The 72,089-nt window shown below is 45.6% G+C and overlaps 1 protein-coding gene and 1 long non-coding RNA gene across 2 annotated transcripts in view; both read right to left on the reverse strand.

The window, feature by feature from the left end:
- Nucleotides 1-9,278: 9,278 nt before the first annotated feature.
- On the reverse strand, nt 9,279-52,697 carry PRSS16 (serine protease 16). Its single transcript, XM_029069373.2, has 9 exons — nt 52,387-52,697; nt 44,694-44,875; nt 44,051-44,283; nt 40,462-40,597; nt 26,760-26,874; nt 16,563-16,764; nt 15,391-15,481; nt 13,033-13,241; nt 9,279-11,681 (listed from the first exon to the last, which is right to left on the reverse strand). Exons 1-9 carry the CDS (start codon nt 52,564-52,566, stop codon nt 11,572-11,574), a joined length of 1,458 nt encoding a protein of 485 aa, XP_028925206.1. The 5' UTR covers nt 52,567-52,697; the 3' UTR covers nt 9,279-11,571.
- Nucleotides 52,698-71,486: 18,789 nt separating this feature from the next.
- LOC114813130 overlaps nt 71,487-72,089 on the reverse strand; it is a 2,806-nt gene continuing 2,203 nt past the window's right edge. Inside the window, exon 2 of the long non-coding RNA XR_003760744.2 lies at nt 71,487-71,601. This is a non-coding gene — a long non-coding RNA (uncharacterized LOC114813130). The remainder of the gene's footprint in view (nt 71,602-72,089) is intronic.

Consider the following 72,089-nt stretch of genomic DNA (forward strand, 5'->3'; position numbering starts at 1 on the left):
CCCACAAAGGGCTCACAATCTAAGTAGGAAGGAGAACAAGTAATAATAATATTCATTCAATCGCATTTACTGAGCGCTTACTATGTGCAGAGCACTGTACTAAGCGCCTGGAATGTACAATTCGGCAACAGAGACAATCCCTGCCCCTGCCCCAACAATGGGCTCACAGTAATAATAATAGTAGTGGTATTTGTTAAGCGCTTACTATGTGCCGAGCACTGTTTTAAGTGCTAGGGTAGAGACAAGGTAATCAGGTTAAATACAGTTTCTTGTCCCACAAAGGGCTCAAAAATCTAAGTAGGAAGAGCAGGTATTGGATCCCCATTTTTCAGATGAGGTAACTGAGGCACAGAGAAGTTGAATGACTTGCCCAATGTCACAGAGCAGGCACGTAGCTGAGGTGGGATTAGAACCCAGATCCTTGGGCTCCCAGGCCCTTGTTCTATCCATTAGGCCACACTGCTTCTTAGGCAGCAGTTATCTCAAGGTTTCCTAATCCGGAAGGAAATAGGGGCCCTAGAACTCATTAGTAAGTAAATATAATTAAAACACATTAGGGAAGGAGCTCTTTTACAGACCTTGACCAGGGCAGAAAATTTAAGTTCCTTCCTGATCTTATCCGACCTTTAATTTTAAAGAATCTCAATGACAGGCTAAAATAATAATAATAATGTTGGTATTTGTTAAGCGCTTACTATGTGCAGAGCACTGTTCTAAGCGCTGGGATAGATACAGGGTCATCAGGTTGACCCACGTGAGGCTCACAGTGAATCCCCATTTACAGATGAGGGAACTGAGGCACAGAGAAGTGAAGTGATTCGCCCACAGTCACACGGCTGCCAAGTGGCAGAGCCGGCATTCGAACCCATGACCTCTGACTCCGAAGCCCGGGCTCTTTCCACTGAGCTACGCTGCTTCTCTGCAGCATCAATATTCACAAGACCCCCCTTTTAAAAATGTTGCCAAGGATTGCTACTCAGGCATCTCAAAGTAAAGCAACATCTAGCTCCATTGCAAAACTTGAGAATTGTGCCGATTGCTGAACCGCGGGTATATGGGGTAGAAACATCTGTAAACCTCAATCCCAGGTGTCTCAATATAACGATTAAAAGTGTCAAGGCAGTTTAAATGGATTTCTACACACTAACCTCCTTCCCAACCAGTGATTTTGAAGGAGAAACGAGGTCTTCTAAAACGTGTTCTTGAAAATTAAAAGCAACAACAGGAACCGGTACCTTTGGTCAGGAAAGTTTAGGAATTCTGCAAATGGAAAATAATAAAAATTATGATATTTGTTAAGCCTAGACTATGTGCCAAGTACTGTTCTTAGTACTGGAGTAGACACAAAAGAATCAGGTCTCACATGGGACCGTCTAAGAGAACAGGTATTAAATCCCCATTTTGCCGATGAGGAAATCGAGGCGCAGAGAAGTTAAGTGACTTGTTCAAGGTCACACAACAGGTAGGCGGCAGAGCCGGCATAAGAACGAGGGTCCTCTAACTCCCAGGCTCGTGCTCTTTCCACTACGTCATGCTGCTTCTCACGAATAATGAATTCACTAACGGACAATAGCACAAATAAACTGATGAGATCCATGATGACTTGGAGAAACTGAGGGGTGAAAACAAAGAGCAACGCAGGCCCATCAGGAAGAAACGCGGGAAGGAGAATGGAGAGGCAGAAGAGTAAATACAGAGTTAGAGGCAGAGCTGTCAAACCTGTAAAAAGGAGACGAGCAGATAGATCCAGGCTCCACTTGGGTCTAGGGGACATTAATAATAATAATAATTTTGTCGGTATTTGTTGAGCGCTATGTGCCGAGCACTATTCTAAGCGCTGGGGTAGACACAGGGTCATCAGGTTGTCCCACATGAGGCTCACAGTTAATCCCCATTTGACAGATGAGGTAACGGAGGCACGGAGAAGTGAAGTGACCTGCCCCCAGTCACCCAGCTGACGAGTGGCAGAGCCGGAATTCGAACTCATGACCTCTGACTCCCAAGCCCGGGCTCTTTCCACTGAGCCCCGCTGCTTCTGTTAAGCCTCCCGGAGTTGAGACCAGAACCTCTCTGGGATATGGGCCCGATCCAGAATGGAGTAGGGGCCAGTACAATGACCGTGGTAACTGTTAAGTGCTCACCGTGTGCCAGGCACTGTGCTAAGCACTGGGATGGAATGACTTCAGAAGTAATAATAATAGTATATATTGTTGGCATTTAAGTGCTTACTATGTGCGCTGGGGTAGACACAGGGTAATCAGGTTGTCCCACGGGAGGCTCACATTCTTAATCCCCATTTTTACAGATGAGGGAACTGAGGCACCCAAGTGAAGTGGCTTGCCCACAGACCCACAGCGGCCAAGTGGCAGAGCCGGGATTCGAACCCATGACCTCTGACTCCCAAGCCCGGGCTCTTTCCAATGAGCCACGCTGTTTCTCTAGTGATGAAAATAATATTAAGCAATGTAAGCACTGTAAAAAGTGCTGGGGTAGACACAACATAATCAGGTTGGACAAAGTCCTTGTCCCACATGGGGCTCACAGTCGAACAGATTGCACGGAAGGACTTGAACTGAAGACAAGGAGATCGGTGAGTAAAGGCTAGCAAGAGACCAGTCTCTAGACTATTATTATTATTATTTTTATTATTATTACTAGAGAAGCAGCGTGGCTCACTGGCAAGAGCCCGGGCTTGGGAGTCAGAGGTCATGGGTTCCAGTCCCGGCTCTGCCACTTGTCAGCTGTGTGACCGTGGGCAAGTCACTTCAGTTCTCTGTGCCTCAGTTACCTTATCTGTAAAATGGGGATTAACTGCGAGCCTCACGTGGGACAACCTGATTATCCTATATCTACCCCAGCGGTTAGAACAGTGCTCTGCATATAGTAAGCGCTTAACAAGTACGAACATTATTAAGTGCTTACTACGTGGCAAGTCCCGTTCTAAGCACTGAGATAATGATAATGCTGGTATCTGTTAAGCGCTTACTATGTGCCGAGCACTGTTCTAAGCGCTGGGGTAGATACAGGGTAATCAGGTTGTCCCCCGTGAGGCTCACAGTTAATCCCCATTTTACAGATGAGGTAACTGAGGCCCAGAGAAGTGAAGTGACTTGCCCACAGTCACACAGCTGACATGTGGCAGAGCCGGGATTCGAACTCATGACCTCTGACTCCCAAGCCCGGGCTCTTTCCACTGAGCCACGCTGCTTCTCTAGATAGATGCGAGTTAATAGGGTCAGACGCAGTCCCTATCCCACATGGATTGCAGGCTAAGTAGGTGGGAGACTAGGCTAATTAAATGCTCGTTTTACAGATGAGGAAACTGAGGTACAGATAAGTTAAATGACTTGCCCAAAGTCACACAGCAGGCGTCTGGCAGAGCCAGGATTAGAAGCCTCTTCCTGTGGCTCCCAGGCCCATCCTCTTTCCACTAGGCCATGCTGTTCCTGGATGCCGGAATAAGGAACTAGGAAGGGGATATTCTGAAGAGACTGTATATATCTTTATCACCCTATTTATTTTATTTTGTTTAATGAGATGTACATCACCCCGATTCTATTTAGTTGCCATTGTTTTTACGAGATGTTCTTCCCCTCGACTCTATTTATTGCCATCGTTCTCGTCTGCCCGTCTCCCCCGATTAGACCGTAAGCTCGTCAAACGGCAGGGACCGTCTCTATCTGTTGCCGACTTGTACATTCCAAGCGCTTAGTACAGTGCTCTGCACATAGTAAGCGCTCAATAACTACTATTGAATGAATGAATGAAGGAAAAGAGAATGGCTCGACTTGGCAGTTATTCAAAAAGGGCATATAGAAAGACAAAAGCAATTAAGTGTCACTGCTCAACTGATCCTTCCTAACTCTCTGAATAATAATAATAATAATAATGTCGGTATTTGTTAAGCGCTTACTATGTGCAGAACACTGTTCTAAGTACTGGGGTGGATACAGAGTAATCAGGTTGTCCCATGTGAGGCTCACAGTCTTAATCCCCATTTTACAGATGAGGGAACCGAGGCCCAGAGAAGTGAAGTGACTTGCCCACAGTCACACAGATGCTAAGTGGCAGAGCCGGGATTCGATCCCACGACCTCTGACTCCCAAGCCTCTGCTCTTTCCACTGAGCCACGCTGCTTCTCTAATCAATCATACTTCACACCCCTTATCTTATCCTAAATAAACCCTGTGGACTTTCTGGGCACTGTGAAATTAATAGGGCAGGAAGTTTGTCTGATCTGATTATCCTGCATCTACCCCAGTGTTTAGCGCCCTGTTTGGCACATTATGAACACTTAAATACCACGATTATTTTATAGTAGTAAAAGAAAAAGACCTAAAGGTATTTTTGAATCGCGATGAAGATTTGAGGAAGAATACTGGTCTAAAAGTCAAGCCTGTAGGCCAGGGAAGTGATAGCGATCCACGCTGTTCAAGAGCTTTTGAACTCCGCGGAGATGGATATTCCCTTCCTAAAAAACAGAGCTCGTTCAACCCACACCTCTATTCGGCCAGTGACGGTAAATAACTTCCCATTGCCTTTCGTGTTAGCTTAAGAGAATCTGTAGGGGTGTTAGTCACATTTGAAAAATTCCCTTTTTGAATTTCTTCTAAAAGTACTTTCTTTTGCAAGAGATTTCTACATCACCCCTCACCCTTCATCTCAAATCCAAGGTAGTCTCATCTACGGTGACCTGACTAGCAGAGCCACATTCTACTCCACCACCAAATCATATTATTGCAAAGATATGAAATCGGGATTCCTATTCATGACTAATATTTTTCATGTCGCTTGATGCACAGCACTGTATTAAAAGTCTGGGAGACTACAATTGTCCTTCAGGAGCTTAGAATAATAATGTTGGCATTTGCTAAGCGCTTACTATGTGCAGAGCACTGTTCTAAGCGCTGGGGTTGATGCAGGGGAATCGGGTTGCCCCACGCGGGGCTCACGGTCTTAATCCCCATTTTCCAGATGAGGTCACTGAGGCCCAGAGAAGTTAAGTGAGTGGCCCACGGTCACACAGCTGACAAGTGGCGGAGCCGGGATTCGAACTCATGACCTCGGACTACACAGACCGTGCTCTTTCCACTGAGCCACGCTGCTTCTAGAATTTAATGGACTAAAATACAGTATCCGCACAATCCAGTATTTACAAAGACTGCGGCAAGAGCAGGAAGAACGAGTAGGAAATACGGCAGATGTATCAGGGAGTAAATGTATAGCCGAATAATTTAAAATATTTCCTATAACGATACGAACAGACGGCTGAGGATGGGGATGAAATACGTGAATTCTAAGGGCAATGTCGAGTTGATGAGGATTGGGCGATGCGAATTAATCGGAGGGAGCTTCCGAAAGGAGGCAGGATTATAGGAGGGATTTGGAGACGGGGAGGGCTGAAGTCTGGTGGATTTGTAGCAGGGAGGAGTAAGGGGGGGATACGGGAGGAGCTCGAACAAGGAGGGCAGTGGAGAAGGAGGTACTTGGGCTGCGTTTAAAATGGCCGTTTAGTAAGCGTTTGCTGCGCAGTTGAGACTTTGGGGCCCGTAGGTTTCTAGGAGCGGCATAGACTGGGCCAGTACACCTTAGTTCAGCTAGATCGGGCTGGAAGAATCCCTAGTTTTTCCATCCTGGAATTATGCAGGATTTTTCTGTGGAGTCGCGGCCCCGGCTCGTAGAAGGCCCCGAGCATATCTGTGGTAAAGGGCCGAGGGCAGACGTTCTTGTCACGTAGCCCAGGAACTACCTTTTACAGCTACTAGAAATGCTGCTTCTGGAAAGGATTTCTTTCATATTAAAAATCGAATTAACACTTCATCCTCCATCTTGCTAAGCAAGACAAGTTTAAATTATAGTACTGTTGGAAGAACCTGAAGCATTTTAATGGTGATTAGATTTAGTGACCCTGATGCTGCTGGCTGGGCACATCACAAGAAACGTGGCTCAGTGGAAAGAGCTCGGGCTCGGGCGTCAGAGGTCATGGGTTCCAATCCCCGCTTTGCCCCTTGGCAGCTGTGTGACTGTGGGCAAGTCACTTCACTCCTCTGGGCCTCAGTTCCATCATCTGTAAAATGGGGATTAAGACTGTGAGCCTCGTGTGGGACAACCTGATGACCCTGTATCTCCCCCAGCGCTTAGAACAGTGCTCTGCACAGAGTCAGCGCTTAACAAATACCAACATTATTATTATAACTGAGGTAAAAACCTTTTGTGGGGAACGGCTAAAAGGGTGTCCGAAGAAGAACAGAATCCCTGAAGCGACAGAAGCAAAAAAAAACTTTGGAGTGTTAGCTGGCCACTTCTCATTCTAAGCTCTCATGAGAAGCGGAGCCCGGACTTGGGAGTCAGAGATCACGGGTTCTAATCCCGGCTCCGCCACTTGCCAGCTGTGTGACTTTGGGCAGGTCACTTCACTTCTCTGTGCCTCAGTTACCTCATCTGTGAAACGGGGATTAAGTCTGTGAGCCCCATGTGGGACAACCTGATTGCCGTTACCCTCCCTAGTGCTTAGAACGGTGCTTGGCACAGAGTAAGCACTTTACAAATACTATCATTATTATTATTATGTACGTTTCTTGGAAATGCACAGGGGGCCTTGGTTAGAAGGGTGCTACCAACCAAGGAGGTGATTCTTGGCTTGACTCAAGTATAAAGAGGTTCTCCCATCCACCTCTGAAAGGTACATTTTTGTGTTCCCTGCCGTCCCAAGGGGAGAATTCAGCTCATCATATTTTTCTTGGAGTGAGATGACTGAACAGAGTAACTTCCCGAGTAACTGAACAGAGTAGACACATAAATAAATGAAAATAAATGTAATGTAAGCTTACAGATCTTTAGATCTCTAAGCTCATCTGTAAGCTCATTCATAGAGAAGCAGCGTGGCTCAGGGGAAAGAGGAGTCAGAGGTCATGGGTTCTAATCCCGGCTCCGCCACTTGCCTGCTGTGTGACTTTGGGCAAGTCATTTCACTTCTCTGTGCCACGGTGACCTCATCTGTAAAATGGGGATTAAGACTGCGAGCCCCACGTGGGACAACCTGATGACCCTGTATCTTCCCCAGTGCTTAGAACAGTGCTCGGCACATAGTAAGCACTTAACAAATACCAACGTTAATACCAACATTATGGGCAGGGAATGTGCCAGCTAATTCTGTTATATTGTCCTCTCCCATGTGCTTAGTACAGTGCTCTGCACCAAGAGCTCAATAAATAAAATCGATTGATCTTGTCCCTTTTTTATTGCTCTTTGTTGAGTATTTCCTATGTGCCAGGCACCGGACTAAGGCTAGGATAGATAAGAGCTAATCAAGTTGGACACAGTTCATGTCCCATGTGGGGCTCAGTCTTAATCTCCATTTTACAGATGAGGTAACTGAGGCACCGAGACATTCGGCAATTTGCCCAAGATCACACAGCAGACAAGTGGTAGAACTGGGATTAAAATCCAAGTTCTTCTGACTCCCAGGCCCATGTTCTATTCACTAGGCCACGCTGTTACTGCAGTGGAGATCAAAATCTCACAGTAAAATTCCACTATAATCACCTGTAAATATTGTCTGACATAGAGTTACTTTAGTGATTGCTTCCTTTGGAAAGAATTTGTGTTAGGAAAAAGATGGTCAAAAGAACCCACGGGAGGTAAAAGTTTTCAAGTATCTGTAGGCCTGGAGTGGCTGGCAGGGGTCGCGGGCAGGGAAGGGAGGGAAAGCGACCCAGGGCAGAAGTGGAATCAAGAAATATGCTCCCCAAATATGACCCCAAATAACCTGTGAAAGGGGCAAAGATCCAAATTTCCATGTCCTTTCGCAAACTGTCAGGAGAATTTGGGGAAGTGTTTTCATTTCATTATCCTAAATGACGCAGCCTGAATAAAATGACTCAAAGGCAAATCACAGACACACTGCGTGTGACTCTCTTGCCCAGTGCTTGGCACACAGTAAGTGCTTAACAAATACCATTATTATTAACAGAAATTAAGACCAACTTTCACAACATCGTTAAAATTCACCCATTCCTCTCCATCCAAACAGCTACGGTGTTAATCCAAGCACTTTCCCATCCCACTCGGATGACCGATTCGGCTTCCTTGCTGACGTCCCTGCCTCCTACCTCTCCCCACTTCGGTCTATATTTCACTCTGCCGCCTGGATCATTTTCTACTCGGTCGATGTTTCCCCGCTCTTCTAAGTCCTCCGGTGGCTTCCCGCCCACCCACCCCCGCAACAAAAGGAAAGTCCTTATCAGAGGCTTTTAAAGCACTCATTTTACCCACCTCCTACTTTTACCTCGCTGATTTCCTACTACAAGCCAGCCCGCACGCTTCACTTTTCCAGGGCCAACCTACTCGCTGTCTCTCTCTCTCTTCTACCTTGCTGCCGACCTCTCGCCCACGTCCTGCCTCTGGCCTGGAAAGCTCTTCCTCTTCTTAACCGACAATCACTCCCTACCTTCAGAGCCTTATTAAAAGCATACCTCCTCCAAGAGGTTTTCATCAACTAAATACTCCTTTCTTTTTCTCCCACTCCCTTCTGGGTCAAACTTGCATTTGGATTCGTACCCTTTATATTCACTCCCTCAGACCCACGGCACTTATGTAAATATCTGTAATGTCTCTATGCCCCTCTAATAATAATAATAATGGCATTTGTTAAGCGCTTATTATATGCCAAGCACGTTCTAAGTGCTGGGGGACTTATAAGGTAATCAGGTTGTCCAGTTGGGGCTCACAATCTTAATCCCCATTTTACAGATGAGGTTACTAAGGCACGGAGAAGTTAAGTGGCTTGCCCAAGGTCACCCGGCACACAAGTGATGGAGCCGGGATTAGAACCCACATCCTCCGACTCCCAAGCCCGTGCTCTTTCCACTAAGCCACGCTGCTTCTTGACTGTAAGCTCGTTATAGGCAAGGAACACATCCACCGGGTTATCCTGTACTCTCCCAAGCACTTAGTACAGTGCTCTGCACAGAGTGTTCGGTCAGGCTTCACCTTTATGCTAAAATGAAAAACTAAAACGTCGCCTCAGTGTTTTCCTCTGAACTGGCTTTCAGCTGCAAATCACATGTATTCCATAAATGCAGGTCTAAGTTCTCTGTGGCTTAACCGCTGCATACGATCTAAATTCGTTGCAATAATTTTTCTTTAAAGATTAGTTGAATAACTTCTGCCCCACTTGCAAAATTGATTTAAGGAGGAGAGATTGTACTGGCAAAATTACAATTCAGGAAGATTCCTGCCTTGAAGAGGAAAGATCAAATGGAATGCTTTTCAACTTCTTTTCTTCATAACAAACTTCTTTATTAGGTATATTACTACTCAGAGATGCAAAGTCAAATTAAGCAGAAAAATTACCTGACAATAGCATTCACAATGAACCCTTGTCACTTGATAAATGAAAATGATTTTTCTCCATAATTGTATTGATTTTTCTAATATAGATCCTTAATTAATAAATGTACACAGTGACAATGAAAAACTACACACAGCTAATAAAAATACTGTGGAAGTAGCTTGCATCTCCTCATTTTACACCGCAATTTTTCTCACAAGTGGAGCAACTGGAAACGAGGGAGTGGCACTGAAAACATTCACTATTTTCACACAACTGTGAGCCCAAATGGTGAAAATTAAGGCAGCATTAAATACCTTTCTATTTCTAGATGACTCCAGTATTATGCCAGTAATACGTTTTGCCTAGCTGAGGGAAATGGGACAACCCTCCTCATGAACAATTCTCCACGGGATAGAACCAAAAAAACCCCACAAATCTCTCCACTACAGTCACTGTAGACTAAATATATGCTCCTTGTGGGCAGGGACTGTTTCTGTTATACTGTACTCTCCCAAGCGCTTAGTACAGTGTTCTGCACACACAGAATGCTCAATAAATGATCGACTGAAAATGCGCTCCATTGTAGCACTGAGGAAGGGAAGAAAATTGTTCCTACAGGCAAGAGCAGAGGGGATTCCTCCGGGATGGAAAGGGCAAAACCCCCGGAGGTGCGTGGTCTTGGTCTACCATCCAACGAGTTCCATTGCCGGTCACTCCCTCCGTCCCCGCTCTGTGCCATCCCCAAACGTCACCCCGGCCTGCTCTGCGCCAGTGGGATGGGAAGCCCGGAGCGGTGGCCCCGACGGGAAGCCGGTGGCCGCTGAGGTGGCCGAGCGGGAGCAGTTACTTTGGCTCTGGCTGGGATCAATGGAGTCTGAGCCTTGAGCAGCTTAAAACTCTGCTCCTCTAACGTCCTAATTTGCTCTGTTTGTTTTGATGTTTATAATTTTCCATATCTTTTAGGCCGTTTCTGTGTTTCACTTCGCCTTCCTTTACGCGTCGGTCACCAGACCCCTCTCAGTCTTTTTTCTCCGCCCCACGGAAACCGGAGACCGTGTCTAATTTTCACTCGTGTCCCAGCTCTTAGTACACAGTGAGAGTTAGACACAGTCCCCGGTTCCTAAGGCCTTCACAATCTTCCATTTCCCGATCCTCTGCACCCAGCAGATGCTCAATAAGTATATTACTACTGTAGCAAATCTCAGTGGACACGGCACAGTGAGATCACTATTACAGGACCCATCATTTAAATATGTCACAAATTCCAATTACAGAATATTCTAATTCTTTGAAGATGCACCTGATACGGTCATCTAGACCGCAGCTCACCTTGGATAGGGAATGTGTCCGCTTACCCCGCTGCATCGTATCGCAGTGCTCTGCCCCTTGTAAGCATTCAATGAATACCGCTGACCGATTTAAACTCCCCCGGTTGTTCAAAACGCAAAATCTGGCAATTGTTACACCCTGGAAAAGTGTTGCGAATTAAATGGGCACAAAGATTTTACATTTGGTGGAAATACTGGGGAAAGATTGAAATGCAGCATTAAAAATGTAAACGTACAAGTTTTGCTGCATTAAAACAAACCCCATCCACTGTAATTAATTCAACAGCATTTATTAGATGCATAAATAGAACACTGATTGAAAATGCCCCTAGAATAAATCATTATGCTATCTAAACAATTCCTAGGACTTTTCTGAATTTTAGATTCAGGATAAAAAATATAAGTAAACTGCAGTGTGCATTCTCTATGAGATATTATGCTTATAACAGAGGAACTAAATGGCACAGCACAAAATAAAAGGCATCCTGAGTGGATCCCACCTGCTGCTAAACATTTAGGGCCTTGATTCAATCCAATGAACAGTGGTTTCGATAAGCACCAGAGTTGTTTGAACCGAACCGGGTTCGTTTTGAAACAATTCGTTTGGGCTTGTTCTCCTGCTCATCGCTTTGCTTCCTTGTGCCAGCTTCCAGTCTGGCCTTTAGTATGCATGATTGACAGCTGAGGCCCAGGGGGACTGGCCACTGAGCTTTATTTGGAAAAAAAATCCACATGAGATTCCTTCTAAACTCAAAGTCAAAACCAACTTAGATAGTGACTGATAAAATTTTGTCCATCCATGCTTTTCTGCTGGCTCACTTAGCTTCATCCTTTCAGCCGGCTTTGACTTTAAGCAATGAGATGGAAGGATAATCTCTGCTTCTCTTCAAGACTGTATTTCTAGGTGATTTATTGTTTTAGCCACTTCTGCAGCAACCTGAACACACGTACTCGTGCATTTACGAGCTCAGCTGAATCTTCGGTTCGTTCAGGGTACATAATTGCACAGTGGGCTGTACCTGTAATGGAAAAGAGTAGTAACAGAACAGAAGAACTGAAGGGATAAAGAGTACTTCGACCAAAATAATGACATAAAACCCCGGATATCACATAGCCAGAAAAATTCTTCTCCAGACTTGTGGATAAGAGCTTGAAAAAAATTTCTAAAATAGATCCGACAGAGTGGACTGTATTTTAAACCTTCTCGCTTTGCAGAGAATGCGGTGCCTGGCATAAGCACGTATGTTTACAGCCATCCACCATATTTCAAAGTGAAGTTACTGATGACGCTTTCTGTATGGACTCGGGCTTGACAAACAAGCCATTTCACAAAGTCCTTTGCCCAACCGCTTTAGAAGTAACGTCGCTGCTTCCTTAGATCTCCCCCTTTCTTGCCAGAGCCTCGGATTTTGAGGTTGCCCTGTGGCCACGATTTGTAACACCTCTCCGCCATTGCCTTTCATGCCTGCACTTCTCTAAACAGGGAGAGGAAGGTCTTGGGTGAGTGATAGGATTAAGGACAGGGTCCTCTATTCTTCTCACTTTCTACTCATTTACACTTCACCCTGAACTCACTTCCCATCTGGAATTTTACATTTCCTTTTGCCTCCAGGACATCTTCACATGGATATTCTGCTGGGACCTTGAGCTCAATCTGTTGAAAACTGAACTGCTCGTATATTCCCTCTCAAGTCCTCTCGTCCACCTAACTTCCCCATCGCTTCTGACAATATCATCGTCCTCCCCGACTCCAGAGCTTGCAACCGTGGCATTTTTCTTTGACTCCTCGCTCCTTACCAACTCTCATCTTTGTCAGCTGCTAAATCCTGCCAGTTTTTCCTCCATATCATTCCCCAGATCTGCTGCCTCTTCCTCACTATCCCAACAGCTGCCATCCAACCAACAAGATTCTGGCCCTTCTCATATCTCTTCTCAACAACAGTATCCACCTCCTCACTCCTCTTCCTGCCTACGGTCTCCAGGCCACACTTCACCACTCTCTTTTTAAATGCTATGTGTTAAGCGCTTACTACATGCCAGATACCGTACTAAGAGGATCATCTTTTTGAAGTGTTATTCTTCCACAACCCTCCCCATTCCTCAAAAACGCCTGTAATGACTACCCTTTTCCTTCTGCATCAGGCTGAAATTAGCTTTAAGGCATTAAAATCAGGAAATGTCTGTCTCTATTGCTGTATTGTATTTTCCAGGCATTTAATACAGCGCTTTGCACACAGTAAGTGCTCAATAAGTACGGTTGACTAAATGAATGAATATCAGCTCACTCTCCCTTCCTCTCAAGCCCACCTTCTCGCATCCACGCCTCATTTCTGACTCTCCTGCCTCCGCTCCCCCGAGGAAATGGATTACCTTTGATGAAAGCAGCTGGTAAGTCTTTACTGATGTCACTGATGACTCCTAATGCACTCCACGGATCAATTGAGCCATTTGGAAAGACAATTCGGCTGCCCGTGATATTAAAGCCTCCATAATTCTCGTTGGTGTCCCGAATGGCATTGGCAATTAGAGTGCTGTTGAATTCTTGGCCATAGATATCCGAACACTGCTGAAGATGATAACTGCAAACATGAGAACGTGTTAATTTAGGGGTCAGGGAGACATGGCCCTACCATCTATATCCCTTGGGAATCCAATGATACAACTACTCAGAAAGGACTTAGAAAATGGGTTCTTGCTACACTCTTGGGATAAAAACAATCGATGTATATCACGCTGACCAAGATTTTCTTAATTGTGATAGTTCACAACTCCATTTTTGTATTTTACATGGATACTTTTAGCAATCAAGTTGTTCCAGAAATCACTTAATTTTTTCAAAAAATCTATTTTTTCCCCTCAACCAAAAAAAATGCTCTTTAGATACTTTAATACAGTCTCTCATCTAAAAAGCTAGGCTCACTCTTGAACTCAGGCACTGCAGGGGAAGCCAGAGGATGCCCACTCCCTGCTCTCGGCTCACTTCTCACCAAGGGACAGAAAAACACGTCGTCTTGGCTTTAGGGAGGAACAAAGAGTGGAAAGATTACAAGGGAAAGTCAGTAAGACCATCTGTGGTTAAATGAGTCAGTTAGTTTGGGTCATTAATATAGAATGTAAAATGGTGGAAGTTGGACATCTTGTATCTCAGGCAAAATCAGGAGAATCCAAGTTGGAATTCTTGACCTATTTCCATTACTAGGCCTATGCAACCCATCATCTGCCTCAGCTCTCTCCAGCCTGTAAAATGGAGCCATAAGTCCTACTTGTCCCTCGCAATTAGAATCTTATACGGCCTGAGTTTTGTTGACAGGATACTAACCTGGTCTTTCTCCTGGCTCTCCGACTGCCCCTTCTTAGTTTCCCTCTCTGGCTTCTCTTCTGCCCCTCATCCCCTCACAAGACTTGAGTTACCAACTCTACACCCTGCTCTTCCCCCTCCCCTCAGCAGGATTCTGTTAATCTTGATGATGATGTCTTGTTTTGTTCTGTTGTGCTTTGCTGTCTGTCTCCCCCGTTTAGACTGTGAGCCCGTTACTGGGCAGGGATGGTCTCTATCTGCTGCCGAAGTGTACATTCTAAGTGCTTGGTACAGTGCTCTGCACATAGTAAGTGCTCAATAATTACTAGTGAATGAATATCCCAACTCTACTTTAGCTCTGGACCTCCCATTTCCCCCACAATCCTGTATTGCCTTTGGCCTCCAGGATACTTTTCACTGCGCTGCTGTTCCTATTTACCTAAATATTTGTCCCTCCATTTTCCCTCTTATCCTTCTGGGAAAAATTACTAGGGAAGCTATTTAGCTGAAATTATTTCACCTTCATTTAAATCACATCGAATTTCAGACAGAAACATCCCCTGGAATAGGGACAAATATTTTTCTGTTCAATACTATGAACGTTGACAGAACGATCGTCATCGGTCCAAAAATTGATGAAGTTGGACCCTAGGGTCTGTAGTTACTTGCTGTGTGTCACACAGTCTAAAATGTCTGTTAGATTCCCAAATCAAAGAAGTGAATCTCTTGTGATCTCTGTTAAGGATATATTTGTGCTTTTTATACCTCCAGGGTTAGAGTCTGTAGGATCTTTCTACTCCAAGTACAAACATATCTACTCCATAAATTTTCAAAGAACATTAAGATCAAGAAACCTGAGATGTTCTAGGGTTGCATGGCCACACTGAATTCACTCTTTTCACTTACGTGTGTGACTAGACCAATTAGAACTACCCCATTCTCGAGCGGTAATTTCTAAAATGGACATAACACTATGTGCCCAAATTTAATTTGGCCTAGTTTTATTGAATTACCCAGACCTCAACTGCTGCCACGTGGAAACGCAACTTCACTGTTACCAAATTTGTCTCTTTGGAGTCAATTTATTGAGCACTTACTGTGTGCGGTACACTGTACTACGTGCTTGGGAGAGTACAATATAACAAACCTTCCTGGCCCACAGTGAGCTTATAGTATAGAGGGGGAGACACATAATATAAGTAAATAAATTACAGCTATGTGCAATAAGTGCTGTGGGGCTGGGGGGGGGGGGGGGATGAATAAAGGGAGCAAATCATGACGACGCAGAAGGGAGTTGAGGGAAAGGAAAAGAGGTCTTAGGGAAGGCCTCTTGGAGGAGATGGTTCTAGTTGGATTAAACCGCTTTTTAAATCCTGCACAACGCAGAGTTGAATACTGCGCTAAAGCTGCATTTTAGTACATATACTTACTGCAAAGGGAATCCAGAGAAGGGCTGTTTTTTGGAATCGGTGCTCTGGAAGAAGCCAAATTCGGTGCAAGTCTGATACACCCACTGCCTGCCTATAAAAAGATATTTTGACTCCATTTAACTACATGCTTGTTATACAACTGATACGTGAGGGGTTTTTTTAAGTTTTCAAAAGGGCTTCGAGGATTGACCAATCCCTTTTATTAAGGGCCACGCAAGTCTTGGTTTCCCCAAATTCTGACCATAAGTCTGAACATCATTTCATGCACTGAACTACTATAAAAACCACTCTTTTTCCCTCCGATCAGGTTATCAGTGAATGGGACTAGCTATTATGCAGGCGATTTCTTACTTTGGATACGAGAGGTCTGGCCGGGAACAAAAAGATGCCAGTGCATTTTTCCTTAGCCCTTAAAAATCTTGATTACATCACAATAAAAGAAGTTCTTGAAGCCTGAGTCACAAAATCTACCAGTCAGTAATGTTCGCATCAGAGCTTGAAATCTCTGGAAAGACGGTTGCTGTTGACAATGAAAATTTCAGGCTCGCTAGGAGAAACTAAGAGATGATAAATAATTGACAACAGCTAATGGTCAATAATATTAACAAGAAAACTTTGTGACGCTAAAAAACCCCAGGTCAAAGAACCAGTAGCATGGCCTAGTGGGTAAAGCACGGCCTGGGAGCCAGAGGATCTGGGTTCTAATGCCAGCTCCACAATCTGCTTGCTGTGTGACGTTGGGTAAGTCCCTTAACTTCTCTAGGCTCAGTTTCTTCAACTGTAAAATGGGGATTCAATCCCTGCTCTCCCTCCTACTTGACTTGTGAGACGTGTGGGACAGGGACCGTATCTGGCCTGATCAACATGTAGCCACCCCAGTTCTTAGAAGAGTGCTTGACACACAATAAGCACTTAAATACCACTGGAGGAAAAAAAACACCTAAATTAACTTATTGACCAATTTACTCATCAGCAAAATTAGCTCCACCTGGACCACAGCGGAGTGACCTTCTCCCAACCAAATGGAGCCCGCGGCCATCTATTTGGAGACTAGTTGGCAGAGATTGGATAAATACAGCAGAGCTCATGTGATCTAGACTTTGAACGTAGCTGACCGGTCGACTAGACTCTCTCTCGATTGCCAAGGCGAAATTTTAGGGAAGATTTTTTACCTCCTGTCGCAGCTGGCCCATCCCAGGAAAAGTTAGTCATTTCCTGCACATAATTACTGTAGCTCGCATCCAGACATGTCATTTCAAAAGTGTTCAGCAACAGACGAACAACTGTTGCGTATCTGTCATATGGTGTCCCAAGAGAAATATCGGACATAATGTCACATAGCACGTTGATAGTGATATTTGTCCCCTTCACTCCCTACGGAAGCAAAGATTTCAGTTCTTAAAAAATATATGTATCGATATTATTAAAAAATCTGGACTACAGTGAAATCAATGGTATTTATTGAGCTCCCACGGAGTGCAACACATTATACCAAGCATTTGGGAGAGTGCAACAGAAGCGAGGCACAAATTTCCTACTTCCAAGGCATTCTCACCGTCTGAACAGGGGAGACAAAGACAGACAAAAGGTATTTACAAATACGTACGCAGGAGGACAGACAAGGCTCTAACTGGACATAGTACCTGGATGAAATGGCTGAAGAGATCATTGAGTACACAAATGAAAAATACAAACACATAGGTTCAGAAGTTCTGAAGGTACAGATACAATACGTAAGAGCCAAGAATGGCTGTTTGATTAATGCAACTAGAGTACTATGAATTATTCAGGAAAGGCAAACTGTACGGTCCTTGAGGATAGGGAATCTGTCTACTAACTCTGTTGCACCGTACTCTCCCCAGCGCTTAGTACAGTGCCTGGCACCTGGTAAGCACTTAAATACCATTAAAAAAACCCAAAAAACTTTCAGGCAGAAGATGGGAATGAGCAAAAGGTTATTGGCGAGAGTGATGAGAGTGAGATATTATTGTGGCCTTAACTTGACTCGTAAGGCACGAAACCTCACAGTATTGGTAAACTGAGGGTACAGATGCAGTGTTTCTCTGGTTACTTCCTATTTTTATTTTAAAGAGCTCCCACGCAACTGTCGCCTCTTGTTCACCAGATGTTCTTGTGCCCTGCCAGTGTCCAGAACAATGTTCGTACATCACTCATTAAGAAATGATCACTTGTTAGAAAGGTTTTGCAAAAGTGTTCTATCGCTGCCCAGTTTAGCTTGACAAAAGCCAACCATTTTGGCCTGTAAGGTCAAACTGCTGGAAGAGCAAAAAGTGGATTTTCCCAAAGTCCCATTACGGGCATGGATCGTGTCTGCCAATTCTGCTGAACTGCTCTCTCCCAAGCGCTTATTATGGTGCTCGCTCAAAAAATGCCACCGATGGGTTGGTTAAACACTTTTAGGGAGGATGTGCTATGCCGCGGCAACATTATCTCTATTTCTGATGGATTTCTGTGTTTTGGCATTAAACTTTTTATGACCAAAATAGACCGTGAGGTTCTAATTAGAAGGCAGCCTGGTGTTTTTTCCATCAAAGCACTAAATCGGTTGGCTTCAGCAGCCCTGACAAACGCTGCAGCCTGCAGCAATCCGAAGCATTCAGCAAACTCAATTACTGGGCCTCGCGTTAACGGCAGACCGTGGACTTGATATTTCCTCCACACACAGTGGAGGGTCAAAGCTCAGTATTACATTCTGACTTGGTAAGTACTTTGAAGAACACTATTTTGAAAAATGACTGTATAAGTACCCTGACCAAAACAATTGCCCATCTATTTTTTTTTTTAGGAAGGAGGACCTTTAGTTAACGGTGTGCCCTGCCATTTTTCTAACCTTGGATTTATGCAACAGAGAAAAAGTCCAAAAATCATACGTAAGTAGTCAGAGCCATTAGACAACATCACTTCACACGGGATAAGTACTAACATTCTTGAGGACAGAAAGTCACTACAAAAGTATAAAGAAAAAGGAAAGTGGCACAACATACAGTCCACTTGGTCTTTATCGATTTGCAACTTCATGGTTTGAGGTTTTGCTTAATTCCGGTGACCTCTTTGGCCACTTGTTTTATGGTCCACAACATGCGATCCTCAAGAGGCAAGCGATTTCCTGTTACTGAAGACCCAGAGCTGGGTTGCCAAGGTCACAGGCTCCAAGAGCCTTCCCCGCCCAGTGGAGTTTACAGTCCTTGTGTGGGGTGTTAAACAAGGCGGTTGAAGGGCGTGACAGACCCCAAGATTGATAGGGAGATGTGACCTTGTGAACACGAGCACCTAATTCTATGTTTACAATAGGGCTAATCGGTGAGAAGCGGCGTGGCTCAGTGGAAAGAGCCCGGGCTTGGGATTCAGAGGTCATGAGTTCAAATCCCGACTCTGCCACTTGTCAGCTGTGTGACTGTGGGCAAGCCACTTCACTTCTCTGTGCCTCAGTTACCTCATCTGGAAAATGGGGATTAACTGTGAGCCTCACGTGGGACAACCTGATTACCCTGTATCTACCCCAGAGCTTAGAACAGTGCTCTGCACATAGTAAGCACTTAACAAATACCAACATTATTATTACAGGCTTCAGAGACTGCAATGAGCTTCATAACCCCAATTCCTGGGAACGCAAGGTCGATTAAACAAACTTGATGCCTCAAGAGCTAGGTGTTCACCTGAGGAGTACGCAGGACTTCTTTCTCCTCTGATGACCGCAGTTTGTTTCAATCAGTCAGTGGTATTTACTGAGTGCTTACTGGATACACAGCAAGGTAGAGAATAATAATTATGGTATTAAGCGCTTACCATGTGTCGAGCACTGTTCTAAGCGTTGGGGTCGATACAAGGTAGTCAGGTTGTCCCACGTGGGGCTCACGGTTTTAATCCCCATTTTCCAGATGAGGTAACTGAGGCACAGAGAAGTTAAGCGACTCGCCCAAGGTCACACAGCAGACAAGTGGCAGAGTCGGGATTAGAACCCGTGAAGCGGCATGGCTCAGTGGAAAGAGCCCGGGCTGGGGAGTCAGAGGTTGTGGGTCCTAATCCCGGCTCCGCCGCTTGCCAGCTGTGCGTCTTTGGGCAAGTCACTTCTCTGTGCCTCAGTCACCTCATCTGTAAAATGGGGATTAAGACTGTGAGCCCCACATGGGACAACCTGACCACCTTGTATCCCCCAGCGCTTAGAAGAGTGCTTTGCACATAAGCGCTTAACAAATACCACCATTTATTTTTAACTAAGCACTTGGAGGAGTAAAATAGAAGAGAGTGGGTGGACATATTCCCCACCCACAATGAGCTTACATTCTAAAGGTGGAGAAAGACATTTATATAAATAAGTTACGGATGTGGACAGAAGTGCCGTGGGGCTGAGTGTGGGGTGAAGATCAAGGCTTCGAAGGAGAGGAGAGTGGGGGTCTGGCAGATATGGAGGAGGAGGGAGTTCCAGGCCGGAGGGAGGACGTGGGAAAGGGGTTGGCAGTGAGAACAGATAAGACTGGAGCACAGTGAGCTAGCCGGTGCTAGAGGAGCAAAGTGTTCAGCCTGGGCTGTCTGTACACGGAAGTGAGATAGAAGGGGACAAGTTTACTGAATGCTGCTCTTGAGAATCGTGACCAAAGCAGAGGGCAAAGTGAATAAAAAGTCCAAGAAATCTGTCAAATTTTGTCACTTATTAGCAGTTCTGGTAAAAGGTTTTGTGATCCAGAAGTGGCTAAATGAATTTATTCATGGATTATTAACTCTGCCATCCTATTACTATTTCCCATTACAGAAAAGAATTGGCTTTAGAGGAAAAGGTTGATCTCTTAAGGTTGAGCCACTCACAGTTTCTCTGCTCCTCTTCGGCATTCCTGAAACCTGGCTCCCTCAAGATGGTAAAGTCTCTCTCTACGGGAGAGGGGGCCTCACTGTCTCTCCGCCCCAAGATTCAGTGGGGAAGTCAAAGAATTCGACATTCCCAGACTGAGCTTCCCCTTCTCCCTCCGCTCCCTCTGCTGCCTCTCTGCCCCACCCTTCACCTCCCCTCAGCTAAGCCCCCTTTTCCCCCCATTTCCCTCTGCTGCTCCTCCTCCTCTCCCTTCCCCTCCCCTCAGCACTGTGCTCGTCCGCTCATTTGTATATATATTTTTATTACCCTATTCATTTTAATGAGATGTACATCCCCTTGATTCTATTTATTGCTATTGTTTTTGTCTGTCTCCCGATTAGACTGTAAGCCCGTCAATGGGCAGGGGTTGTCTCTATCTGTTGCCAAATTGTACATTCCAAGCACTTAGTACAGTGCTCTGCACACAGTAAGCGCTCAATAAATATTACTGAATGAACGACATTCTCCTCGCTCCCCTAATGCCACTTTCACAGCATCCCACCTCATTCATTCAATCATATTTATTAAGTGCTTACTGTGTGCACAGCACTGTACTAAGCGCTTGGGAAAGTACAAGACAACAATAAACAGTGACATTCCCTGCCCACAACCAACTCACAGTCAAGCCCCATCCATCTCTCTCCCTTCCTCTGAAGCCCTCCACATCTGTGTCTTTCACCCACTGCAGTTACTAGTCACGGTCACCTACCGACCCCAGGCCCCACCTCCAACTTGCTGAATGATTTCGATCCCTCCTTCGTGTTCCTTCTCTCTTTCTCCGTCACTTCCTTCATCCTCGGGAACTTCAATATCCACGTAGATGTCCTCAACGATCTTTTCATTGTACACCTCCTCTCTCTCCTCAGCTCCAATGACTGCTACCTTACGTCACCCACTAACCAACTTGGACACAGACTTGATCACATCAACTCTAGTCACTGTACGATCTCCACTCTCATGAACTCTGAAATTCCTCTGTTAGACCACGGTCTCCTCACCTGCTCTCCTGCCACACACCCACTCTCTGCAAATCAGTCGTATTCCCCACGCAGACCTCCGATCTTTCAACCATCTCCAATTTTCTAGAGTCGACATACCCCATTTGGTCTTCATATCCAAACTGCCTTTTCTTCACGCACAAATCAACACCCTCAACACAGTCCTCTCCGCTGAACTCTAGTCATTCATTCAATAGTATTTATTGAGCGCTTACTGTGTGCAGAACACCGCACTAGTCCATTGCTCCTGTGTCCCTCCGCCAATCTCGTACCACTAACCCACAACCCTTGACCGCCTCCACGGTAAAATTTTTCGAATGATGATGGTGACCTTGTGCATGAGCTGTGGACCGCTCCAGGTGGAAATCCAGACACCTGGTTGACATCTATTTAAAATTCATCCTCACCTCCTTTAACTCTGCCCACCGCCCAGCAACATTATTTCTCCATCCTTGATCCCCATGCCCATTGGAAGGTCTATTGTCCCAGATGTTTAACTTCCTCCTCAAACCTCAGTTCACCCTCCCTTCTCTTCCCAAAAGCTCTGAACACATATTTTATTGTCAAATTGAAACCATCATGCATGAGCTCCCTAAACTCCCCTTTGCTCCTCTCCAGGCCTTCCCTCTTCCTGCCCCCTCGTGCACTTCCCCAGTTTCCCAGCAGTATCACAGGAGACCTTTCCCTCCTCACAAAACCTACCCCCTGACCTGTGCCTCTGACCCCATTCCTTCATACCTCATCAAAACACTTGCGCCCTCCCTTCTTCAACCATTCACTTTTCAGTGGCTTCCCCCTCATGCTGACAAACATGCTCACGTATACTCTATCCTAAAAACACCCTTCCTTGACCCCACGGCTCCCTCCACTTATTGCCTCCATCTCCCTCGACTACTTATCCCCTAACTCCTTGAGTGAGCTGTCTACACCTGCTGCTTCCACTTCCTCTTCTCCAGTCCTCTCCTTGACCCGCTCCTATCTGGTTTCTGCCTCGTTCATTCCACAGAAACTGCCCTATCAAAGATCACCAATGACTGTCTTGATTGGACAGTCAGCCTCTACTCCATCCTAAACCTCCTCGACACCTCAGGTGCCTTGGACACTGTGGATCAGGCCCTTCTACTTGAAACCCTATTCAACTTTGGCTTCATTGACACTGTCCTCTCGAGGTTCCTCTCCCATCTCTGACTGCTCCTTTTCAATCTCTTTTGCAGATTCCTCCTCTTCCTCCTTCCTTTTAACAGTGGGGTCCCCCAAGGTTCAGTTCTGGGTCTCCTTTTATTCTCCACCTACACCCACTCCCTTGGAGAACTCATTTGCTCCCATGACTTCAACTTTCATCTTTATGTAGATGATTCTCAAATTTACCTCTCCAGCCTGATCTCTTTCTGCAGTCTCACACTTTCTCTTGCCTTCAGAACATCTCTACATGGACGCCCCACTGACGTCTCACACTTAACTCGTTCCATGTTCTCCTAGACTGTGAGCCCGTTGTTGGGTAGGGATTGTCTCTGTTGCCGAACTGTACTTTCCAAGTGCTCTGCACACAGTAAGCGTTCCATAAATACGACTGAAAGAATGTTCCAAACAGATCTCCTGATCTTCCCACCCAATCCTGTCCTGCCCGTCTTTCCCATGACTCTAGACACCACCATCTTCCGTATCTGAAAAGGTGGAATCTTGGCACTTGACTCATCTCTCTTATTCAATCCACATATTCAATCTGTCACGAAATCCTGTCATTTCCAAATCCACAATTACGCCCTTTCCTCTCCATCCAAACTGCTACTACGCTGATCCAAGCACTTATAATATGCCACCTTGTCTACTGCATCATCCTCCTCACCGTCCTCTCTGCCTCCTGTCTCTGTCCACTCCAGTCCATACTTTGCTCTGCTGCCTCATTGATTTTTCTTAAAAAGAAATTCATTGCAAGTCTCCCCACTCCTCAGGAACCTCTTCTGGTTGCCCATTTACCTCCACATCCAACAGATACTCTTTAACCTTGGCTTTAAGGTACCCAATCACCTCACTCCCTTCTACCTCATCTTGCTGAATTCCTACTTCAGCCCAGCTTGCTCACTGTGCCTTAATCTCATCTATCTAGCCGCCCACCCTTTTCCCAGGTCCTCTCTCTGACCTGGAACTCCCTTCCCCTTCATATATGATGGACCATCACTCTCCCCACCTTCAAAGCCTTATTTAAATCACATCTCTTCCAAAAGGCCTTCCCTTATTAAACTTTCTTTTCCCCTACTCCCTCTCCCTTCTGTGTCACCTATGCACTTGGATCTGTATCCTTTAAAGCACCGGTTATTCACCTCATCTTCAGCCCCAGATCCCTTATGTACAGATTCTGAATTTAATGTCCATCTCCCCCCCAGAGGGTAAGCTCCTTGTTGGCAGGGGACATGTCTACCAACCCTGCTGTACTCCTCTCCCAAGCACTTAGTACAGTGCTCTGCACACAGTAAGTGCTCACTAAACACCACTGATTAACTAGACTTTTAAAGCAATTACGTATGCGTGGAAAATACCTTTAACGGTATTTGTTCAGTGCTTAATATGTGCCAGGCATCGTACTAAGCAATGGGGCAGATACAAGCTCATCAGGTTGGACACAATTCCTGTCCCACATGAGACTCACGGTCAATCCCCATTTTACAGATGAGCTAACTGAGGCACAGAGAAGATAAGTGACTAGCCCAAGGTCACACAGCAGACAAGTGGCAGAGCCAGGATTAGAATCCAAGGTCCTTCTGACTTCTGGGCCCGGGCTCTATCTGCTAGGCCACGCTATTCTCTACCTCACATTCATCCAACTGGAAAAATGTTTCCTATGCAAGCGAATAATGATGATATTTATGGAGCACTTTCATGTACAGAGCACTGCACTATACACTTGGGAGAATACAGTACAAATGGTAGACATGATCCCTACCTACTGACATTCAACTCATAGCAATATAAAGATTTAAGTGTACTAAGCATTACTGGTTAATAAGAGGAAACATCATCATTATGATGTATTTACTACGTGTCAAAAACCATTGACAATGATGATGAAGATGAAGTGTCCAATGCATGCAAGGCTGCAGATACTAGGAAATAAGCACGGCTTTCACCTTCTCCTTGCCTAAGTTCTACGTCACGTTGATAAGAGCTATGAAGTTGAGTTTCCCTTTTGTACTTTGGTAAGGCCAGGCACAAACTTGCCCAGGTCCCAGAAAACTTTAAACTCCAGCACCCTAATTAGTACCTTCAGATGAAACGGCCTCCTCACCATTTTCAATCTGCCTCTCTAAATTCCCCTGTGAAATATATACCGAAGTCAGATCCTTATTCGCATTCCCTATCCAGAGGTATCCCTCAGAGGAATGGATTGTACAGTGATTCAGCAAAGGCAAACTGAAAATACCAAAAGACATCTGGCTTTCCTTTCCTCATTATCAAAATTTTAAATTACCATCAGAGCTTCCATCATTACTAAAGAGGTGATATAAGCACCATTTTCATTTACTTTTGGGGGTCTAGAGAACTGCAGTAGGCTACAACATTGCTGTAAGTAGTCCTGAAGAATGTTAAAGCAAGCAGCATCTTATATTAACAATAAAGTTGATGGCAGATGTCAGGCAACGTAGATTTGTTAATTTATTCCTTTTCTAACCAAATTTTAACTATGCTAAATACTGGGGTATTTATGAGGCTCACGATCTGTTTTATCCCCCATTTTACAGTTGAGAAAACTGAGATCCAGCGAGGTACAGTATGCTTCCCAAGATCACAGAGCAGACCAGAGGCAGAGATAGGATTAGATGGAACCCAAGTCTCCTAACCTCCAGTCCCTTACTTTTTCCAATAGGCCACACTGTTTCTCTATCACATAATGAGAAATTAGGAGAAAAGGTTGAATCACACTGAGAAAATGATCCCTTTTAGAAAGGGACGAAAAGTTCTTTTATCGTAAGCACTTTGACTATACTATATTTGTAGCAGTTCACTGATAATTTATTTTGTGTTTATTTCCTCTGTTAGAGTCCAAGTTCCTTGAGAGCAGGAATGGGGGCTTCCACCTCTTATGTACTCTTCCTCAGGCTTAGTACAATTCAGCACATAGCTGGAGCTCAAGGAATACTACTGATTCATTCGTTTTGAGATTTTTTTGCTCCTCTGGCATTTCAATCCCATTCTCAACAACATGCCATTCTCCTCTGAACTTCCATTTTAATATAAATTTATTTTTGGCACAGGCAAAACCAACTAGGCTGAAGTTTGATTTGAGATTGGATGGGAAAATTAAAAAATTTAACGACAGCTCCCAGTCTTGTCTTATATACAGTTACTCCATCGGTATTCAAAGTAACCTCTGAAGTGTCGTCCACATCCGCAGAATTTAGCTATGTGAAATTTACCTTAGAAGGCCTAGCAGGATTGTCATTTGCATAAGATAAGAAATAAAACTAAACATTTTAAATACTAAGCTTACTACTCTCCCAACAAGTCAGTATTTTATGGAGCATTGAATGAGTGGTCACAAGAAAAGGAAAGCCATCTCAGTATATGGTATTTTTTTAATGTTATTTGTTCAGCATTTACTGTGCCAGGGACTGTTCTAAGCACTGGGGCAGATAGAAGATAATCAGCTTGGAACCAGTCAATGCCCTACATGGGGCTCACAGTAGTAATCCCCATTTTACAGATGAGGTAAAGGAGGCATGGAGAAGGTAAGTGACTTGCCTAAGGCAACACGGCAGGCAAGTGGCAGAGCTGGGACAAGAACCCAGGTCCTTCTGACCTCCAGGCCCGTGTTCTATCCACTAGGCCATGCTGCTTCTCTCACCTGTATTGAATAGGTCGGGAAAAAGATTGGTTTTAAAGTACCACCAGGAATTATGGACACACTCTATGGAGAGATTGTTGGGGGAAATAGAGTGGGAAGAGAGAGATGAGGAGGAGAAGGAAGTGAGAGACCTAGTGGCAGATCTATACCCACCTTCAAAAGCCTACGATTCTGTTATTTTCCATTACCTAATCATTTTTGCTACTGTGGGGTCCTTGTGAAAGGCACTGTCGATACTGTCTTTTAACTGAAACGATAAGGTTAGGTTTAACGTGGATAAACCAGTTTTGAAAGTCTATGACCAAGTTCCCACTGATGAGCTATTCCTTGAAATCATAGCCTTTTTACTGACATTTTTTCCCCCTGAAATAAAAGATGCAAAAGAAGAGGAAGAAAGAAATGGGATCTAAGAAAATTTACTGGCAGACATACCCTTGTCACTCACTTGGTACTGCATCGTACTAAATAATCATGTTTTCTATGGCCTGGACTTGTTTAATTTTTGTCCAACTAGTCGTTTCTTCGAGCTAGAGAACTGTACTTAGTTTAATTTCTAAGGCAACACTCGATTCCCAGGCATTTTGACAATTAGATTTCTCACCCCTTCCCCCATTATTTTCCGACAAGAAGTTATTTTCCCCTTTGATAGTTCTTTTTTGCTTACCTCGAAAGCTCTGTTATCTTCATTGTACTGAACCACATCCATGAAATTACTAGCCAGACTTTCAAGGAAATATGCAGAGTCCATTTTTGACTTTATCTGAAGCTGTTCACATAAACTGCGGGGAAGAAAACATAGTATTAGTTTCCAGGACACTTTTACATATTCCATTTTCAGCAGTTCAATTTTAACTTACTGTCCTTATGTGCAGAATATAATAAAGAGAGACAACTAAACAGCTTCAAAAGGTCAGCTCTGCTAGCGAGGTGTGCGATCAGGGGCTTTTACTTTGCAAAGAAAGGGGATTTTGAATTCTAAACTCTATCCAAAAGAAAAAATTCCAAGCGAGTGGTAGAGACATGTCAATGAAACCCAAGAGTTTCAGCTTGGGAACGAGCACTGAAGCTTGAGAGCAAGTACTAAAACTAAGTAGCTAGGAGGTGCCGAAAAAGGCTGGTAACAGCAGGTTTGGTTTCTTTTTTGATTTCCGACAAACCAATTATAAAACTGAACTCTTTAGACTTGCTGACACTTTGATTCAGTATTTAACGCACTTAATTATTAAATGTGATAATCACGGTAGCCACAAGTACCTCTGCTACCCTGAAGTTATTAGTAAACAGAAGATAGTAGGGGCATAGGCCCAGGGCAGCCATTATCTTAACATTTCCCCTTCAGCTCCTCCTGTCCTCCACAGATAGTACCGGTGTTAATAAAATAATAACGATAATAGTATTTGTTAAGCATTTACTTTGTGCCAGGCACTGTTCTTTGATACAAGATAATCAGGTCGGACAGAGACCCTGTCCCAGGTGGGGCTCACTGCTTTACCCCCCATTTCCCAGGGGAGGAAACAGAGGCACAGAGAAATTAAGTGACTTTCACAAGGTCAGATAGCAGAGAAGTGGCAGAGCTGCGATTAGAACCCAGGTCCTCCGGTTCCCAGGCCTGTGCACTTTCCTCTAGGCTATGCAGGAGAACTCCTCGCTTTTTCCATGCTATCTGCCCCAGAGCTCTGAAGTAGGTGGGCAACCACACCATCCCCACTGTTTCCCTCTCCCCGATCCAAAAGACCCGCCCGCTTACCCATCTCTTCCCTCCCCGACTCTTCTGACTCTGCTCGTAACTAAGTCAAATATGTTTTATTTTGGATTCAAAGTTTGATGATTGCTGTTCATGTTAAACTGGCATTTCCTGGAAAATATTCAAAAGATCTCAAGCCATAATTGTATGGTTAAACACCTGAAGAATCTAGTCAAACCTCTTTGAGATTACTATTGCCACAGAGTCATCAAATTCTGTCCCCTAGAGTTCATATTAATTGCTCAGGAATTCATAAAATATTTAACACAAAATAATTGGCTGTGTGCTGTACAGCGCATTAATAAGTATGATATCGTTCAGAACTACCTCATCGGCCCAAAACAAAATAGAGTTTGGAACAGATTTCTTTTTACTTCTTTTCATATAAAAGACTGCCCCCAAAATGAAACAAAACCCATTAAAGGCAAGAAAATCAGACTAGCCAATATAGTGGCTATGAAGGAACCAGTCATAAAGAGAGAGACAGGGACAAGGAGAGAGAGAGAGAGAACGAAATCTGCCTTATTTCTGAATAATCACCACCAATTTGAATGGTTCTCATTCTGCTGGACCACGCATCAGAACAGATTAATGTAGAATAAGACTAGTTTTGCCTGCAGCTTTTAGTGCCATTCCCAACTAGCCTTCCTGGAGCATTTTGGCTGTGATTCCATTCCACTCTGTAGAATAATGCAGAGGGGGTGGAAGACAGGTAACTAAATTTTGTTTGACAGAAAAAAACAAAAAGATTGTTCAGGGACACTATTTTCCTAATTGACAGTTGATCCATTTCTTGAGTCAGTCAATCAATGGTATTTATTGAACACTTACTGCATGCAGAGCACTGAATTAAGTGCTTGGGAGAGTACCAGACAACAGAGTTGGAAGACAAATTCCCTGCCCACAAAGAGGCTGTGGTATAGTTACTCAGACTGCGAGCCCTATGTGGGACTGGGACTATGTTCAACCTGATTAACACATCTATCCCAGTGCTTAGAACAGTGTTTGACACAGAGTAAGTGCTTAATCAATACCCTTAAAAAAAAAAAAAAAGGGAGCGATAAGGCGCTTACAGTCTAGAGGGTTTGAAAGTTACGTGTTGCAGCTGTTGGGACAAAGCAGAATCCATCGCAACATCTCTTTAGCTTACATAACATTACACATATTTGACATTCACGTCCCGTGATTTTTGGCGGTTTTGCGTTTTCACCAGGCAGCTCCTTTTTGGGGCGGGGGGAGAGAGATTGGTTTCATTGAAACGATTTGATAAAGCAGTTAAAAATGAAACCGTTAGATAATGTTTTGACAGCAACACCAAAGTTATACAGAGCCAAGTCATATATCCAAGGAAGAGAGATTCTATGGGCAGAGGAAGATTCAAGAGAGGGAGGACTGACAGGTGCAAGAACTGGTAGGGAATTGCCCTAACCAGTAGAGGAGATTCAGTAACTCAACTAAGAAATTGAAAAAACAATAACAAAAAAACCCTCAATGCATTCTGGAAAATACTTTTTCATCACCTGCCAAAGTTCAACTGATTTTTCTCCTCTACTAGACAGTTGGAACTCAATGCTAATAAAAGGGAGTTTTCTTCATCAAAACTAAAAACGTCTTAGGATAGAATTAAAGGCCACTTTATTAAGAGAGGTTGACCATACTAAAGATAACTAAAACTATATTTTTCATCTAGAATGTTCTACACTATTGTAAACATGTAAGGAAAGAGAAAATGGATTAGTCATTTTCATTTGTTTTTAATTTTTTTCTTTGTGTACCTCTTTTGTACAGCTGTTAATCCCTTGCCAATAAGAGGCAGGGTGGTCAGTGGAAAGAGCATAGGCCTGGTGTCAGAGGGCCTGAGATCAAAACCAGCTCTGCCAGGTGCTTGTTTCTGTGACCCTGGGCAAGTCACTTAACTGCTCTGTGCCTCAGTTTACCCAACTATAAAAATGGGGATTCAATGCCAGTTTTCCCTCCTACTTACACCATGAACCTCATGATGTACAGGGACTGTGCCCAGCCTGATTAACCCCAGTGCTTAGTACACTGCTTGACAGATAGCACTTAATACAATAAGAAATAGTGTCTCATACCTTCTGTGTAACTATCTTCATGTCAGAAAAGCTCTCTAGACGAATGAAGCCTTGAATATTACACAGTACTTATGATGGTAGACAGTGCCAGGAATTACAATCAAGGAACAGCAATCAAAGGGTAATTATATTTGAGAGGGTAGCATCTGCATATTTTCCATCTACTCTAACAGCAGATTTCCATATTCCCATCATCCATGAGATGGCAGTTATGGAAATATCATGGCGTAAGCAAGTGCCTTCCCCCTTCACCGAAGGCATTTTCCAAATTTCTGGGATATGTTTCTCTGGCTTTCTAGCCCAGGGATGGGGTGTGAAGAGGGATTATCTGAGCCCCAAATTAGATAATTAGGATGTCACCCTAATTATAGGATATAGTATAGAATTATAATTAGGACCCTCTATCCCCTGCAGGCCCTATATTTGTTTTTAACAGGAAACAGCATGACTTGGTAGATAAAGCTGGGGCCTGGAAGTCAGAAGAACCTGAATTCTAATCCCAGCTCCACCGCCTGTCTGCTGTATGACCTTGAGCAAGTTACTTAGCTTCTCTGTGCTTCAGTTCCGTCATCTGTAAAATGGGGATTACGACGGTGAGGCTTCCTGGATTTCTTTTCTCCCTCCAATTTCCACCTCAAGATTCCTGTGCCACCTAAGCACTTATGAACTCATACCCACCTGGAGCACTTCTCTACCTACTGATTTCCCTTCTATTTAGGGATGTCTCTACATATCCATTTTTCTTCTCTGTTCATCTGTAAGTTATTCTGTGTCAGTCTCCCATGTATGATTGTAAGCTCCTTGAGGGCAAGTATTTTGTCTTCTTTCAAGTGCTCAGTACAATCCTCTGCACGTAGGTGTTCAATAGAATTGACTAAGGGAGAGATGTGCTTTCTACCCTAAAACAATGTATACCAACATATAAAAGGTCCACTCATTTTAAAATGTTCACTTCCAGCCACTGTGTATTTTAGGACTAGTATTCTGGGTAACGTGGAGTTGTCAAGCTGTTTTCACTCATGATACACCTTAAAATTGCTGACAGCTTTCTGATAGGATGATTATACAATCCAGATTAGCCAGAACAGTTCCAGATTTTTTTTAAGTAGTCCTGAGCTATAAAAACAAACACACACATACACACTCTCTCCCTCCCCGCCCCCCCCATACCACCACTTCAGAACTGGACTGTGCCCACATGGTGAGAAGCCTGAAAATGCTATTCTTATATTTATTACTATCCTTGTTTCTTTACGTTTTGTTGCTTTATTTCAATCTTTAATAACATGTCTGTCGCCAACCCTCTCTCCCCACTTATTCTTAAGCTTGTGAGCCCCTTTGGGGCCAGGAACCGCACCTGATTCTTATTTTTGTATTTCTTCTCAGAACTCAGTACGGTGCTTAATAAATACTACTGGAGGAATCAATGAACGAGAAGGGCCCAGTAACAACACACTGTTAAATCCAAGCAGTTCTTGAATCGCTACATCCTTTGATCTTGTAGCTAAGGACTATCGTATTTATCATGTTGTCTTGTTTTTATCCGTCTCCCCCGATTAGACTATGAGCCTGTCATTGGGCAGGGATTGTCTCTATCTGTTGCCAAATTGTACAGTCCAAGCGCTTAGCACAGTGCTCTGCACATAGTAAGGACTCAATAAATACTATTGAATGAATGAATGAATTAATAATAGCATTTGTTGAGTGCTTACTGTGTGCAAAGCACTGTACTAAGCATTTCAGAGAGTATAATACAGGGTTGGAAGACATTTCCTGCCCACAGTGAGTTTACGGTCTATAGGGGTACACAGACATTAACATAATTTATATACAATTTATATAATAGTTTGTTAGAGGTCAAATGCACGACGGTTATGGGACTAGGGACAGGGAGGTGGGAAGAAAGAGCAGGAAGCAGAGGACCATAAGAAGAAAAAACCAGGGAAGGATGAAGACAGAGAGGTACAAGAACAGTAATCAAGGGAGAGGACAAGTCTATCTTCTAAATTCCTCAGACTGTGGTTATTCATCCAGGAAACCTTGACTCTTTCCACAAGGATATGATGTGAATGCCATGCTCCAAATAACTACGGCTATGGCAGCACGGGAATCAAAGTTAAAAGGATCTATTTCTTGGCTTGGATGACCAGAACAGGTCCTCGAGACCACAGTTAAATTATCCTGTGGGCTACAAAGGGTTGTGGGCAAGCTACAATGTTTCTAAACATTCTTCAGGTTAATATGCCACTCACCACCATTAGATGTATTTTTGCTCAGACCCAGGGAGCGGCAAATTGTTGCAGGCTGCCAGATTCTTGGGAATGCCCCTGCAAGGTTGCTCTAACATCAGCTGCAAAAGCTAGGAAAGTTGTGGGGGCGGGAAGACTGCAGTTTTGTAGAGCAGCTCCAACTGTTCCCCCCTGCTGCTCTCACGTGCTCAGCCATCGGAAATTATATTTCCCAAAAGCCCTGGCCAGCAGGCCCATTTGCCTTCAAGCACTCTCCCCATCACCTGCTCCCAGGGAGGGTGGCCAAGAGGAGGAAGGTTCTAGTACCTTCTTGTCGAAAACATCAAAAAAGGGCAGGCCCCATCTACCTGGAACCGGTAGAGCTGCCAGGATAAAGAACCGATCCTGTCCCTTGTCCCTACCTTCTAATGAATCTCCTCCCAGCCCAGATCCACTTGGCCGAAGGCGAACGGTTTGAGGAGGAGGAGAAGGCTTTTACTCCATGTCCCAATTCAGCGGGCAATACCTTCTAGGAAATGTAGTCTCACAGCCTTGATTAACAGTGGATTTATCGCGCTCACCCTATACACACCAGGCCTCCAGAACTTTGCCCTGGTGAGCCTGGGTGCAAATGAAGTCTCCTAGCCCTGAGTAATAATAATAACGTTGGTATTTGTTACACGCTTACTGTGTGCAGAGCACTGTTCTAAGCGCTGGGGTAGATACAGGGTAATCAGGTTCTCTCTCGCTTTATAAATGCCAGGGCTCTACGAATTTGCCCTAGCCAGCTTGGACACAAAATTAAGCCTTTTGGGGAAGACTTCTATGTGACAGTGGTTAACAGTTAGCTTAGTTTTCACCAGTTTGAATTTGCACATGGCTCTGTTACTGGAACAGCAGTTAGAAGCATCAATGAACAGCACTCAGAATATAATATCCACGCCCTTTATGACCGACGGTTTCACTGTCACCAGAGGCTAGCGGCAATCTTCCTAAACAAAAGGATCTTAACATGATCAACAAAGTGAGATTCCTTTCACAGCTCCTTGCCTTATAGCCGTATAGGACAGCGAGTCACTTATTCCGAGCCCCAAACAGAGAATTAATATACTTAGTTCAAACACCTACTCTGGCTGTTTCTGCTTGTAAAAGCGCTGATGAACGATCTGCCAGCATATTAGAAAAATATACAGTTGGTCCTGCAGTTGGCATAAAAACAAGGGGATTTTTTGAAATAGTCTCATTTCTTAGCTCCAAATCCTCTGCCTATTTGTAGGTAGCACTAGGGGCAAAAATGCTCCCCCCCTTTTATTTATTTTTTTAAAAAAACTTTCACCTGAGTCTCAGAAAAACCTCCTTCCAAACCCCATTTCCAATAAAGGTCAACCAGGTAATCTATATCATCCAAAAGGAACACATCTTCTGCCTCAATCCTTTGGGCACCACAATGCGGAGAAACATAAGAACGCTTGTTTGAGGATAAGTAATGAGGGTGCCCACCAAGAAATACCTTCTTCACTCAACAGTGCTTGGCAGAGTAAGCACTGTTGGCACACAGTAAGTGCTTACCAAATACCATACTTATTATGAACAAATATCAATTTTTTTTTAAAGACAACGACAGAACTACTTATGCAAGCCTGAACTTAGCTGCATGTCTGGTATCTCTCTGGATCATGAACACCCCTCAAGAGGTTGAAAAGCAGCTTGGTCTAGTGGATAGAGCCCGGTCCCGGGAGTCAAAGGACCTGGGTTCTACTCCCCGCCCCGCCATCCGTTACGTGATCTTGGGCAAGTAATTGGACACTTATTTTGTGCAAAGCACTGTTCTAAGTGCTTAGGAGAGTACAAGGGAAATTAACAAACACATTCCCAGCCGATAACAAGCTTACAGTCTATAGATTAAGACTGTGATCCCATGTGGGACAGGGACTGGTCTGATTAGCTTGTATCTATCCCAGCGGTTGGTACAGTGCCTGGCACATAGTAAGCGCTTAAATAATAATTTAAAAAAAGACCATGAAGAACCAGAGCATAAAGATTACCTCTACTTTGTCACCACTGCCTATATCAGGCGATCAGAAATGGCTTACCCATTATTGGGAAGGAAAAAATGATGATGGACAACATGGCCCAGTGCTCAGCCTTTTTCAGGAGCCAAAGGAGGAGGAAATAACATTTGGGAATGGTTACAATCAGCTCTTCCACCAGATTGAGGAAAAAGAAATAGAAATCAAAGGGAATAAAAAGAAAAATAGTAATCAGAGGGAATCCATATCTAGTTCCTCCTTCCCATCCCCAAAAGGCTCAAGGCGAAAGGTGAAGTAAAATGGCAACCATGACAGACTAAAGGATAATGGACAGCAGAAAATATTGACCCTCAATGTCATAATTCATCACTGGAAATCATCATGCTTTGTCATATAACTTGTAGCAGGCATGACCCTTTGCTTTTTATAAAAATGGTATTTGTAAGAGATGCCTTAAAACTGTCCCAAAAAGGGCTTCAACCTAAACCATATTTAAAAATAGATATTTAATGCCAAACTGCAGCACACTGCCCACTTCCTTAGCCACAGTGCAACTATCGGAACTGTAACCATCACCTTGCCACTCCCACCTGTTCGGGGGCTACCTCCACCTCCTCCTCATTAGCCTGTTGGCCACAGTCGGGCTATTTATAGTCCCTGAAAGCTTAGAGGCCAATGGTAAGGGAGCGCAATTCTCAGCTGTACTTTCCAGGGCTAAAAATCACCTGCCCCACCAGCTGGCAGGGCAATGTTTAGTCCTAGTGGTCTGGAAGCAAACCTGCCCTGAGGGTGGAGGCAGTGGAGCAGGCCTGCAGTAAAGAGCTGACCCCTCACCCTTAAAGGAAGCAGATGTTTTTATTTTGAAATGCATGAGCACTATTTCATTGTAAAGAGGTGTAATTCATCCAAATGCTTCAGGAACCAAAGTCCTATTTCTTGCTGAAGTCACTTAAACCTCAAAAGTAGTTGCTGATAAGGAAGGATGTCTTGAGAGCTGTTGGGGAATTAAAAAACTCAGGAGTATTCTGTAAACTCATTGTGGACAGGGAATGTGTCTACCAACTCTGTTATATTGTACTCTCTCAAGCGCTTAGCACAGTGCTCTGCACATAGAAAGCACTCCATAAATACGATTGGAAGGGGGCATTGCTAAAATCCATTAAAGAAATGCCAAGGTGGCTATATTCTTCAAGTGAAAGTTCCTCAACTAATGGGTCAGAAGAACTACAGCTAACCATGCAATGAAATGACCACATCCAACTCGTTGCCTCCAATGTAGATGGTCTATTTTAGCTCAGTGAAAAACTACAGATCTTGTATAATCTTCTGAAACCGAAAAAATACACTCATTAGCAACAGTTATCTCTAATTTTCAAAACAAAAGGACAGCTGAAATGTGCTACTGGAATTAAAGCAGTTTTCATTATGTGCTTAAAACTACAGCGTTCTTTACCTCTGATGGTGGTATAAATCACCCTTGGTAGCCTCAGAAAGGAACACAGCCTTCTTTCGCCTCCTCCCAGTTCTCTGCTGGAACTAAATCTGTGGCTGTTTTCGGTGTAAAATCACTCCCCGGGAAGGGAACTATCTGCTGCCTCCCACTCTGCGCTACTGTGAGGGGCAGGCTGACAGGGGAACTGCTAACTAGAAGCCAAAGCCCGGCCTTTTCCCCTAAACAATGCCACGTGCTATTTCTAGAGCTCTGGTCGCAAACACAAGTTCCCTTCTCCCTCCTGAAATCCCTTCAAGGATTGGTCAGCCTGTTCTCTCCTTTTCAAGGGATAACCTCAGGCTCGTGAAGTATTAAACGCACATTTCAAAGAAAGGCAACAAGCAGAGCAGAACCTCTTAAGAGACTCTTCATGCCCCGTCAAACAAAATACTGATCTGGACGGGTCAAACGGGACCTACTGGAAAGACCAAGGTTCCAGGAATCGGGCACCTTGGGTTCTAATCCTGCCCCTGCCACTTGCCAGCTGGGTGAGTGACCATGGAGAGTCACAATTTCGGTGTCAGTTTTCTCACCTGTAAAATGGAGATTAAATAACTTTTCTCGCCTTTAGAATGTGAGCCCTCTGTGGGACAAGGATAGTCCAACCTGATTATCTTGCACCTACCCCTGTACTTAGTACAGTCCTTGACACACAGTAATCACTTAAATACCACAATTATTATTTATTATTCTCCATTTTACTGTAGAGGGGCAGAGAACATCTTTATCAATTCTGATGTATTTTACTCTCCATACAGTCTATGTCCAACATGGGGCACACAGCCAATCCCCATTTTACAGATGAGGTAACAGGCACAGAGAAGTGAAGTGACTTGTCCAAGACCACAAAGCAGACAAGTGTCAGAGCCAGGATTACAACCCAGGTCCTTCTGACTCTCAGGCCCGCGCTCGATCCACTAGGCTATGCTGGTTAGCATGGTCCAGCTGGATTTTGGAATTCTTAGCAAGATGCCAACTTTTCACTTGAGGGGATGGGCAAAATTGAGGGCTCCTCACTCTTCTGGTGGGGCTTGGGGGCAGGGGAGGAGTCTCTGTGTACGTACTGGACTCCAGGATTGACCTCTCTGTATTCTCACCAGGCCCCTAGGTCAAGGGGCTTTCCATCAGGTACAGATCGCCTCGGTGAAGATGTCGGGGATAGGGTATCACTTTCCTGCAGCCCCATCTTGTTAATAACTCCACCTTGACTTCCCCAAAGTCTTCAAGCAACAGCTGATTGTGTGCAGGGCCAAAAAGTTGCCATTTGGTTTTCAAGCCTGGAAGTTATAGTGTTCTTTTATAGCCCATGGAGGAGTGATTCTATTTCTCCTTAATAACAAGCCCACCTCTAAGGGAGGGTGGTTGGGGTGAAGAAATCCTGCCTGAATTTTCCTTTAAATTATGAAACAGGTAACCAGCCGGCACGCTGTGACTCACTGCTGTAATTTTAGGAGACAGACGCAAGAGGGAAATGAGAATGTTTTTAATAACAGGTTATGGCCATAGCTGTTAACCGTGCAAGAGACCCAATTTCTAAATGCCTCGTAAGTTTACGAAACATAAGGTCATAGTACTCCTAAACCTGAGTTTCTTCAAATTAATAGCCCTAGACCTTTGAATGTCTGAATCAAACCCTTATTCTTAAAGCTTCTGGAGGTGAGAGAAAGAGGGGACACGACCAACTTTGGCTGAAGGGGACCTCCTTTCAACCAAGCAGAGGTCTTGAGGGTTGGCTAAGATACTGCTTTCCGGGCAGTTATGATGTCCTATCTCTGAACCAAGAACACATCGTTAGCCAATAGGATGGGAACTCATGACTGTAGGGCATTATGAGAAGTCTGGAGAATGAACTAATAAATGGGCCCATGAATGGCAAAATCCCTCCCCACACACCAAAAAAAAAAGGTAACTTGGGGCATAGCAGGCTTTCAACATAATGAGCATTTTTCTGGCCACTTTGCACACTCATATCAAGGTTTTACATGTACAAAGGCAATTCAAAAATCCTAAAGATGAGCAGGGCAGCTGCTGTCTGTGGCAGATTGTACTGGCAAATCTTCAGGGACCCCAGCTGTCCCCAGGTGGAGATCTAGTAAATGTACTCCAACTCCCAGCTGCTCCAAGGGGTCAGCTCTGGCCAGGACAATCTCTTAGTTTGAAAGTTCTGTGGGGAAACGAGAGCAGACCCAGGCCCCGTGGTGGTCCATAATAATAACAATTATGGTATTTACTAAGAGCTTACTCTACATGCCGGGCATCGTAATAAGCGCTGGGGTGGCTACAAGCAAATTGGATTGACACCGTCCCTGTCCCACGTGGGACTCACAGTCTCAGTCCCCATTTTACAGATGAGGTAACTGAGGCACAGAGAAACGCAGTGACTTGCCCAAGGTCGCACAGCAGACAAGTGGCAGAGAAGGGGTTAGAACTCATGATCTTCTGACTTCCAGGCCCGGGCTCTATCCATTTCACAAACTGATCAACTCACTGAAGGGGGCCCTGGAACCACTTCGGTTCTCTGAAACTGATATGCTCACCCACAGTCTTTACTGTCACACGCCCTACTGCCCCCCGATCAAAATCTGCAGACTCCTTTTTATTGACATATATGCTTTCTCTCTACTCGTGCCTTTCATGAATGTGCTAGGGATTGTCAAATGATTTGAGAAATTCAAGACTCCTCCACGGTTTTCTCAATGTTGAGATAGCGGAGAGAGTTTTCATACTTCAGCCATGGCTGGTGGGAAGAGCATGGGTATGGGAAGCCTGAATTCTAGTCCCAGCTCTGCTGTGTGGGAACTTGAGCAGGTCACTTAACCATTCTGAGCCTCAGTCCTTTCAACTGTAAAAATGAAATACCAACTGCCTCTCCCTACCACCTGGGGATGCTGTAGGAAAAACAACAATAATAATAAAAGTAATAATAATAACAACATTTGTTAAGCTCTTACTATTTGCCAAGCACAGTATTAAGAGCTGGGATAGATACAAGATAATCAGGTCGGACATAGTCCCTGTCCCACACTGTGCCAGGTGGGAAATGGGGGAAGGGAGGGCGAGGAGAGAGAAGGCTCACAGTCTAAGGGGATAGGAGGGGCAATGGGTATTTAATCCCCATTTTACAGATGAGAAAAATGAGACCCAGAGAAATTCAGTGACTTGCCCAAGGTTATGGCAGGCAAGCATCAGAGAGGGGATTAGAAACCAGGTGCTCTAATTCTCAGGCTTGTGCTCTTTCCATTATGCCACGCACTGAGAGAAAGGCACTTTGGAAAAGGAAAAATACTTTACAAAACCAAAGAATTTTAGAAGAAGGTTGGACAAAAGCCTGACAACTGAATATTACTTTAGTTGTACTGGACGAAAAGTTCAACTGCTACTGGTCGACTAACATTCAGGAAAATGAACTTCACTGGTCCACAACAATGGAACGCGGACAAACAAAATGACATGGTATTAGCCACCACGAACCTCAACGCTATATAGTAGTAGCCTAACTTTCAAATCTCCGCCTCTTCCCTTTGCAGCAGAGCTACTGTGAGCCCCTGAAAAACTACGTTGACTACAGATGGCACTAAAGAATTCTGGGCCTCTCTGCTGACTCTAATGTAATTGACGAAGACTATATAAATCCATCAGAAGGACCCGTGCAAGGCTCTTCGCCACCGTTTGCAGAATTTACATAGCCGCTGCGGATGTCACCAGGTTGAGCCCTGATCCCCTTCACTGTTACCAAATCACTGCTTTCCCCTCCCAGACCCCTATAAACGCCAGCACCACCCCTAATCCCTGGGAATGGGCAGCAGGAGCCAAAGCCGAGGGAGCCTGGACGGGTAAAAATAAAAATACCGAACATAAAGGAATCTGGTGGCGCATCGAGTTCCGGACTGGCCGGGCCGGCTCAAAACTGGACCAGGCTGTAGAAAATGGGATGAAGGCCATTTTGGATATCTGAGGACTCCAAGCCACACCATTAATAATAATAATAATAATGTTGGTATTTGTTAAGCGCTTACTATGTGCTGAGCACTGTTCTAAGCGCTGGGGCAGACACAGGGGAATCAGGTTGTCCCACGTGGGGCTCACAGTCTTCATCCCCATTTTACAGATGAGGGAACTGAGGCACAGAGAAGTTAAGTGACGTGCCCACAGTCACACAGCTGACAAGTGGCAGAGCTGGGATTCGAACTCATGACCTCTGACTCCAAAGCCCGTGCTCTTTCCACTGAGCCACGCTGCTTCCCCATTCTCAGCTCAACACGAAGCTGGAGGTGAGGTCGGTATGAAAAGAAATCAAAGTGCACTCAGGAGTCTCAGAAACACAATCCAAGAATGTTCCACCTGATCTCAGTGCCTCTGCACTCAGGCTTCAAAGGGGCATTTTCTACTGTCTCCCATGGAATTCCCCTGGGAGAAATGGCCATTCCTCTAACCTGTGGCTCACTGGAACAAAATATATCTTGAATATAATTAATGAAAAGTAACTTTCAATAAAGATAAGATCCCTTTTGGTCAAAATGTTGTTACCTTGATTTGACACTAAGGGCTATTGTTCCCCCTCCTTCTTAGACTGTGAGACCCAGGTGGGGCATGGACTGTATCTTGTATCAATCCAAGTGCTTTAGCTGAATTGTCAAAATGCCTACATCCACAAAAGGAACCACAAAATCACGAATGAGAGTCACTGTTAACAAAAATTCTCTACAATCCCTTGATCTAAAAAAAGAAAAAAAATATTTCCCGTCTCCAGTAATTCCTCACATAAACCAAGTGGCTTACTTGAAATCTTTTGTGATCTTAAAGTAGTTTGCCTTGTACTTCAGCATTTCCACCACGGTGTCTGATGCCTCTCTTACGATTTCTGGGCATTCTCTTCTAAACGTCCTCAGGGATTTCTGAACTACTTCCAGATACTCTGTGAAAAGGGGAAAAAAATAAGATAACTGCTCTGATAACTGATCAAATCAACTGCAGCCTATTAGTCAATCTGTGCCTGTTCAGGAGCAAGGCGACGCACCAGTCAGCACTATCGGTGATGTACGACTGAAATAAATGATGGGCAGGAGTCAGAGAATGTAGTAGAAATTGACCTGGCAGGAAGATGGGTTCAAAGAACAGGTGCTAAAGCGCTCGGGTTTTGATGGTCACCACGCACAAGTGCGAAATCATTTCTCCAAACACATGCATTGCTGGAAGAACATTTCCAAAGTCCCTAACAGCGTTTTATGGAGAAGGCTTAATGGAAACCTGTGCTATAAGGGGAACTGACTGAACTGTCCTCAATGGATGGAGGCAGTCCTTTTTTTGGAGGGACCTTTGGGATCTAGCAGAGACAGCAAGGAGGGTTTGTGGCTGTTAGGGAATGCCACAGGTGGGTGAAGAGTCCACTCATGATGGAGAGGAGGATCTAAGCGAAAATGCCTACATTGCTCACCAGGAACCAGCTTCCAACCTGGCTCTAATAACATGTACAGCAGCAGTGGAATCAGGGGCCAGGAGTCCAATAGTAATAATAATGATATTTAAGTGCTTACTCTGGGCCAAGTAGCGTACTAAGCACTGGGGTACCTATAAGATCATCAGATCAGACACAGTCCCTGCCCGACATGGGGCTTAAGATATATAGGCAAGAAAGATGAGGTCCTCAATTGCCATTTTACAGATGAGGAGACAGGCAACTGAGAAGTTAGGTGACTTGCTCAAGATCACACGGCAGGAAAATGACAGAGCCAGGATTAGAACCTTAACTGATCTCCGGGCTGGGTCTCTTTCCACTAATAATAATAATAATGGCATTTGTTAAGTGCTTACTATGTGCAAAGCACTGTTCTAAGCGCTGGGGGGGATACAAGGTCATCAGGTTGTCCCACATGGGGCTTCCAGTTTTAATCCCCGTTTTACAGATGAGGTAACGGAGGCACAGAGAAGTTCAGAGACTTGCCCAAAGTCACACAGCTGGCAAGCGGCGGAGCCAGGATTGCTTCTCAAAACTAGCAAAGACAAAAGGGTAGTGTGTGAGGAAGGAAAACGTGCCTAATAGTTGGAGGTACAAGATCAATGAAACCCTTCAGGGCTTTCAGTTGTTATGACGACCTCATTAATCTACCTAAACAATGCTAATATCAGTAAACACTTATTGATCACGAAAACTGAGCAACTGAAAAATATGAGATCTTCCCAGGGTACAAAGAAAGTCAATGGCAGAGTAATGATTCTTATTCAGTGTCTTTCGAATGCTGGTTAAGTAGCCAATGAGACAAAAAATCATACCCAAACATTCCCCAAAAAGCAACAAACCACGTCCAGTTGATTTTCCTCATTCAAAAACCGATAGTAAAGGCAGAAATGAGAACTGGAGGAGTCAATCAAAATGAAAGTTTCAGAAAGTCATAAGCAACTTCCTCCAGTAGGCAGCATTGCCTAGTGGAAAGAGCATGGGCCTAAGAGTCAGAGGACCTGGTTTCTAACTCCAACTCTACCACTTGTCTGCTACAGGATCTTGGGCAAGTCACTTTACTTCTCTGGTCTTCCATTTCCTCATCTGTAAAATGGGGATTCAATACCTGCTCTCCCTCCTACTTAGACTACAGGTTCAGGGCCTACATCTTGTATCCACCCCAACCTGCAGTACACAGCAAGTGCTAAACAAAAACCATTACAATAAGGAAGCCTCTCTCAAATTAGGTAAAAAGAGTTTGGAGGTTTGTTGTCTGTTATTTTGTACTCTCCCAAGCGCTTAGTGCTCTTCACACAGTAAGCACTCAATAAATACAATTGAATGAATAACTTACACGTAAACATTTATAGCATTTGATCCCATTACGACAAAGGAGAATTTACGGTTTTCATAGTAAATCACTTCATCATGTGTTCTTCTCTAAAAGAGACAATCCATGATTGATAGGGAAGAAAGCCATGAGGTTTTGCAATAAGTGAGTTTTAAATCGACCAAGAAGAAGGTAGTCTTCCTCTCTCCCCACTTCTGAAGTACACATTCAAGTTATGATTTATCAGTATTTAAGTCAATTCCTTAGTCTTATACTTTACAGAGCAAGCTATTTCTCTTCAGGGCTGAGGTGGCTCGAAAACCTTAGGAACAAAAAATAAATACTCGGTCTGAATGTATTCATATTAATCTTGGCTCTCCCTCTAGACTGTAAACTCTTTGGGGGCAGGGAAAATATCTATCAACTCTGTTGTATTGTCCCAAGCACTTAGGATTGTGCTCTGGACACAGCAAGCCCTCAATAAATACCATTAATTGATGGATTCTTGACCTAGTTATTTCTAGACCAGAGACAACAAATTCATAGCCACCAGTTTCTCCCAATCCATCTCTGAAGACAACCAGAAAACTAATTTTTTTTAAATGGCATTTTTTACTACTACTAACAACAATAATGGTATTTGTTAAGTGCTTACTACGTGCCAGGCATTGTACTAAACGATGGGGTGGATACAAGCCAATCAGATTGGACACAGTCCCTGGCCCTCTTGGGGCTCACAGTCTTAATCCCCTATTTACAGATGAGGTAACTGAGGCACAGAGAAGTGAAGTGACTCGCCCAAGGTCACAGAGTAGACAAGTGGCAGAGCGGGGATGAGAACCCATTACCCTCTGACTCCCAGGTCCGTTCTCTATGCACTATGCCATGCTGCTTCCCATGACGGAGCTTACTGAGCACTTACTATGTATACAGCAGTCAATCAGTCAATCGTATTTGAGCACTTATGGTGTGTAGAGCACTGTACTAAGAGCTTGGTGGCTCAGTGGAAAGAGCCCGGGCTTGGGAGTCAGAGATCATGGGTTCAAATCCCGTCTCTGCCACCTGTCAGCCGTGTAACTGTGGGCAAGTCACTTCACTTCTCTGTGCCTCAGTTACCTCATCTGTAAAATGGGGATTAACTGTGAGCCTCACGTGGGACAACCTGACGACCCTGGATCTACCCCAGTGCTTAGAACAGTGCTCTGCACATAGTAAGCGCTTAACAAATACCAACATCATTATTGTTATTATTACAATATAACGACACATTCCAAGCCCACAGCGCTTGGGACAGCAGCACAGAATTAGCGATCAATCGTATTTATTGAGCGCTGGTTCCCTGCCCGTAACGAGCTTACGATCCCTCCACGGAGCAATTCTGGGAGAAGTGATTGGATCCGTGACTTCCAGAAAGCATTTGTAAGTATCACGGGAGCCTCCCACCACACCACAAAGTAGAGAGCAGTCTATTTCTCATCCCTACCGTCTGTTTATGGAATGTGCTGCTCCAAAAGGGGCCACAACTGTCTCTGCGGGCATTTGCCTAACCACCGAGTCTCAGACTTCCTGTCGCCAGAAGTCGCTGACTGTGGTGTACTCACCAGGAAAGTTCATCACAGCATAGATGGGTGCGCTGGTGGCTACCGCGACATCAACCAAATGAGGATATTTCAAACGAAACCACGCTGCAAGAGATCCTGGATAAGAACCTCCGAAGGCAACCCACTTGTTATCGACCAGGCCTAGCTTCTCTGCCATCACCGTTCGGAAGTGGGCGAGGTCAGCTAAAGCTTGCCGGCTGCTGAGGTAGTGGAGGTTGGAAGTACTCAGATCCCTACAAGGCAAGCGTTAAACAGACCGTTACGGTTGAATGGAATCCCACCTAATGCTCCTTGGTAGGGTGAGAAGAGTATCGTAGCACACATTTTTAAACCAACTGTAGTACATCAGAGCAATCTTTGGTCTTTACTGGGCACTCACTAAATGCAGAGGACCGTTCTAAGCACTTGGGAGAGTAGAATATGACAATTAGTGGACAGTTTACTTTCGCCCTCCAGTTGAAATCGGAGCCTTGGCATACTATTAGACTGTTGAGATCACTTGTTAAACCTGGTCACTACTGCCTCCACATGGTCAGCCACCTTGAGCTGAAAATTCCTTCAGGAACAGCGTCAGACCTTTTTTTTAACCAAAACAAAAGGCCCCTTGTTGGGAACTGAAAACAAAAAACAAAGAAAAACTTACTGGGTGGGATGGCTTTTACCGTAAAACCTGTGTTCCAGCAACAGACACAGAGCTCCCAGTTTTTCCGCATACGTTAGCCAGGTACCGTGATGCATCCAGGCTGGATTGGCAGGGCCCTCTCCTCCAATCATCAAGAACACTGGGCCGCCGGTTTTATAGAATGTATCGTTAATGAAATATTGCTGCGAAGAGAAGGCAAGAAATATTGAGAGATTTTCCTTAGAGATTCTTTTTTGGTTTGGTTTTAATCCCGATTAGACTGTAAGCCCGTCAATGGGCAGGGATTGTCTCTATCTGTTGCCGAATTGTACATTCCAAGCGCTTAGTGCAGTACTCTGCATATAGTAAGCGCTCAATAAATACTATCGAATGAATAAATCTTGTCAAGGGCTCTTTCTCTATATATTCTGCAAACTGAAGGACATATGGATATCTGCAATTAGTACTTGCCCTTGGAGCTGACCACGGACTGTTTATCAGTCAAACATCCTTTCAAAAATAGACACAGCACTGAGTTGAAATCATTGATTCGAACACATCCCCCTAGAGAGTTCATCTTATCAAAGGCCTTTACATACTCAAATTCTTCCGGGCCTGAAGAAATATAAAGTCAAATGTGACAAAGTTAAAAAAAAAAAAAAGGAAAGTAACCAGAATAAGCAATATGGTTATTAGCAACTAAACACTGCTTTTCACTGGTTCCATCTACTATTCTATACTTGGTCTTAAACCAGAAACCTGCCTTCTAAATAGATCGAAGGGTAAGATGAAAATATACTCCAAGACATGCAAAAAGCACATTAAACACAAAGATGCTCCAGGATCCACACAGTTTCTTATGCCACAAGAAAAGCAACTCTAATATTAGAACTGATCTCTGTTAGAATCAGGTTCTAGTAGCTGTCAAAACAAACCAGAGCAGGAGTGAGGTACATCAGGCAAGAAATAAGTAGCTGATGTTACTCCAATTACATATTTTTGTGACGGTCAGTAATATGACTTCACAAATCTAGCCAAAGAATAACTGAATTGCTTTCCAATCAAGACATGAGATCACACTCTAGACCTGTAAACTCATTTTAGGGAACGTTTCTACCACGTTGGTTACATTGTATTCTCCCAAGTGCTTAGTACAGGGCTCTGCACACAGTAATCACTCAATAAATACGATGGATTGACTGATTCCAGGGCATGTTAACGTCAGAGGAATTAATGATTCTTATTTCTTCTGAATGTTGGCCTAACGTATACAACCGCACACAAAATGATTTTCCTACCCCAAGACAGGGAGTAAAGAGAGAAAATAGAATTGGAAGGGGAGTCAATCAAGAAGCAAGTTTTGAGGAGAGACATTTTCTCGATCAATTGTATTTATTAAGCATCTACTGTTTGGATGCTTGGAAAGAGGAAAGCCTTAGTAGACAATTCTTGCCCTCAAGGATCTTACAACGTAACGGGGGGACAGATTCCAAAATGAAGTACATATAGAAGGAAGAAGGAAAAGAAGATTCGTACATGAGTTAGTGCTTAAATAATTGGGTAGTCAGTAAGCTACACATGGAAGTGCTACTGAGCATCGTGAGTACTGAAATGTTTATGTGGCACAGAGTGCTAAACTGGCAATAGGAGACGGCGGCTATTAACAGTGGCTTTGTGAAGAAAGCACAGGCCTGGAGGAGCATCAATGACCTGGGCTTCAATCACAACTCTGCTACTTACTTGCTGTTTGGCCTTGGGCAAATCACTTGCCTTCTCTTTGCCTCAGTTTCCTCATCTGTGAAACCAGGATTCAGTTCTTGTTTTCCTTTTCCCTTAGACTGAGTCCCATGTGGGACAAGGACTATATTTGACCTGATTATCTCATATCCACCCAGCGCTTAATAGAGTGCTTGGCATATAGTAAGCGCTTAACAGATACTTCTTGAAGGAGAAGTGATTTCTGAAGGGGTTTGAAAAGAGAGAGCTGTGGCCCATTCTATTTGAATGAACAGGAAGTACCGGGCAGTTTGGGGAACTTCTAAAGACAATGAGTATGTTATCTGGAGAGCAATTAAGAATAACAATTGCGATATAGTGGAAAACAAGGGCATAAGTAAGAGGGAAGAGACCTGAGGTCCAGTGGTTTGGAATTTCTTCCCCAGTGCACGCATATGTAAAGAGCTATAAGTTTCCAACATTTCCAGCAATAAAGTGAAGATTTTGCAAGGTGCCTATAATGAATTTAATAATTTTACCTAAAATGGATGATCTCTGATTGGCAACAAAGAATATATCTTTAAGTTACATGTAAATTATTTATATTTAACGTCAGCCTGCCCTTCTCATCTGTAAACTCGTTATAGGCAGGGATCATGCCTGCTAATTCTGTTGTACCCTCCCAAGCGCTTAGTACAGTGCTCTGCACATGGTATACACTCAATAAATATCATTAATTAATTGAAGAAGAAATTCGGAAGGATGTGTGGCTTTAAAATCAGTAAACTTTAAAACGACCCAGGGATATTACAACCTATCAAAACATCTAGATACATCTTAATTAAAATATGACCATAAAAATATACCCACTTTGAGAACAAGTGGTAAGATTCCGGGCAAGTTGTTTTTTTAAAAAATATTCCCTGTGCTTTGTTTCAATGTGGGAGGGAAATACAAAATGCAGTGCTAAAGTTAACAAGTTAAAGTTAAGCCATGGCTGGCATAAATAATTAGGGTTTTCGATCTCTACTCTCTCCTGGACAGAGACCTTCAAAACTTATTTTACTTTCAATGTTCTTTCCTGGAGGCAAAAGATTTTCTCCATTGCCGTTTCGCCTGAACAGCATGTTTAAAATTGGACATACGTGGGAATGGAGCTGACGGCCCACTTTCCTCTCATTTCCCTGAGCAGCAAAAGCCAATTTCTGCCTCAATCTGCAAAACGATGGTAATTTTCGGGGATTTTTTTTTTGCCCCCCCTTATAACTCACACCTGGGGAAACGAGAATGACCAGCATGAAATTTAGGGAATTTCCTGGCTCCGAGTTCTTCGGGTCACAATGCTCAGATAAAATAGATAAGAGAAGTCTGACACTTTCAACAACCGGGAATCCGAACCTTCCGAGAGAGAATTAATTCATTCAATAGTATTTATTGAGCGCTTACTATGTGCACAGCACTGTACTAAGCGCTTGGAATGTACAATTCGGCAACAGATAGAGACAATCCCTGCCCAATGACGGACTCACAGAGGACCACGACCTGGACAGTTCAGAGTCAGAGGACTGAAGTGTGCGAAAAAATTTACTTTTCAACCCCAAGGTAAAACGAGAATCCCCCAGCCCACCGATTTTGGGAGAAATGCACCCACCCACCCCCTCTTTTGGAGCCCCTCGCTGCCTGGGGGTGTGGGGCACTAGTGCAAATTCTACACTACGAAGGCTGAATGAAAGTAGGGGCCAGTGGCAAGAGCCCGGGGCTTGAGAGTCAAGAGGACGTGGGTTCCAATCCTGCCCCCGCCGCTTATAATAATAATTATGGCACTTGTTAAGCGCTTATTCATTCAATCGTATTTACTGAGCGCTTAGTGTGCGCAGAACACTGTACTGACCGCTTGGAAAGTACAATTCGCAGCGTGGCTCGGTGGAAAGAGCACGGGCTGGGGAGTCAGAGGGTGTGGGTTCTACTCCCGGCTCTGCCACCTGTCAGCTGTGTGACTCTGGGCAAGTCACTTCACTTCTCTGTGCCTCGCTTACCTCCTCTATGAAATGAGGACTAAGACGGTGAGCCCCACGTGGGGCAACCTGATAACCTTGTAGCTACCCCAGCGCTTAGAACAGTGCTTGGCACATAGTAAGCGCTTAACAAATGCCATCATTATTGTTATTCTATCTACCCCAGGGCTTGGCACATAGTAAGTGCTTAACAAACCCCATCATTATTATTAGTATTCTTTCTACCCCGGTGCTTGGCACATAGGAAGCACTTGACAAATGCCATTATTATTATTATTATTATTATTGTTCTATCCACCCCGGTGCTTGTCACATAGGAAGCACTTAACAAATCCCATCATCATCATCATTATTATTGTTAATGTATCTACCCCAGTGCTTGGCAGAGTAAGCGCTTAACAAATCCCATCATTATTATTATTGTTATTCCATCTACCCCGGTGCTTGGCACATAGTAAGCGCTTAACAAATGCCATCATCATTATTATTCAATCTTCCCCAGTGCTTGGCAAATAGTAAGCGCTTGACAGATGCCATCATCATTATTATTATTGTTACTGTATCTACCCCGGTGCTTGGCACATAGTAAGCGCTTAACAAATGCCATCATCATTATTATTCAATCTTCCCCAGTGCTTGGCAAATAGTAAGCGCTTGACAGATGCCATCATCATTATTATTATTGTTACTGTATCTACCCCGGTGCTTGACACATAGTAGGCGCTTAACAAACCCATCATTACTATTATTGTTATTCTATCTACCCCGGTGCTTTGGCACATAGTAAGTGCTTAAATGCCATCATCCTCATTATTATTATTATTCAATCTACCCCAGTCCTTGGTACATAATAAGCGCTTAACAAATGCCATCATCATCATTATTATTATTATTGTATCTGCCCCAGTGCTTGGCACATAGTAAGCGCTTAACAAATGCCATCATCACCATTATTATTATTGTTATTGTATCTACCCCAGTGATCGGCACATAATAAGCGCTTAACAAATGCCATCATCATCATTATTGATGATGATTATTGATGATGATTATTACTATTACTGTATCTACTCCTGTGCTTGGCACACAGTAAGCCCTTAACAAATGCCATCATCATTATTATTATTATTGTTCTATCTACCCCAGTGCTTGGCACATAGTAAGCGCTTGACAAATGCCATCATCCTTATTCAACCTACGTCGGTGCTTGACACACAGTAAGCGCTTGACAAATGCCATCATCATTATTATTATTGTTATTCTATCTACCCCAGTGCTTGGCACATAGTAAGTGCTTAACAAATACCATCATTATTATTATCATTCAACCTACCCCAGTGCTTGGTACATAACGAGAGCTTAAATGTCATCATTATTATTGTTCTATCTACCCCAGTGCTTGGCACATAGTAAGCACTTGACAAATGCCATCATCATTAATATTATTGTTATTCTATCTACCCCAGTGCTTGGCACATAGTAAGTGCTTAAATACCAGCATTATTATTATTCAACCTACCCCAGCGCTTGGTACATAGTAAGCGCTTAAATGCCATCACTATTATTCTATCTACCCCAGTGCTTGGCACATAGTAAGCGCGTGACAAATGCCATCATTATTATTATTATTGTTATTCTATCTACCCCAGTGCTTGGCACATAGTGTTTAAATACCAGCATTATTATTATTATTCAACCTACCCCAGCGCTTGGTACATAGTAAGCGCTTAAATGCCATCACTATTATTCTATCTACCCCAGTGCTTGGCACATAGTAAGCGCTTGACAAATGCCATCATTATTATTATTATTGTTATTCTATCTACCCCAGTGCTTGGCACATAGTGTTTAAATACCAGCATTATTATTATTATTCAACCTACCCCAGCGCTTGGTACATAGTAAGCGCTTAAATGCCATCACTACTATTCTATCTACCCCAGTGCTTGGCACATAGTAAGCACTTGACAATGCCATCATCATTATTATTATTATTCAATCTACCCCAGATTATTGTATCTCCCCCAGGGCTTGGCACACAGTAAGCGCTTGACTAAAAAGGGTCATAAAGAGGGGTGGCATCCACGGCCCCGGACTGCGAGCCCGTCATTGGGCAGGGACGGTCTCTATCTGTGGCCGAATTGTCTATTCCAAGCGCTCAGTCCAGTGCTCTGCACATCGTACAGAGAAGCAGCATGGCTCAGTGGAAAGAGCCCGGGCTTGGGAGTCAGAGGTCAGGGGTTCGTATCCCGGCTCTGTCCCTTGTCAGCTGTGTGACTGTGGGCAAATCACTTCACTTCTCTGCGCCTCAGTTCCCTCATCTGTCAAATGGGGATGAAGACCGGGAGCCTCACATGGGACAACCTGATGACCCTGTCTCTCCCCCAGCGCTTAGGACAGTGCTCTGCATATAGTAAGCACTTAACAAAGACCAACTTTATTATTATTAACTTCTCTGGGCCTCAGTTCCCTCATCTGTCAAATGGGGATGAAGACTGGGAGCCTCACGTGGGACCACCTGATGACCCTGTCTCTCCCCCGGCACTTAGAACAGTGCTCTGCACATAGTAAGTGCTTAACAAAGACCAACTTTATTATTATTAAACTTCTCTGAGCCTCAGTTCCCTCATCTGTAAAATGGGGATGAAGCCTGCGAGCCTCACGTGGGACAAACTGATTCCCCTGTCTCTCCCCCAGTGCTTAGAACAGTGCTCTGCACATAGTAAGCACTTAACAAAAGACCAACATTATTATTATTATTGTTGTTAACTTCTCTGTGCCTCAGTGACCTCATCTGTCAAATGGGGATGAAGCCTGTGAGCCTCATGTGGGACCACCTGATGACCCTGGATCTCCCCCAGCGCTTAGAACAGTGCTCGGCACATAGTAAGCGCTTAACAAGGACCAACATTATTATTACTTCTCTGTGCCTCCGTTCCCTCATCTGTCAAATGGGGATGAAGACTGAGCCTCACGTGGGACAACCTGATCACCCTGGATCTCCTCCAGTGCTTTGAACAGTGCTGTGCACATAGTAAGTGGTTAACAAATACCAACATTATCATTACTAACTTCTCTGTGCCTCAGTGACCTCATCTGTCAAATGGGGATGAAGACTGCGAGCCTCACGTGGGACAACCTGATTCCCCTGTCTCTCCCCCAGTGCTTAGAAGAGAGCTCTGCACATAGTAAGCGCTTAACAAAGATCAACATTATTATTATTATTATTGTTAACTTCTCTGTGTTTCAGTGACTTCATCTGTCAAATGGAGATGAAGCCTGCGCGCCTCACGTGGGACAACCTGATGCCCCTGGATCTCCCTCAGTGCTTAGAACAGTGCTCTGCACATAGTAAGCACTTAAAGACCAACAGAATTATTATTATTATTAACTTCTCTGGGCCTCAGTGACCTCATCTGTCCAATGGGGATGAAGCCTGCGAGCCTCACGTGGGACCACCTGATGCCCCTTGATCTCCCTCAGTGCTTAGAACAGTGCTCTGCACATAGTAAGCACTTAAAGACCAACATTATTAACTTCTCTGGGCCTCAGTGACCTCATCTGTCCAATGGGGATGAAGCCTGCGAGCCTCACGTGGGACCACCTGAGGCCCCTGGATCTCCCTCAGCGCTTAGAACAGTGCTCTGCACATAGTAAGCACTTACCAAAGACCAACCTAATTATTATTAGTATTAACTTCTCTGTGCCTCCGTGATCTCATCTGTCAAATGGGGATGAAGTCTGCGAGCCTCACGTGGGACCACCTGAGGCCCCTGGATCTCCCTCAGCGCTTGGAAGAGTGCTGTGCTCACAGGAAGCGCTTAACAAAGACCAACATAATTATGATTATCGAAAGCGCTCAGTGAAGCAGGCGGGAATGAAGGCGGTGTGGAGAGGTGAGGTGAGGTGGGCCCCCGCCGAGGCCTGGGCGGGCCCAGGGGAGCGGCTTCCCGCCCCGCCGCCATCTTTGCCCCGCCCTTTACCTGCTCCCACACTCGTCCCTCCGCCCCGTTAAAGTGGTCCAGCCTCTGGCGGAACCAGCGCTCGCTGGGCCCCGCGCTAAGGGGAGCGGGGAAGACCCTGAAGCGCTTGGAGAAGAGACTCGAGGCGCGGGGGCAGGAGGCCGCCAACAACGACAGCAGCAGCAGCGGCGGGGGGACCATGGCGGCGGGCCTCAGGGCCGCGGGCCTCACGGCGCCGCTCCGCCCCCTCCGGGGATCCTGTCAGGAGCGGGGCGGGAGAGGGGGCGAGCCCGCGGGACATGGAGGGGCAGCCAAGGCGGCGGGGAAAGGGGGAAAGGGGGAAATGACCGTCTGAGGAAAAAAAAAAAAAATGGCGGATGGAAGGGGGAAGAAGAGGGAGAAGCGGAAGTCCCGCCCCCCGGCCCCCCTCCCGGCCGTTCAACGGCTCCTCCGGCGCTCTCATTGGTGGACGCGCCTGTCAATCAGGCCTCGCCCCAGCTGGGCCTGGCTTGGAGCCTCCCCCCCCCCCCGCCATGATTCTAATAATAATAACAATGTTGGTATTTGTTAAGCGCTTACTATGTGCAGAGCACTGTTCTAAGCGCTGGGTACCCCCTAGCGTTTAGAACAGTGCTTGGCACATAGTAAGCGCTGAGCAAATGCCATCATCATTATTATTATCCAGGGGGATCAGGTGGTCCCACGTGGGGCTCACAGTCTTTCATTCAATAGTATTTATTGAGCGCTTACTATGTGCAGAGCACTGTACTGCTTCATCCCCATTTGACAGATGAGGTCACTGAGGCCCAGAGAAGTCAATAATAATAATAATGTTGGTATTTGTTAAGCGCTCACTCTGTGCAGAGCACTGTTCTAAGCGCTGGGGGAGATCCAGGGCAATCAGATTGTCCCACGTTGAGGCTCACAGTCTTCATCCCCATTTGACAGATGAGGTCACTGAGGCCCAGAGAAGTCAATAATAATAATAATGTTGGTATTTGTTAAGCGCTTATTCTGTGCAGAGCACTATTCTAAGCGCTGGGGGAGATCCAGGGCAATCAGGTTGTCCCACGTGAGGCTCACAGTCTTCATCCCCATTTTACAGATGAGGTCACTGAGGCCCAGAGAAGTCAACAATAATAATAATAATGTTGGTATTTGTTAAGCGCTCACTCTGTACAGAGCACTGTTCTAAGCGGTGGGGGAGATCCAGGGCAATCAGGTCGTCCCAAGTGAGGCTCACAGTCTTCATCCCCATTTGACAGATGAGGTCACTGAGGCCCAGAGAAGTTAATTATGTTGGGCCTTGTTAAGTGCTTACAATGTGCAGAGCGCTGTTCTAAGCGCTGGGGGAGATCCAGGGGAATCAGGTCCCACGTGAGGCTCCCAGTCTTCATCCCCATTTGACAGATGAGACAACTGAGGCAAAGAGAAGTTAATCATTCATTCATTCATTCAATAGTATTTATTGAGCGCTTACTATGTGCAGAGCACTGTACTAAGCGCTTGGGATGAACAAGTCGGCAACAGATAGAGACAGTCCCTGCCGTCTGACGGGCTTACGGTCTAATCGGGGGAGACGGACAGACGAGAACGATGGCAATAAACAGCGTCGAGGGGAAGAACACCTCGTAAAAACAATGGCGACTAAATAGAATCGAGGCGATGTACAATCATTAACAAAATAAATAGGGTAACGAAAATATATACAGTTGAGCGGACGAGTACGGTGCTGTGGGGAGGGGAAGGGAGAGGTGGAGGAGCAGAGGGAAAAGGGGAAAATGAGGCTCTAGCTGCGGAGAGGTAAAGGGGGGATGGCAGAGGGAGTAGAGGGGGAAGAGGAGCTCAGTCTGGGAACGCCTCTCGGAGGAGGTGATTTTTAAGTAAGGTTTTGAAGAGGGAAAGAGAATCAGTTTGGCGGAGGTGAGGAGGGAGGGCGTTCCGGGACCGCGGGAGGACGCGACCCGGGGGTCGACGGCGGGATGGGCGAGACCGAGGGACGGCGAGGAGGTGGGCGGCGGAGGAGCGGAGCGTGCGGGGCGGGCGGTAGAAAGAAGGGAGGAGAGGTAGGAAGGGGCAAGGTGATGGAGAGCCTCGAAGCCTAGAGTGAGGAGTTTCTGTTTGGAGCGGAGGTCGACAGGCAACCACTGGAGTCGTTTAAGAAGGGGAGTGACACGCCCAGATCGTTTCTGCGGGAAGATGAGCCGGGCAGCGGAGTGAAGAATAGACCGGAGCGGGGCGAGAGAGGAGGAAGGGAGGTCAGAGAGAAGGCCGACACGGTAGTCTAGCCGGGATATAACGAGAGCCCGTAACGGTAAGGTAGCCGTCTGGGTGGAGAGGAAAGGGCGGATCTTGGCGATATCGTAGAGGTGAAACCGGCAGGTCTCGGTAACGGCTAGGATGTGTGGGGTGAACGAGAGGGACGAGTCAAGGATGACGCCGAGATCGCGGGCCCGAGAGACGGGAAGGACGGTCGTGCCATCCACGGTGATAGAGAAGTCTGGGAGAGGACCGGGTTTGGGAGGGAAGATGAGGAGCTCAGCCTCGCTCACGTTGAGTTTTAGGTGGCGGGCCGACATCCAGGTGGAGACGTCCCGGAGGCGGGAGGAGATGCGAGCCCGAAGGGAGGGGGAGAGGACAGGGGCGGAGATGTAGATCTGCGTGTCATCTGCGTAGAGATGGTAGTCAAAGCCGTGAGAGCAGATGAGTTCACCGAGGGAGTGAGTGTAAATGGAGAACAGAAGAGGGCCAAGAACTGACCCTTGAGGAACTCCAACAGTTAAAGGATGGGAGGGGGAGGAGGCTCCAGAGTAGGAGACCGAGAATGATCGGCCGGAGAGGTGAGAGGAGAACCAGGAGAGGACAGAGTCCGTGAAGCCAAGGTGAGATAAGGTACGGAGGAGGAGGGGATGGTCGACAGTGTCAAAGGCAGCAGAGAGGTCAAGGAGGATCAGAATGGAGTAGGAGCCATTGGATTTGGCAAGAAGGAGGTCACGGGTGACCTTAGAGAGAGCAGTCTCGGTAGACTGGAGGGGACGGAAGCCAGATCGGAGGGGGTCCAGGAGAGAATGGGAGTTAAGGAATTCTAGGCGTCGATTGTAGACGACCCGTTCTAGGATTTTGGAAAGGAAGGGTAGTAGGGAGATAGGACGATAACTGGAGGGGGAAGTGGGGTCGAGAGCGGGTTTTTTTAGGATGGGGGAGACGTGGGCGTGTTTGAAGGCAGAGGGGAAGGAGCCCTTGGAGATCGAGCGGTTAAAAATAGAAGTTAAGGAAGGGAGGAGGGCAGGGGCGATGGTTTTAAGAAGGTGAGAGGGAATGGGGTCCGAGGCGCAGGTGGAGGGGGTGGCACTTGCGAGGAGGGAGGAGATCTCCTCTGAGGATACTGCAGGGAAGGATGGGAAAGTAGGGGAGGGGGTCGGTGGGGGGGAGGGGAGAGGCGGAGGGGTGACTTTGGGGAGCTCAGACCTGATCGTGTTGATTTTCGTGAGGAAATAGGTGGCCAGATCATTGGGGGTGAGAGATGGGGGAGGGGGAGGAACAGGGGGCCTAAGGAGAGAGTTAAAGGTCCGGAACAATCGGCGGGGGTGACGGGCATGGGTGTCGATGAGGGAGGAGAAGAAGCTTTGCCTGGCGGAGGAGAGGGCAGAGTTAAGGCAGTTGGTAATGATGTTGGTATTTGTTAAGCGCTTACTATGTGCAGAGCGCCGTTGTAAGCGCTGGGGGAGAGACAGGGGAATGAGGTTGTCCCTCGTGAGGCTCACAGTCTTCACCCCCATTTGACAGATGAGGGAACTGAGGCCCAGAGAAGTGAAGTGACTCGCCCACAGTCACACAGCTGACAAATGGCAGAGCTGGGATTCGAACCCACGACCTCTGACTCCCAAGCCCGGGCTCTTTCCACTGAACCACGCTGCTTCTACTAAGCGAGCGCTTAGTGCAGGGCTCTGCACACAGTAAGCGCTCAATAAAGACGATTGAATAAACCGAAGTCGCTTCTATTTATCTGTTTTGATGGGAGTGATGCCCGTCTCCTTGTTTTGTTGTCTGTCTCCCCCTCTTCTAGACTGTGATCCCGTCGGTGGGCCGGGACAGTCTCTACCCGTTGCCGAATCGTACTTTCCAAGCGCTTAGTGCAGTGCTCTGCACACAGTAAGCGCTCAATAAAGACGATCGAATGAGCCGGTGCCACTTCTGTTAATCTATTTTGATGGTAGTGATTGCCCCTCTCCTTGTTTTGTTGTCTGTCTCCCCCCCGCTAGACTGTGAGCCCGTTGGTGGGCAGGGACTGTCTCTATGTGTTGCCGAATTGTACTCTCCAAGCGCCTAGTACAGGGCTCTGCACAGTAAGCGCTCAGTAAATACGACTGAATGAGAAGTGGCAGAGTCGGAATTAGAACCCAGCTCCTCTGAGTCCTAGGCCCATGCTCTTTCCGCTAGAGTAGGCCGCTTCTCACTGTGGGCAGGGAACGAGTAGCTGGACCTCCATCTTGGCTGTCTTGTCGCCGACCCCTCGCCCATGTCCTCCCTCGGGCCTGGAACTTTCCTCCCTTAATAATAACGTTGGTATTTGTTAAGCGCTTACTATGTGCCGAGCACCGTTCTAAGCGCTGGGGTAGACACAAGGGAATCAGGTTGTCCCACGTGGGGCTCACAGTCTTAATCCCCATTTTACAGATGAGGTAACTGAGGCACCGAGAAGTGAAGTGACTTGCCCGAAGTCACACAGCTGACAGATGGCCGAGCCGGGATTTGAACCCACGACCTCTGACTCCAAAGCCCGTGCTCTTTCCACTGAGCCACGCTGCTTCTCCCTTCCTTTCCTCCCTTCTCAAATCTGACAATTACATTTCCCCCACTTCAAAGTCTTATTACTTCTTTTTCACCTCTCCCGTCCCCTATAGAGAAGCAGCGTGGCTCAGTGGAAGGAGCCCGGGCTTGGGAGTCAGAGGTCGTGGGTTCTAATCCCAGCTGTACCACTTGTCAGCTGTGTGACTTTGGGCCAGTCGCTTCACTTCTCTGAGCCTCAGTTCCCTCATCTGTAAAATGGGGATGAAGACTGAGCTCCAAGTGGGACAACCTGATCACCTTGTAGCCCCACAGTGCTTTGCACATAGTAAGCGCTTAACAAATGCCATCATTAATTAAATATATCTGTACTGCCTCGCCTTTCAAATACACCAGGCTACAGTCCTCTCTCTTATAATGATGGGATTTATTAGTTCTTACGAAGTGCCAGATGTGCTAACATTGCGCTAAAGCGTTGGGGTAGTTAGCCATAAAATAAAGAGATTGGATGGACACCGTCCCGGTCCCACCTTGATCTAAAAGAAGGGAAAACGGGCATTTTATCTCCATTTTGCAGACGGGGAAACTGAGGCGTGGATGACTTGCCCAAGGTCACACAGCAGGCAAGAGTCCGAATGAATACAGAACCCCGGGACGCCAGATTCCGAATTCTGCACCCTATCCGTTAGTCCACGCGAAATCCTCCTAAAATTCCAGTTCCAAGAAGACTTTCCTGATTAATTCTCAACAGCCCCTTTTAGTAGCTTTGTATCTTCCCTATGCTCTGCATTTACATCTGCATGTACAGCCAATTGAATATTTATTTTAATTTTTATGGGATTTGCTTAAGAGTTTACAATGTGCCGGGCACTGTACAAAGCCCCGGGTAGATAGAAGCTAATATGGGTTGGACGCAGATCATGTCCCACCTCGGGCTCAGTCTTAATCCCCGTTTTACAGATGAGGTAACTGAGACACAGAAAAATGAAGTGAGTTGATCGGGGTCCTACAACGGAGAAGTGGCAGAAGCGGAATTAGAACCCAGGTCCTCTGACTCCTAGGCCCATGCTCAGAGAAGCAGCGTGGCTCAGTGGAAAGAGCCCGGACTTGGGAGTCAGAGGTCAAGGGTTCCAATCCCGGCTCTGCCACTTGGCAGCTGTGTGACTGTGGGCGAGTCACTTCACTTCTCTGGGCCTCAGTGACCTCATCTGTCAAATGGGGATGAAGACTGTGAGCCTCACGTGGGACAACCTGATAACCCTGTATCTACCCCAGCGCTTAGAACAGTGCTCTGCACAGAGTCAGCGCTTAACAAATACCAACATCATTATTGTTATTTATGTTAATGTCTGTGTCCCCCTCTAGACTGTAAGCTCATTGTGGGTAGGGAATGTGACTGATTATTGATATATTGTACTCTCCCGAGCGCTTAGTAATAATAATAATGTTGGTATTTGTTAAGCGCTTACTATGTGCAGAGCACTGTTCTAAGCACTGGGGGAGATACAGAATAATCAGGTTGTCCCACGTGAGGCTCACAGTTAATCCCCATTTTACAGATGAGGGAACTGAGGCACAGAGAAGTGAAGTGACTTGCCCACAGTCATACAGCTGACAAGTGGCAGAGCCGGGATTCGAACCCATGAACTCTGACTCCCAAGCCCGGACTCTTTCCGCTGACCCACGCTGCTTCTCAACAATGCTAAGCGCTTAGTACAGTGCTCTGCACACAGTAAGCGCTCAATAAATACCACTGAAGGAATACAGTATCCTGCACACACTAAGCACTCAGTAAATACTACTGAATGAATGAAAGGGAACGTGTCTACCAACTCTGTTATACTGTGCTCTCCCAAGTGCTTAGTACAGTGCTCTGTACACAGTAAGCGCTCAGTAAATACCATTGAAGGAATACAGTGCCCTGCACACACGAAGCACTCAATAAATACTACTGAATGAATGAAAGGGAACGTGTCTGTTATATTGTGCGCTCCCAGGCGCTTAGTACAGTGCTCTGCACACAGTAAGCGCTCCATAAATACCATGGAAGGAATACAGTATCCTGCACACACTAAGCACTCAATAAGTACTACTGAATGAATGAAAGGGAACGTGTCTGTTATATTGTGCTCTCCCATGCGCTTAGTACAGTGCTCCGCACACAGTAAGCGCTCAATAAATGCCATTGAAGCCATACACTAACCTGCACACACGAAGCACTCAATAAATACTACTGAATGAATGAAAGGGAACGTGTCCACCAACTGTTATACCGTGCTCTCCCATGCGCTTAGAACAGTGCACCCAGTAAGCGCTCAATAAATACCATTGAAGGAATACAGTAATAATAATGTCGATATCTGTTAAGCGTTTACTACGTGCAGAGCACTGTTCTAAGCGCTGCGGTAGATAGAGGGGAATCAGGTTGCCCCATGTGAGGCCCACAGTTAATCCCCATTTTACAGATGAGGTCACTGAGGCCCAGAGAGTTAAGTGACTCACCCACAGTCACGCAGCTAAGTGGCAGAGCCGGGATTCGAACCCATGACCTCTGACTCCCAAGCCCGGGCTCTTTCCACTGAGCCACGCTGCTTCTCTACCCTGCACACACTAAGCACTCAATAAATACCACTGAATGAACGAACGGGAACGTGTCCACCCACTCTGTTATACTGTGCTCTCCCATGCGTTTAGTACAGTGCTCTGCACACAGTAAGCGCTCAATAAATACCACCGAAGCAATACACTACCCTGCACACACGAAGCACTCAATAAATACTACTGAATGAATGAAAGGGAACGTGTCCGCCCACTCTGTTATACTGTGCTCTCCCATGCGCTTAGAACAGTGCTCTGCACCCAGTAAGCGCTCAATAAGTACCACCGACTGACCGATTCCATGAAATTTTAGCAAGTATTAGAGCACAAAACTAGGAATCTTAGGGAAATGCTGTTTCTGTTCAGGAGGTGGAGCTAGAGTATTTTTTAGGAACTGGTTTTGGACGCTGCACTGAGTGGTAATCTTGAACTTTAGCAGCCTGTCCTTTCCAGCGCAGACAGAAGACGGTGATGGAAATGAGGGGGGAAAAAGGGAGAGGAGAGGAGAACAATGAGGTGGACAGGAGGAAACATGAGATTTTAGCCTCCCTAAAATATTTTTTTGAGTTTGGGTTAATTTTGCATTCAAAACTTGATTGATCCATTCATTAGATTCTCTTTTCTATGGTATTTGTTAAGCCCTTACTATGGGCCAGACACTGTAATAATGTTGGTATTTGTATTTGTCGAGCGCCTACTATGTGCCAAGCACTGTTCTCATCGCTAGGTAGATACGAGGTCATTAGGTTGTCCCTCGTGGGGCTCAGCCTTCATCCCCATTTTACAGATGGAGTAACTGAGGCACAGAGCAGTGAAGTGACTTGCCCAAAGTCACACCGCTGATAAGTGTCAGAGCCGGGATTAGAACCCACGACCTCTGACTCCCAAGCCCGGGCTCATTCCACTGAGCAAGCGCCAGGGTAGATACAAGCGCCTAGTAATAATGATGGTATTTGTTAAGCGCTGCCCGTGTGCAGAGCACTGTTCTAAGCGCTGGGGTAGACACGGGGAAATCAGATTGTCTCACGTGGGGCTCACGGTTTTTAATCCCCATTTTTACAGATGAGGGAACTCAATTTAGTACAGTGCTCCGCACATAGTAAGCGCTCAATAAATACGATTGAATGAATGCTATTGTTTTTGGTCTGTCTCTCTCCCCCGATCAGACCGTAAGCCCGTCAAATGGCAGGGACCGTCTCTATCTGTTACCGATTTGTCCATTCCAAGCACTTAGTACAGTGCTCTGCACATAGTAAGCGCTCAATCAATAGCATTGAATGAATGACTGTATACAGCGTGGCTCAGTGGAAAGAGCACGGGCTTTGGAGTCAGAGGTCATGGGTTCGAATCCCGGCTGCGCCACTTGGCAGCTGTGTGACTGTGGGCGAGTCACTTCACTTCTCTGTGCCTCAGTTACCTCATCTGTAAAATGGGGATTAAGACCGGGAGCCCCACGTGGGACAACCTGATTCCCCTGTGTCTACCCCAGCGCTTAGAACAGTGCTCTGCGCATAGTAAGCGCTTAACAAATACCAACACTATTATTACAAGATAATCCGTTTGGACACAGACCCTGTCCTTCATAGGCCTCAACAGTCTTAATCCTCTTTTACAGGTGAGGCAATTGAGGCTCAGAGAAGTGAAATGACTTGCCCAAGGTCACAGACAAGTGATGGAGCTGGGATTAGAACCCGGGTCCTCTGACTCCCAGATCCAGGCTCTTTCTACTAGCCCACGCTGCTTGTCTTTGAATGAAGTTGTACAGAAATATAGGAAGCACGGACTCTGTCCTAAAGGAACTTATAATAGCAGGGAAGCAAATCTAGAAAACTAACATGGAGCATTCGGGGGATTTTAAATACCTTTTTGGGTGTGCTATTTCCTGCCCAACAATTTTTTTGTCCGTTTTTAACGCTTCGTTGGTTAACAGCGTATTCCTTTTCCTACATTTAGACCTTTCGGTTCCTTTAAACTTTTCTCCTAGGTTCTATTCTCTGAGCTGCCCCAGTTCCCCCCCCCCCCCCCCCCCCCCCCCCCCCCCGTCCCACCTCCTTTAGCAACATGCAAAGTCAAAAAAATGAGCCAAAATTTCCAGGGCTGCAGTATTTTGCAGATGGATTTTAACATTTTTTTTTTTTCAGAGTTTAGAACCACGTTATGGGGCAATTTCACAGATATTTTAGGAGTGCTCCTATACTCCTAAATCTGGATTTTACCATGACTAATCCAGGAGTAGCCAGCACATGGAGAAAGGGAAGCAGCTGATGTTGGAGGGGGAAGAGCCCACCTAACGGGGGTCTTTTGCTTGCTGCAGTTGGGGGTCTACTCCTCTGATTAATAATAATGTTGGTATTTGTTAAGCGCTTACTATGTGCCGAGCACTGTTCTAAGCGCTGGGGTAGACATAGGGGAATCAGGTTGTCCCACGTGGGGCTCACAATCTTAATCCCCATTTTACAGATGAGGGAATTGAGGCACAGAGAAGTGAAGTGACTTGCCCACAGTCACACAGCCGACAAGTGGCAGAGCTGGGATTCGAACTCATGAGCCCTGACTCCAAAGCCCGGGCTCTTTCCACTGAGCCACGCTGATTCTAATTCTAGTTGAGAATGAAGGTTCTTGAGGAGTGGGGAGAGATGGACTGAACTTTTTTTAACAATAATAATAATAATAATAATGTTGGTATTTGTTAAGCGCTTACTACGTGCAGAGCACTCTTCTAAGCGCTGGGGGTAGATAGTGGGTAATCAGGTCGCCCCACGTGAGGCTCATAGTTAATCCCCATTTGACAGATGAGGGAACTGAGGCACAGAGAAGTGAAGTGACTTGCCCACAGTCACACAGCTGACAAGGGGCGGAGCAGGGATTCGAATCCATGACCTCTGACTCCCAAGCCCGGGCTCTTTCCACTGAGCCAGAAAAATGATCCGGGCAGCAGAGCGCAGCATGGCATGGAGTGGGGAGAGACAGGAGGCATGGAAGTAAACAAGGAAGCAGATGCAGTAATAATAATAATTGCGGCAATTTTTAAGCGCTTACTACGTGCCGGGCACTGTGTACCAAGTGCCAGGGTGGGAACATTTGTTTTATGGTATTTGTTAAGCACTTACTATGTGCCAGGCACTGCTTTTAACACTAGGGTAGACACAAATTAAGCAGGTTGGACACAGTCTGTAAATCCGATGTGGGCGGGGATTATCTTTATCGCTGAATCGTATTTCCAAGCGCTTAGCACAGTGCTCTGCCCAGAATAGGCGCTCAATAAATACCATTGAACGAATAAATGACACAGTCCATGTTCTCCATGGGCCTCACAGTCTTAATCCCCATGATACAGATGAGGTAACTGAGGACCAGAGAAGTGAAGTGACTTGCCCAGGGTCACACAGGCGACAAGTGACGGAGGTGGGATTAGAACCCAGGTCCTTCTGACTCCCAGGCCGTGCTGTATCCACAAAGTCACGCTGCTTCTTACACTGCTTCTCAAGGGTTTGGGGGCCCTTTCTTGTCTCTTCCCTTCCTAGAGCTTTTCCGTCCATGGTCTTCCAAGCCCCCTCATCACCCAGGCTCCTCACTGTTCTTTTCTACTCCATCCCCGGAGGAGCTCACGGTCAAGAACGCTGCAGCAGCTACAGAAACCCTTAGATCATATATCCCTCACTATTCTTCTCAAAAAGAGGAGCAGCGTGGCTCAGTGGAAAGAGCACGGGCTTTGGAGTCAGGGGTCATGGGTTCGAATCCCCACTTGGCCACTCGTCAGCTGTGTGACTTTGGGCAAGTCACTCAACTTCTCGGTGCCTCAGTGACCTCATCTGTAAAATGGGGATGAAGACCACGAGCCCCACGTGGGACAACCTGATTCCCCTGCGTCTACCCCAGCGCTTAGAACGGTGCTCGGCCCATAGTAAGCGCTTACCCAATACCAACATTATTATTATTACTACTCCTTCCCAAACATGTTATCTAGGGGGTTCCCCATCCCCTGCGGCTTTCTAGACGGTGAACCTGTGGTGGGCAGAGAATGCGTCTGTTATATTGTTGTGCCGGTCCCTCCCAAATTCTTAGTACAGTGTTTTGCACACCAGAAACACCCCCACGATACGATTGAATGAATGAATTTTTCCTTACAGAATTTGGGTGAATATCTGCCTATGATATTTGCTAGCTCCCCTATCAGGTGTGTCTATGCTTACTCTTTTATTTACAGTATATTCAATTCGCATCACCGATCTCCCCGTTAGACCCTTAGCCCCATGAAGGCTGGACCTCCCATGGAATATTCTCAACTACCTAGTCCAGTGCTTCCCACCCAGGAAGTCTTCACAGCCGCTGCTACTGAGGTTGCCGATCCCAGAGAATGGGCCCCTTTCCCCTGAGGGGAGAGAGTCACAGCCCAATCAGTCCAAGTTTCACAAGCCTGAAGATTTTTTGAGCGGCTACTTGCGGTTACGTGAGGGGAAAAAAACATTCATTCAATAGTATTTATGGAGCGCTTACTATGTGCAGAGCACTGTACTAAGCGGTTGGAATGGACAAATGGGTAACAGATAGAGACAGTCCCTGCCCTTTGATGGGTACTTTGACCGCCTGGCTAAAAGTCACTCTGGTGTTTTCCTCAATCGATCAATCAGTTTGCTCTTTATTGAGCACTTACCGTGTACGGGGCACTGTATTAAATCCTTGGGATTGTGCAATATAACAGAGTTGGTACACACTGTACCTGGCCACAAGAAGTTTATGGTTAAGGGAGGGAGGCAGACTTTGAAATAAATAATAATAATAATAATAATAAATAATACGGCAGTCTGAGCACAGTTGGTATTTGTTAAGCGCTTACTATGTGCAGAGCACTGTTCTAAGCGCTGGGGTAGACACAGGGGAGTCAGGTTGTCCCACGTGGGGCTCACAGTCTTCATCCCCATTTTACAGATGAGGGAACTGAGGCACAGAGAAGTGAAGTGACTCGCCCACAGTCACACAGCCGACAAGTGGCAGAGCCGGGATTCGAACTCATGAGCCCTGACTCCAAAGCCCGTGCTCTTTCCACTGCGCCACGCTGCTTCCTAAGGCTCTGAAGGAGGGGAGAGTGGTGAGTAAGGAGATCCGAGGTGAGCGAGATGAGGCCACTAGACTGTAAACTCCTTGTGAGCAGGGACTATGTCAAACGTGTACTTCGCCAGTGCTTAGTACAGTGCTCTGCACACGGTAAGCGCTCAAAAAATACGATTGAATGAATGAACGTCGACCAACTCGGTTGTACTGTACTCTCCTTGCGATTCGCACAGTACAGCCCACAATAAGCACTCCAAGTATAATTGATTGATTGAGATGAAGGTACATTAAGTAAGTTGGCATTAGAGGAGCAAAGTGTGTCGACTACGTTGTAGTAGGAAATCAGTGAGGTAAGGAAGTAGAGAGTGCAGATTTAGTGCTTTAAAGCTGATGATAAGGAGTTTCTGTTTGATGTAGCGGTGGATGGACAGTCACCGAAGGTCTCTGAGGCGAAGGAAGATGCAGGGGAGAGAAGAAGCATGGCCCAGTGGCTAGAGCATGGGCCTGAGAGTCAGAAGGACCTGGGTTCTAATCCCGCCTCCGCCACTTGTCTGCTGTGTGACCTTGGGCGAAACACTTATCTTCTCTGTGCCTCAGTTACCTCATCTGTAAAATGGGGATTAAGACTGTGACTGGGATTAAGATTGTCCATGGGGGACAATCCGATTAGCTTTTATCTACCCCAGCACTTAAAACAGTTCTCGAGACACAGTGAAACAAATACCATTATTAGCATTATTATTAGACTGAACTTTTTTTAAAAATATGATCCAGGCAGAGTGAAGTAAGGACCGGAGCGGGGAGAGACAGGAGGCAGGGACGTCAACAAGGAGGCTGATGCAGTTGTCAAGGCAGGGTGTTGGAAGTGCTCGGATCGGCGGAAAAAAAATGTTGCCAGATTAGAGGAGCGACAGACATTAAAATAAATTACAGCTCTGTACTTAGGTGTTGTGGGGCTGAGGGCGGGGTGAAGAAAGGGTACAAATCCCAGAACATAGGTGATGCAGAAGGGAAGGGAGCAAGGAAAATGAGGGCTTAGGGAAGGCCTCTCGGTGGAGATGTGATTTTAATAAGGCTCTGAAAATAGGGAGAGTGATCATTTGTTAGATGTGAAGAGGGAGGGAGTTCAAGGCCAGAGGCAGGAGTGGGCTGAGGGGTCGGCGGCAAGATAGATGAGATTGAGGTACGGTGAGTAGGCTGCCGTTGGAGGACTGAAGTGAGCGTGTTAGGCTGTAGAAGGAATTCACTGACGTTAAAATAGGAGGGGGCAAGGTGATTGAGTGCTTTAATAATAATAATAATAATTATGGTATTTATTAAGCGTTTACTATGTGCCGAGCACTGTTCTAAGTGCTGGGGTGGACAAAAGGTAATCAGGTTGTCCCACGTGGGGCTCACAGTTTTAATCCCCATTTTACAGACGAGGTAACCGAGGCACAGAGAATTTAAGCGACTTGCCCAAGGTCACACAGCAGACAAGTGGCAGAGTCGGGATTAGAACTCGTGTCTTCAAAGAGAAGCAGCGTGGCTTAGTGGAAAGAGCACAGGCTTGTGAGTTCCAGTGCTTAGAACAGTGCTTGGCACATAGTAAGCACTTCAGAAAAACCATCATCATCATCATCATATTATTATTATTATTATTATTGTTAAAGTCAAGCAAGGAATTTCAGTTTAATGCAGAGGTGGATGGGCAACCACTTCAGGTTCTTGAGGAGTGGGGAGAGGTGGACTGAATTTTTTTTAGAAAAATGATCCAGGCAGCAGAATGAAGCATGCCCTGGGTGGGGAGAGACGAGAGGCAGAGAAATAAACAAGGAAGCAGATGCAGAAGTCAAGGCGGGATAGGATAAGTCATCAATCAGATCAAAGTGTCAGCAGTTGTATTAGAGAAAAAGTAAAAAATGGCCGTGTTAATTTTCACTCAGCTACTGATCAGGGATGAATTTAGGGCTTTTCAATTTGAGGGCCCCAGCATGATGCATGTTGTCAGCTAAACCCCCTTTTCCCCCCCTTTCCCTCTGCTCCTCCCCGTCTCCCTTCCCCTCCGCTCAGCACTGTGCTCGTCGGTTCATTTGTATATATTTTTATTACCCTATTTATCTTGTTAATGAGATGTACATCCCCTTGATTCTATTTATCGCTATTGTTTTTGTCTGTCTCCCCCGATCAGACTGTAAGCCCGTCAATGGGCAGGGACGGTCTCCCTCTGTTGCCGAATTGTACATTCCCATCGCTTAGTCCAGTGCTCTGCACATAGTAAGCGCTCAATAAATACTATTGAATGAATGAATTATATCATGATGCACACACTGTAGCCCTCCTCCCTCTCCTTCCCAAAGTTGCAGCTAGATCCTCCTTAGTGCCATCTTGCTCTGGCCCTCCCCACCACTCCACTTGCTCCCGTTGGTCTCTGGCAGAAACCCCAGGAAACAGGGCATCCCTCAGCACCCAGGAACCCGCTGGACATCGCAAGTTCTCCAGCCCAGCGTCCAAGTGTACCCTGCCACCCTACCTCCTTGCCCAGTTGGCTCTCCAGAGAGACCTTCCCCCTCGCCCAATGGAGAGATTTTTATGATCACCACCCTTTGGCCGGCTGGCGTGTCTGCAGGAAGGACGGGAGCAACAGTGAAGGTGAAAGGAGAAGGCTTCGGCGCCGGCAGTCATCAGTGGGCATGACTTTCACCAGCGGGGAGCTCAGCCCTGCTCGGAATAACTCGGTCGCCCAGGCTTGCTAAAGCAGGAGGGAGTGAGGAGCATCAGTGGGGGAAGCAGATCCTGGGCACATCAGGGCAGTGCCTGACCTCTCCCCCCCCCCCACGGTCCCACGCATCCCGTGCCCACATCGGTCACCTTCCCCTTCCCAGAGTAGAGAAATTAAAAATAACTTCTGCACATTTGCAGCAACAGGGGGGGCAACGGGTAGGTCCGGGGACAGTGGGTCAAATTCAGCACTGCCCCATTCCCTCTGACTCTGTGGAACTGTGGCAGCCGTCTCAGTCACATCCCAAGCAGTGCTGCGCGACTGTCGTCGGCTAGAGTCACACGTCCCCTCCGCCAGCCCCTAGAGCCCCTGGGTTAATCCAGCCCTGCTGGGGTCGAGGGGCTTGGTTTTTCTTCTAAAAGGCACTTTTTTGCATTTGCCCGTAGTGTAGCTTTCTGTTCCACGGTAGAAAGTTTTTGCAAGCATGGCCTTAACCTCCTCAAGAAAACGTATATATCCCATTTACATTTTTTCCCTGGAAGAGCGGTTATTCCCCACTGTCATTCTAATGGCTCTTCAAGACAAGGTGCCTGAATTTATACCTGTGCCCGATGCCAATAATTCCCGGGCAGCGCGTCCAGTGACTCCTCGGACACCATAGCTAAGATGCTAAGGTTACCACATATTTCTCCGTGGCATTCCCCTCCGCAGCTTCAGCCAACACTATTCTCCTATTTTCACACAAAACTCAGAGTGTTGTTCTTGTGGCCGGGGGCCAGCGAAACCGACAGCACTAATAGCCCTCATGGAGTGAGCTCTGAGCCGTATTCCTCTTTCTCTGGGCTGATTATTTCGCTTTTGTTCTCCCAGTTAGACTTTCCCCTTCTTTCTCTGGGATTTCCCCCGAGACCCTCAGTGAAAAATTGTGCTGAACAGACTAACTGCCCGGACTCAGTTATTCTTCAGGCTTAATTTAGTGCTGGCAGTGTCACGACTTGGTGCATTAGTAGGGCTCCGTAATGAGAAAGTCAGTCAGTCGACAAGTATTTCTTGGCTGGGTTATTGTGGAGCAGAGGGTCTGTGGGGGGTGATTTTTTTTTCTCAGAAAATTTCTATTGTGACCTATATCTGCATGGAGCAAATCTCAATCCAAGTTTCATACCAATAAGAACATAAAGAATTTCAGAATGATAAATACTGCTTTGGGGCTAAAAAATGCCATGGAACAGCGACTTTTCAATGTAAAAAGAACAAAAGAAGTATAGTTTAGCTTCACTACAACTCATTTCCGGACAGGAATGTGGTGGGAGGAGGAGAAGATTGGAAGTTATGAAGTTCAATCAGGCAGACTTTCAGGTCATCAGAAGTTAAGCAGGAATGCACAGTTTAAAAAAAATAAAATCACACCTGCCCAGGTGGAACTCAGTGGTTTCAAGCCAAACCTGCTGAAACCAAACCCAAATTGTTATACCAAGATTCACCATTTCCCAATACCTCTTTGGTTTATGGCTTCTTCCCTGCTGCTTTCAAACACTCCACCATCCCAAAAAAACCCACCTCCCTTGATTCCTCGGCTCCCTCCAGTTACCGCCCCATCTTCTTCCTACCATTCCTCTACCAACGCCTTGAATGAGCTGCCTGTATCTGCTGCCTCCACTTCCTCTCCTCCATTTCTGTTCTTGACCCCCTCCAGTCTGGCTTCCATCTCCTTCATTCTAAGGAAAATATGGGACTGAACACCATTAGTATTATTAAGACCACCATTAGGCATGTACAATATGCAAAGCACAGAAATAAGCCCAGAATAATCACGAGAAAATCTCAATAAAAGTCCATCCTCGGCTTTAAGGGACTCACCATCCGAACGGTTGAGGGCAGACACTCAGAACAAAAGAATGAGTGGAAACTGAGCGAAATCGAGGTGAAATTCAACTCTGCAAATCTCAAGAGTAAAAACGATGATGGTCAAAGAGTGCTTTCATTCAGTCGTATTTATGGAGCGCTCACCGTGTGTAAAGCACTGTACCAAGAGGATGATGTAACACCGAACTGATAATTTCCCGCCCACAGCGAGTTTACAGTCTAGAAACGAGCTTACGGTCTAGAGACGAGCTTGGAGGAGCCAGTCTTGTGATACCTCCCGGCCCCAGTTGAAGGGTTCTCCATCCCTAAGCCCAGAAGAGTTCTCAAAACCCAAATGGCAGTGCACACCTGGTTTGGGTAGGGCAAGAGGCCGTTCTGTCTGCAGGCTCCCAGAGCCTCCTTGGCCCGGGCCTATAGCCACATGGCTCATCCCATTCAACTCCCAGCTCCCCTCCCCCAGCCCCTCGGCACTTACGTAAATATCTGTAATCTATTTCTTTATATTAACCTCCGTCTCCCTCTCTAGACTGCAAGCCCGTTATGGGCAGGGAATGTGTCGGTTTATTGTTGTATTGTACCCTCCAAGTGCTTAGTACAGTGCTCTGCACACAGTAAGCACTCTATAAATACAATTGACTGACTGCTGTCTACAGCCCACGGCAGAAGTGCCATGAATTTCAGTCTTTTAAAATTTAGATTCAATGTCCCCAAATCCTCCAAAAATCTGTACCTGATGATAATAACAAGGCAGAGTGGACACAGCGGGGCTTAGGAGTCAGAAGGTTATGGGTTCTAATCCCGGCTCCATCACCTGTCTGCTGGGTGCCCTAGGGCACATCACTTCACTTCTCTGTCCCTCGGGTACCTCATCTGTAAAATGGGGATTGAGACTGGGAGGCCCAAATGGGACAAGGATTGTGCCCAACCCAATTAGCTAGTATCCATCCCAGTGCTTACTACAGTTCCTGGCACATAGCAAGTGCTTAACAAATACCACAATTATTATTATTAGCAATAAAAACGGTGGCATTTGGTAAGTGCTTAAGCAGCGTGGCTCAGTGGAAAGAGCCCGGGCTTGGGAGTCAGAGGTCATGGGTACGAATCCCGGATCTGCCACTTGTCAGCTGTGTGACTGTGGGCAAGTCACTTCGCTTCTCTGTGCCTCAGTTCCCTCATCTGTAAAATGGGGATTAAGACTGTGAGCCTCACGTGGGACAACCCTGATGACCCCGTATCTACCCCAGCGCTTAGAACAGTGCTCGGCACATAGTAAGCGCTTAACAAATACCAACATTATTATTACGTGCCAAGCACTCTATGAGCCACTGGGACATATCCAAGATCAGCAGGCCAGGCACAATCCCTGTTCCACATGGGGCTCACATTATAATACGGGAGAAAGCGAACAGATAACTGAATCTCTGTTTTACAGATGAGGAAACTCAGGCACAGAGAAGTTAAGTGACTTACCCAAGGTTACATAGCTGGCAAGTGACATAAACGGGTTTGAAACCCAGGCCTTCTGATACCCAGATCTGTCCTCTGGACACTAGGTCACGTTCTCCTCTGTTTCTCCAGGATGTAGAGGAAGGTCGGGGAGGTGGAGCTGAGACGGTGGCAGTGGGAGTGAATGCCACTTGGATTTCCTCAATTTTGTAGGTTTTACAGGTTTTACCATCAAGGTAGAATCTTCCAGAATCTGTGACAGATCCTAAATGTTCTGTGACTACAATAGCCCTAAAATATGGATCTCCCAAGGGAAGAGCGTGTTCACTCCCAGAATACGGCGGTAAGAGGGGACAGGAGAAAAAGTGGGTGGAGGGGGAAGGCTGCACTTGCAGTGTGGGACCCTTTTTGGTTGCAAAGCCTCAACACAAGCTACACGAAAGTTTTCTCTTACCCTGACTTGCTACCACTCCCCTGAGTCCTGTTTCAACCCAGAGAAAATTTCCATCTCCATGAAGGAGCCTTCGTTTACCACGTGGGTCCTCTTTAAATTTGCCAAACGGCTAATATGCACAAAGTCAAATTATGTGTTCGATTACTTCAAATCGAGGGAACTGCAGGGGTGCCCGGTGAAAAAAGAATCTGTCTCACTAACGTAGAGTAAAAACTGGTGAGGGGGAAAATAACTGGGTGATTTACTTACTAATTACTTCGCCTTTCTCATAGACCTGCTCTTAAATTCACCTTCATTTCTTTGTTTTCTGGTTTATCTTTCAGAAGGCAACTTCCTGCAAAAAAAAAAAAAAGCCACTTATGTTCCTGCAGTGTGGGAAAAAAAATTATGCATTTGCAAGATCCTTTGAAAGTTCTGCTTATTTAGAGTGGCAAGTAGTCGGAGTTCTGGTAGCCGCCAAATTTACATTTTGAGATCACAGGCCCTTCAAAGAAAGCTACACTGATTCATTATGGTCACCAGGATAGAGTTCCTGAATTTTGCAAATGTTGAATATGAGTGGCCTCTAATTGTATATGTGCACAAGCAAAGCAGTTTGGGGAATTCACTGTTTTAATTTGAACGTCCTTATAGCAGTGAAGGATTTCAGTACCAGGGTAATATTACTTCCAAAGAGGTGCGGCAGAGTGAAGATTCAGCTACGAAGATGGCAGACTCCTGTCTAGTTATTACTTTTATCAGATTTAAGACCACCTAAAAGCATTTTTAGGATTTTACCCCTCAGTGTAATTAGAAAGTCCTGTCTATCAATTTCTCTTTAAT

Source organism: Ornithorhynchus anatinus, chromosome 7 (assembly GCF_004115215.2).
Source record: "Ornithorhynchus anatinus isolate Pmale09 chromosome 7, mOrnAna1.pri.v4, whole genome shotgun sequence".
Lineage (NCBI taxonomy): Eukaryota > Metazoa > Chordata > Mammalia > Monotremata > Ornithorhynchidae > Ornithorhynchus > Ornithorhynchus anatinus.

Bases quoted from the DNA above. Each gene is read 5' to 3' on its own strand.
- PRSS16 (XM_029069373.2), bottom strand. From the start codon at position 52,566: ATGGTCCCCCCGCCGCTGCTGCTGCTGTCGTTGTTGGCGGCCTCCTGC. The intron at 44,284-44,693 runs GTAAGTTTTTCT...CTTGCCTTGTAG, and splicing joins GGTAAAAGCCATCCCACCCA to GGATCTGAGTACTTCCAACC. The intron at 15,482-16,562 runs GTAAAAAATCTT...ATCTTTTTATAG, and splicing joins TGGGCCAGCTGCGACAGGAG to GCAGGCAGTGGGTGTATCAG.